Source organism: Eurosta solidaginis, chromosome X (assembly GCF_040869045.1).
Source record: "Eurosta solidaginis isolate ZX-2024a chromosome X, ASM4086904v1, whole genome shotgun sequence".
NCBI lineage: Eukaryota > Metazoa > Arthropoda > Insecta > Diptera > Tephritidae > Eurosta > Eurosta solidaginis.
The window spans coordinates 134,161,433-134,233,521 of NC_090324.1; positions in this window are offsets into that span (position 1 = coordinate 134,161,433).

A 72,089-nucleotide genomic window follows, 5' to 3' on the forward strand; every position below is an offset into this window, starting at 1 on the left:
TCTTGACGTTTCACAACAGTAGTGCGCGCTGGCTTGAAACCACCCTTGCATTTTTTCTGGAAAAGCCTTTCAGTCGTTTTAGTGCGTCCATTAGGGTTTGTCAATGCCGGTCTTTTTCTCGCAGGTACTTTTAATTTCGCTTTATTTGGCCCATTCGATCCATCAACCTTTTCTTTTGAATTTCGTGGCCTTTGTCGAGTCTTTTCCACCATAACTCGATTATTACTGAACCCCCTCTCCAACTTGAAGTTAAGTTGTATATCCTGGTTCTTATACTGCATAATCCTTCTCTGCATATCCATCCTGATGTCATAGTCAACTAAGAAATCCACTCCCAATATGACTTCATCAACGATCTCTGCCACAACGAATTTGTGTAGAACCATGACTTCCCCAATTAAGACTTCACATACCACTTCTCCCTGGACTTGGTTATACTCGCCAGTAATCGTACGCAATCTTGCTCCAGGTAATGGCTTTACTTTCCTGTTGACCAAATCACATCGGATCAAGGAATGAGATGCGCCCTTATCTACAGTCAGTACACGCTCATTGCCATCCACATTTCCTTTGATGGTAAGACTGCTCGATTTCCTTCCAGTTTGCGAGATAGGGATCACACGACATTCAATAGCTGGGGCAAGTTCTCGATCTTCACATTTGACTCGCTCTTGTTTATCTCCTCCAGTTTTGCGTTTACGACCAGCCAATTTGGAACTACCATGACCGGTGCTGCAATGACGTGTAATGTGACTTGGTTTACCGCAATTGAAACACTTCATAACTCCGGCATTGTTTTGTTGTAATCCCTTCAGTGCTTCCAAAATTGTGTCTACCCAATCTGGCCTTTCCACTTCCACGCGATGAGCTTTGTATGTGGGCTTACTCAAAAGTGACGCTGTTTCCTGAGTCAGTGCATGGGATACCGTTTCAGCAAATGTTGGCTTTGGGTCGGCGTATGTGGCTCGCTTCGTCTCGACGTCCCGTATGCCGTTAATAAAGCTCTGAATCTTTACCCTGTCAGTGTATTCCACGGGTGCGTTCACATTTGCAAGATGAGTCAATCCTTCAACATCCGAAGCAAACTCCTGTAATGTCTCAATTGTTTTTTGGTAACGGTTTTGCAACTCAATTTTGTATATCTGTTTTCTATGCTCGCTTCCATAACGTCTCTCGAAAGCGGCCATCAATGCTTCATAGTTGTTCCGCTCTCCCTCGGGGATCGTCTGTAGGCTTTCGGCTGCTGGCCCCTTCAATGCTACGAATAGAACAGCAAATTTATCTTCAGCATTCGAGTTGTTCACTGCTGACGTCTTCTCAAATTGAAGCTTGAATACCTCGAAAGGAACAGAGCCGTCAAAAGATGGAGTTTTTACCTTCGGATTGCTCGCTGGAACAGCTGGGCGATTTAGTTGTAACTGTTGCATAAGACCTTTCAACGCTTCTATATCGGCATCAATTTTGTCCTCGAGTTGTAAAATTTTTGCATCCTGCTCTTGCAGTTTCGCAAAGAGCTGCTATGATACCTGTTCCGAAATTTTTGTCGACATTCCAGATATACGTGCCTCTTGCGCTTCCAGTTGAGATGACATATATGTCTTCTGTTCTTCCAATTGAGATGACTTTTGCGACGCCATTTCTGAAATGCGTGCCTCCTGTGACTCTAGCTGAGATGCCATTGTCGATGTTTGTACAGATATTGGGCTCGTCACTGTCTGCGGTGTTTCGTTTTTTCTTCCATTTTTGTTGTTGGTTTGTCGCTATCATAATGAAAGACATACTCTTCAGCATTGTAGATTCCTTCAAATACCATGTCGTTGTTGTTGTAGCAATGCTCGCCCCACCTAATAGCCGCGACCGATCACAAATTGTCATCAATATCCTCTAACGGGAGTCCAAGGAAACTTGCCGTTTCAACAGGGGTGGACCATAAGGAAAGGGGTGTTAGAGGCGTTGGTTCCACATTACAATTAAAGAGATGGTTGGTGTCATGTGGGGACACATTGCAAACGGGGCATACATTTTGTATGTCGGGGTTGATTCTGGATATGTAAGAGTTTAACCTGTTACAGTATCCAGAACGAAGTTGAGCAAGAGTGACACGCGTCTCCCTGGGGAGTATGCGTTCCTCTTCCGCGAGTTCTGGATATCTTTCTTCCAGTACTGGGTTCACCGGGCAATTCCCGACATAAAGATCCGACGGCTGTCTATGGAGTTCACCAAGGACCTGCTTGTGTTTTTTCGCTTCATACGGCTGGGTTCTCAGGTGCCGTATTTCCTCAAAATGCTTACGGAGATGACTCCTTAGGCCCCTAGGCGGTGCTGGTTCGTCAATCAGATGTCTGTTGGGATGCGTAGGTTTCTGGGTATTCAACAGAAACTGTTTGGTCAGCATCTCATTTCTCTCCCTTTTATTACGGCTCTGAATTCTCGGAACAATTGCGGTTGCGTGCGCACCAAAATGTAGATCCTGATCAAACGTCACACCCAAGATTTTGGGGTGTAGGACAGTCGGTAGCGTAGTGCCATCGACGTGGATCTTCAATAAGGTCGACATTTGGGGCGTCCATGTTGTAAATAAGGTCGCGGAAGATTTAGTCGGTGACAATGCCAGGTTTCGCGAGGCGAAAAAACTGGAGAGATCAGGGAGATAGCCCTTTATTTTATTACATAGCTCATCGATCTCTGGGCCTGGGCCTGTGGCTATTATTGTGCAGTCATCGGCGTAGGAAACAATTGTGACTCCTTCCGGTGGTGAAGGTAGCTTAGATATGTAGAAATTAAACAAAAGTGGGGATAGGACACCACCCTGTGGCACCCCCTGTTTAATTCTCCTTGGTTTTGATGTTTCGTTTCTGAATTGCACCGATGCATGCCGACCACCCAGATGATTTGCGGTCCACCTTTTAAGACATGGGGGAAGGGTAGACCCTTCCAGTTCTTGCAGTAACGAGCCATGGTTGACCGTATCAAAGGCTTTTGATAGGTCTAGCGCTACGAGTACTGTTCTATGGTGGGGGTATTGATTCAAACCGCAATTTGTCTGGGTGCTAATGACATTTAGCGCGGAGGTAGTGCTATGGAGTTTTCTGAAGCATTGCTGATGAGGGGCTAGCTGCAAATGTGCTTGGAAATAAGGGAGCAAAATGGCTTCAAGCGTCTTTGCCACTGGCGATAGGAGAGATATCGGACGATATGACTCACCTATGTTAGCTGGTTTCCCAGGCTTTAGTAGCGGGACCACCTTGGCCATTTTCCATTTCTCGGGTATGACAAAGGTGGAAAGAGACAGGTTGAAGACATGCGCTAAATATTTGAAACCCTCTTTCCCTAGGTTTTTAAGCATCGGCATGGCTATGCCGTCTGGGCCCACTGCTTTGGATGGTTTAGCGCGACCAATGGCGTCCTCAACCTCTCTAGCGGTGATGGTGACTGGTGACGCGCTGAATTTGTGTTTATGTGCGTGTCTATTGGCTCTCCGTCTATCTTTGTCAACCGTAGGATGCATTATATATTGTCGGCAGAAAGCGCTCGCGCATTTTTTCGCATCCGACAGCACATTATCGCCAAAGGCGATGGAAACTTTGTCTTTGTGCTTAGTCGGATTCGATAGGGACTTTACGGTGGACCAAAGTTTACCTATACCGGTAGAGAGGTTACAACCTCTTAGGTGCTCTTCCCATTTCGCCCGCTTGTGTTCGTCCACCAGCAATCTGATGCGTTGGTTTATATCCCTTATTTGGGGGTCGCCTGGATCAAGCTGTCTTATAAGGTCGCGTTCCCTCGCTAAGCTCGCGGCCTCCGCCGGGAAGTGGGGCCGGATTTCGGGAATTCTCCCGGCGGGAATGGAATGTGCCGAGGCGGATTCAATGACCTTACGGAAGGCACGCTCCCCTTGGCGGGCATCAGTCGGGATAGGGAGGGCAGCAAAGCTGCTGTCTGTTGCAGATTTATATTCTTCCCACTTTCCTTTTTTGAAGTTTATGAAAGTGCGTTTTTCGGTGACGATGAAGTCGGCGGTACGCTCGAAGGAAATAAGTATGGGCAGGTGGTCGGATGCCAATGTTACCATCGGCTGCCAGTTGACGCAGTTTACGAGTTCTGCGCTCACGATTGAGATATCTGGCGAGCTATGACAGCTTCCTACCATACGTGTGGGGGCGTCTCCGTTTATTGTGCAGAACGTCGTTTCTTCTATTTGATCCGCCAACATCTCACCGCTACTGTCCGCCCGCAAGTTTGAATGCCATAGGTCGTGATGGGCATTGAAATCGCCTAAGATAATGCGATTGTTGCCAGTGAGTAAGGCCTCGATATTAGGGCGGTATCCACTGGGGCAACAGGTGACAGGAGGGATGTAGATGTTGATGATTTCTAGATTTGCATCGCCTGACCGAACAGATAGGCCTTGGCGTTCTAAGACATTGTCCCTGCGGTCGATGCCAGGATAAAATATATAATATTGCACAGAGTGGTGTATAATAAACGCGAGGCCGCCTCCATTTCCGCTCTCGCGGTCTTTCCTGTGGACATTATACCCAGAGCAGGTCTGCAATGCAGATCTTGCTGTGAGTTTAGTCTCTTGAATCGCAGCAATGCGGATCTTGTGCCGCTTCATGAAATCGACTATCTCCGTAATCTTCCCAGTTAGTCCATTACAGTTTAACTGCAGAATTCTGAAGTGCATGAGGGGTGACGCCGCCGCCACTCTAGGGGTAATTGACGGGTGACTACGCCTAGGTTGTGGAAAGCCAGGACGCAATTGCTGTTGTGGCCTTGGGACTGGGCGCCCTTGGGCAAGCATTGGGGTACCCGGATGATTTGGGTTTGCGACCTGGCAACATGGCGCGATGAAACCCGTCGAGGGGTTGCCGTCGCGGAGACCAGAACATCTAGGAAAGTGGCACCACCCAAGGCAGGAGCTGCATTGAGCGGATGTCGCAAACCTATATATTCTGTGCTGGCAGACGGTGCAAACGGAGGTAGGGATTAAGAGTCTGTTTCCCTGACCTGCATGATTGCTGCCAGAAAAGAGGGGGGGGGGGGGGGGGGGGGAGAAGAAGACGGGGGCAGGGGCTGATGCTCAGCATTGCTACCAGCTCTACTACGAAGGTAGTAGTTATGAGTGGTTACAGCTGTTTGAGTTGTTGGCGCCGTGGGGCGCGAGCAGCAGCGGGTACTTGTTGTGCCTTGCTGAGCAGCAAGGCTGCTGGAAGGTAGTGGGGAGGGGGCGCTTAGGCGTAGACTACGGGACGCCCTTGGGCGTGAGCAGCAAGGAGCCACAAAAGTTTTATGAAAGTTACGTGGACGTCGGGTTTTGGGATCAAGCCCAGAACAACCTGTCCGATGCAACAATCCCTTGCACGAGACACACTGAACTGAGTATGACCGTCCTAAAAAGATTCTTTTCTGGCAAATGCAGCAAAATCATTTCTCAGGACCGGGGTCAGGAGACGGACCCGGATTGGGTTCGATACCTTCCCGGAGTAAGAGAGTATGTAGCAGTCCTGCTGCAAGGAGCTGCTGGGAGGATGACAATTTGTGGGAGGGAAGAAACAAATTAAATGGGGTCACACTGAAATGACAGTCCTTGGTCGGGAAAAATCCCGAGTCGCTCCGGTACATAGAACCGACTGCCTTGGGAAGCGAAATACCATAGCTACACTTAGTCGTTTTTTGTAGCTGGGAATTATCGCCAGAAGTAGCTGGATCATCAATTCACTCAACTTTGCCATGTCCAAGTTGTATTCTCAATCTTCGGAATTTATTCAACAATTCCTCTTCTGACACCAATTGTAACGATTTTGCTGCAATTCCCCTTATTTGCAATCTTCTGTCAACGTTCGTATCGCTAAACTGTTGAATAAATAACTCCAATATTGAAAAATAGCCTTTAATAAAGTACTTCACAATAACACTTATACTTTGCAACGAATAGCTTGCTTAATAACCAAACTAATTGATAGCTCAAATAATACTGCTATTGCTCGCTAGATAGCGTCTTAATCGAGACTGACTATAGCGCCTCTACCGCTGATGCTTTTATACTCTGTGATTTTCTCCCGGCATCTTCTAAGCGTTTCCAGAATTAGAATTTTACTTAGTTAGTTATAAATTTCTCAGCTACAACTACAGATGTATAGTTTTTATAGCTTCTCTCATACCCCATGCGCTTGTGTGTGTGAGCGACACTTCCGCAATCACGAATGCATACCTTTAGGGGCATTTCAGATAAGTTATCTGCATGTGCTTGTGCGTTGCTTATCAGCCGCGTATACGTACATATGTGTAGGCATAATGATTGATTCGTTTATGTAGATACAAGTGACTGTCTGCTTTATTGTTGTTGTGACTTCATTTACTTGGCATCAGACTAGGGATGTGAGTATCAGTTAGTGTCACTCATGAACGTCACACTGCACTCCACCTAAGTCTTATCGTACCGATCAGACAAATCTCCCGATCTAAACGCCGCTAGCATCTCCAAATGTACCACTCTTCTACTCCGTGGTTTCCCAATGCTTTGTATGCGGTAGATGGTATCACTGATCTTCTTCGCAACCTTGTACGGGCCTTTCCAACTACACCGAAATTTGGCTGTAACACCTTTCCGCCGGTGAGGGTTGTATAACAGTACCAAATCTGCCTCCCGGAAACCTTCCGAATTATTTTCCTTGCCGTACCTGTGTCTCATCTTACTACTCATTATCCTGGATCGTTCCCTCGCACTCTGTTGCTTGGCCAATGAAGAACTACTTCGCAGAGCTTGATCTTGATGGATTGACTTTGCATCATCAGTATCGTCTTGACGTTTCACAACAGTAGTGCGCGCTGGCTTGAAACCACCCTTGCATTTTTTCTGGAAAAGTCTTTCAGTCGTTTTAGTGCGTCCATTAGGGTTTGTCAATGCCGGTCTTTTTCTCGCAGGTACTTTTAATTTCGCTTTATTTGGCCCATTCGATCCATCAACCTTTTCTTTTGACTTTCGTGGCCTTTGTCGAGTCTTTTCCACCATAACTCGATTACTACTGAACCCTTTCTCCAACTTGAAGTTAAGTTGTATATCCTGTTTCTTATACTGCATAATCCTTCTCTGCATATCCATCCTGATGTCATAGTCAACTAAGAAATCCACTCCCAATATGACTTCATCAACGATCTCTGCCACAACGAATTTGTGTAGAACCATGACTTCCCCAATTAAGACTTCACATACCACTTCTCCCTGGACTTGGTTATACTCGCCAGTAATCGTACGCAATCTTGCTCCAGGTAATGGCTTTACTTTCCTGTTGACCAAATCAGATCGGATCAAGGAATGAGATGCGCCCTTATCTACAGTCAGTACACGCTCATTGCCATCCACATTTCCTTTGATGGTAAGACTGCTCGATTTCCTTCCAGTTTGCGAGATAGGTATCACACGACATTCAATAGCTGGGGCAAGTTCTCGATCTTTACATTTGACTCGCTCTTGTTTATCTCCTCCAGTTTTGCGTTTACGACCAGCCAAGTTGGAACTACCATGACCGGTGCTGCAATGACGTGTAATGTGACTTGGTTTACCGCAATTGAAACACTTCATAACTCCGGCATTGTTTTGTTGTAATCCCTTCAGTGCTTCCAAAATTGTGTCTACCCAATCTGGCCTTTCCACTTCCACGCGATGAGCTTTGTATGCGGGCTTACTCAAAAGTGACGCTGTTTCCTGAGTCAGTGCATGGGATACCGTTTCAGCAAATGTTGGCTTTGGGTCGGCGTATGTGGCTGCCATCGTCTCGTCGTCCCGTATGCCGTTACTAAAGCTCTGAATCTTTACCCTGTCAGTGTATTCCACGGGTGCGTTCACATTTGCAAGATGAGCCAATCCTTCAACATCCGAAGCAAACTCCTGTAATGTCTCATTTGTTTTTTGGTAACGGTTTTGCAACTCAATTTTGTATATCTGTTTTCTATGCTCGCTTCCATAACGTCTCTCGATAGCGGCCATCAATGCTTCATAGTTGTTCTGCTCTCCCTCGGGAATCGTCTGTAGGATTTCGGCTGCTGGCCCCTTCAATGCTACGAATAGAACAGCAAATTTATCTTCAGCATTCGAGTTGTTCACTGCTGAAGTCTTCTCAAATTGAAGCTTGAATACCTCGAAAGGAACAGAGCCGTCAAAAGATGGAGTTTTTACCTTCGGATTGCTCGCTGGAACAGCTGGGCGATTTAGTTGTAACTGTTGCATAAGACCTTTCAACGCTTCTATATCGGCATCAATTTTGTCCTCGAATTGTAAAATTTTTCCATCCTGCTCTTGCAGTTTCGCAAAGAGCTGCGATGATACCTGTTCCGAAATTTTTGTCGACATTCCAGATATACGTGCCTCTTGCGCTTCCAGTTGAGATGACATATATGTCTTCTGTTCTTCCAATTGAGATGACTTTTGCGCGCCATTTCTGAAATGCGTGCCTCCTGTGACTCTAGCTGAGATGCCATTGTCGATGTTTGTACAGATATTGGGCTCGTCACTGTCTGCCGTGTTTCGTTTTTTTCTTCCATTTTTGTTGCTGTTTTGTCGCTATCATAATGAAGGACATATTCCTCAGCATTGTAGATTCCTTCAAATACCATAGCTAAACTTAGTCGTTTTTGTAGCTGGGATTTATCACCAGAAGTAGCCAATCCACGGACTTCCAACTCCTCCTTCAGTTGCTGGATCCTCAATTCACTCAACTTTGCCATGTCCAAGTTGTATTCCCAATCTTCGAAATTTATTCAACAATTCCTCTTCTGACACCAATTGTAACGATTTTGCTGCAATTCCCCTTATTTGCAATTTTCTGCCAACGTTCGTATCGCTAAACTGTTGAATAAATAACTCCAATATTGAATAATGGAAAAATGGCCTTTACTAAAGTACTTCACAATAACACTTATACTTTGCAACGAATAGCTTGCTTAATAACCAAAATGATTGATAGCTCAAATAATACTGCTATTGCTCGCTAGATAGCGTCTTAATCGAAACTGACTATAGCGCCTCTACCGCTGATGCTTTTATACTCTGTGATTTCCTCCCGGCATCTTCTAGGCGTTTCCAGAATTCTACTTACTTAGTTATAAATTTCTCAGCTACAACTACAGATGTATAGCTTTTATAGCTTCTCTCATACCCCATGCGCTTGTATGTGTGAGCGACACTTCCCCAATCACAATTGCATACCTTTAGGGGCATTTCAGATAAGTTATATGCATGTGCTTGTGCGTTGCTTCTCAGCTGCGTCTACGTACATATGTGTAGGCATAATGATTGATTCGTTTATGAAGATACAAGTGACTGTCTGCTTTATTGTTGTTGTGACTTCATTTACTTAGCATCAGACTAGGGATGTGAGTATCACTTAGTGTCACTCATGATCGTCACAATAGATTTATTAAACATTCAAATTCACGTTTATTAACTTTTAGTGGTGAGCAACTACCTTTACTGGGTATTATTACTATAAATTTAATGTATCAAAATAAGGTTTTTAAGTGCGCTTTTCATATCGTTAAGATGAATTGTAAAAATGTAATTGGTCTAACAACAGCAATAGATATGAAACTAGTTAAAACGATTAACAATATTGCATGTAAAAACTTAACTGATTACGCAGATGTTTTTGAAGGGTTAGGGCTATTAAATGAAAAGTGTAGTTTAAAATTAAAACCAGATTTTACGCCAGTTGTTCACCCACCAAGAAAAATTCCATATTTGTTGTATAAAGAGCTAAAATCTGAATTGAAAAGAATGGTCGAGTTAAAAGTCATTGTGCGTGAAAATGAACCTACAGAGTGGGTGAATTCGATAGTTTTGGTGAAAAAGCCGAATGGCAAATTAAGATTGTGTCTTGATCCAAGAGATTTAAATAAGGCTATACTGAGACCACACTTTCCATTTCCGAGTATCGACGAATGTAAAGCAAAACTAGCAGGCTCTTTTTTCAGTTCCGTGGTTTCTGGATGATACCACTTGATGAAAACTCATCGAAATTATGTAGTACGTTTAATACACCTTTTGGTCGATTTCGTTTTTTGAGACTTTCTTTTGGCATTAAATCAGCACCTGAAATATTTCATTCACAAATGGTGAAGCTCTTTGGAGATGTAAACGGTCTTATAATTTATATTGACGATTTTCTAATATCTATATGCTTCCACTCTTGAGGAACATAACGCAATTTTAACTAATGTTCTATAAAGAGCAAGATGCGTGGGTGTAAAATTTAATAAACAAAAGTCAAAAATTTGTCAAGACAAAATAAAATTTATTGGTCATATTTTCGATAAAAATGGAGTTACTGCTGATGAAGAGAAAGTAAAGTCAATTCACAAAATTCCAACACCAGCCCTGGCAAGTGAATTACAGCGATTCTTAGGTATAGTCAATTATTTAGGGTCTTTCATTGAAAACCTATCAACAAAAAATAAAAATTTAAGAGATTTATTGAAAAACGACGTTCCATGGCATTGGGGTCCAATTCAAGAAAAGGAGTTCAGTAATTTAAAAAAAGAGTTGACAGAAGCTCCAGCCCTTGCTTTCTTCGCCCCGAATAAGCAACGGACGGACGGATGGACGGACATGGCTCAATCAAATTTTTTTTCGATATTGATGATTTTGATATATGGAAGCCTATATCTGTCTCGATTCCTTTATACCTGTACAACCAACCGTTATCCAATCAAAGTTAATATACTCTGTGAGCTCTGCTCAACTGAGTATAAAAATAAATGTAAGGCGCGATAACCTCCGAAGAGATATAAGGCCGAGCTTCTCTTCCAATTTTCGTCGTGCTCCTCTTTATTTTCCCTACAAATCGGCCGGACGGGACCTACTTGTTTTATGCCGACTCTGAACGGCATCTGCAAGGCAGATGAATTTTCACTGAGAGCTTTTCATGGCAGAAATACACCCGGACCGCTTGCCAAACACTGCCGAGGGGCGACCCCGCTTAGAAAAATTTTCTTCTAATTGAAAAACCGTATTTCTAAAATTTTGATGTTGCTTTGCCCGGGGTGTGAACCCAGGGCATAAGGTGTGGTAGGCGGAGCACGCTACCATCACACCACGGTGGCGGTTACTTACCATATTGAATATGCTGTCGGAATTCCAAGTGATTCCGATCACCATATTTACTAGCGTGCCATTTTTTTTAAGGGAGTTTGGAAAGGACGCGTTTCCAATCCTCCAGTCCTCCCAGCATAAGATAAAAAAATTTGGAATATATATTTTTTAAAAATGTGTTTTGATGCTGAAAATAACGTGTTTCCAATCCCCTCTGTTCCAACTTTTGTTTGGCCTTATTTTCGTTACGCACCATATAATTTTATTACTATATTAATGCGGTCGGAATGCAAGTGATTCCGATAGGCACAGTACATTAGGGCGGGTCAAATTGTAGGGGGAAAAACTGCAGGTGCCCATCCAGTTTCTGAATCTATGGGTCATACTGAGTAATATTGTCCATGGGACAATGTTCTGAAATGAATTTCGAGCCTCCATTATTTTGTTAGAAAATTTTATATCCGAAACCTAATTTGACATTTATTCTCATCTATTTTTCGCATTTTATCGCTTCTTTTTGGCGAAAATCGAGGAATTTGTTGCAAAAATCGACGAATATTTTACTTCTCTTCATTGTGTTCGTTACAACTCTTCAATCTGATGATGAAGAAACGATAAATGTGCAGAGGCTATTATATGTATGCTTGACAAATCAAAAATTATGAAAACCGTAATTTATGTAAATGTGATGTCACTTCATTCAGTTATCTTAATTATAAAATCGGGCTATTTCGTGGAAAAAAAAGTTTTAAAATAAATAAGTTACAATTAATTTGATTCAACATCTGCATTTGATAAAATTGAATCAACTATGGATACAGAACAGTCTAGATCGCAAGCCGCAACAACATCAACAAGTGCCGAAAGTGAAAGCAGTTTGCGGCATGTGCCCACTCATGATATTGCTGTCTTGTGAGCTGAGTGATCTGAGTCTGCCAACTAAACAGGATATCTTACGATATTATTTTTTCTTGGCCGAACGTGCTCAAATCGATAGTTAAATGTTTTCGTATAAAAAATTTACTCCCCACGTGACAGCCGAATTGATTAAAATTTGGGGTAAACTTAATGTTCCATTTGTACCCAAACGGAGTATTGTTCGAAAATTGGATGCTTTGCTCCATAAATATCAACCCGAGGATAAACACAAAGGAAACATTAACTCAGCATTCATAGAGTTCGTACAATTTACAAAAGAAATATTTTATATGAGTTAACCGGGGATTGCACGTATCGCTTTAAATGTATGAAAACATTTATTTCAAGCAATTTTTAAATTTATAATTTATTTAATAATTTGGGAAAAATTTAAACAACGCTACATCAAGACGGACAAGGCGACAGCTGTTTCGATTATACCTTGAAAATCTCATCAAAGCCTTTTCTCCCGGGAGTGGGAGTCGAACCCGTACTCCTACGATAGTTGAAATGGTTACAAACGCATTCAGCTACGTCATGCCTTAATTGTTTTAAGGTTTTCCCCAATTGCCTTCTTTCGCATATATTACCTTCTACACATCACATAATTCGTATGCAGTTATGTGTTGAAGTTATGTATGTTTGTAAGGCGGTTTTCATAGAAACTTGGTATTTGTTGTTGTTTTGTTCTATTTATAGAACTACAACGAATTCACCAAATGTTGTCTACTTATACCGAGGATTGCCCGTATCGCTTTACATGTATGAAAACATTTATTTCAAGCAATTTTTAATTTTATAATTTATTTAATAATTTGGGAAAAAATTTAAACAACGCTACATCAGGACGGACAAGAAGACAGCTGTTTCGATTATACCTTGTAAATCTCTTCAAAGCCTTTTCTCCCGGGAGTGGGAGTCGAACCCGCACTCCTACGATAGTTGAAATGGTTACAAACGCATTCAGCTACGTCATGCCTTAGTTGTTGTAAGGTTTTTCCCCAATTGCCTTCTATCGCATATATTATCTTGTACACATCACATAATTCGTATGTAGTTATGTGTTGAAGTTATACATGTTTGTAAGGCGGTTTTTCAGAGAAACTTGGTATTTGTTGTTGTGTTTGTTCTATTTATAGAACTACAACGAATTAACTAAATGTTGTCTACTTATATGAGTTAACCGGGGATTGCCCGTATTGCTTTAAATGTATGAAAACATTTATTTCAAGCAATTTTTAATTTAATAATTTATTTAATAATTTGGGAAAAATTTAAACAACGTGACATCAGGACGGACAAGGCGACAGCTGTTTCGATTGTACCTTGTAAATCTCTTCAAAGCCTTTTCTCCCGTGAGTGGGAGTCAAACCCGCACTCGTACGATAGTTGAAATGGTTACAAACGCATTCAGCTACGTCATGCCTTAGTTTCTGTAATGGTTTTCTCCAATTGCCTTTTTTCGCATATATTATCTTCTACACATCACATAATTCGTATGTAGTTGTGTGTTGAAGTTATGCATGTTTGTAAGGCGGTTTTCAGAGAAACTTGGTATTTGTTGTTGTTTTTGTTCTATTTATAGAACTACAACGGATTAACCAAATGTTGTCTACTTATATGAGTTAACCGAGGATTACCCGTATCGCTTTAAATGTATGAAAACATTTATTTCAAGCAATTTTTAATTTTATAATTTATTTAATAATTTGGGAAAAATTTAAACAACGCTACATCAGGACGGACAAGGCGACAGCTGTTTCGATTATACCTTGTAAATCTCTTCAAAGCCTTTTCTCCCGGGAGTGGGAGTCGAACCCGCACTCCTACTATAGTTGAAATGGTTACAAACGCATTCAGCTACGTCATGCCTTAGTTGTTGTAAGGTTTTCCCCAATTGCCTTCTTTCGCATATATTATCTTGTACACATCACATAATTCGTTTGTAGTTATGTGTTGAAGTTATGCATGTTTTAAGGCGGTAATAAGATAGTGGATGATCTTTATAAACAAAAATATATCAACGCAAGCGGAAAGTTTAAGTTTTCATGCTCGGCAGCCATTGCACCCAGGCTTTATGGACTACCAAAAATCCATAAACCCGATATGCCCCTACGTCCCATATCGTCGCCCGTAAATGTACCATGCTACCAATTATCTAAATATATAGGAGAAAAAATTCAAAATGTAACGTCAGAAGAATACAATATCAGGAATGTTTTCAGATAAAAAGAAAGACTAAAATTAATGAATATGAAGTGTTAGTGTCCTTTGATGTAGTGTCCCTGTTCACAAACATTCCCACCAATCTAGCCATAAACATAATCATCAGCAAGTGGGACCAAATTAAGCCCACAACTAATATACCAAAGAACAAGTTTCATGACATACTGAAATTTTGTCTATTAGAAAATAAATATTTTATACTCAATAATACAAACTACACACAAACTTTTGGTATGCCAATGGGTAACCCACTTTCCCCGACAATAGCTGACATAATTATGAATGATTTACTTGACAACACACTTAAGCCACTTAAGCAAAATCTTAACATCAGTATTAAATTTCTAGTCAAATATGTGGACGATATCTTCGCGATAATTAAACAAAATGATTTGGAAAATGCCCTCAACAGCTACCATAAAAACATTCAATTCACGCACGAAATGGAAAAGATCGTAACATTCCCTTTCTGGACATAACAATACATAACAACAAAGGAACCCTAATTTTTGATTGGTATAAAAAACCATTATCATCCGGCCGTCTCATCAATTTTCATTCTTCACAGCCCATAAAATATAAAATCAATACGGCAAAAAATTTAATTAACAAGGTGCTAACAATAAGCGACAAACAATTTTGGAACAAAAATATTAGTAAAATGAACGAAATTTTAAGAAATAACAACGACCCGAGCACCCTAATAAAAAGTCTAACTGAACAAAAAGTAATTGAAATAAACAGCCAACAAAGTAAAACAACACGAGAAGAGTCAGAAACAAAACAATATTTCAGTGTAACATACATACTGAAACTCACATAAAACTTTAGCAAATCACTCCCCAACAACAAACTGAAAATATCACTAGCCTACAAATCACACCAAACATTATCGACGATATTCACAAGAACAAAAAGCGCTATTGAAAAACTACAGCAAAGCAATGTAGTCTACGAAATAACATGCAAAGGCAATGAAAACGAAGACTGCAACAAAATATATATCGGTCAGACGAAACGGACGTTACAAGTTCGGCTAACCGAACATACAGCTGATATAAAGAAAAAGAAGCAAAGCACAGCATTATCACAGCACACAACAGAAAACGACCATACAGCTGATTTAACGAATATACGAATACTTGATAAAAACAAACAAGGAAAAAGCAGACTAACATTGGAAAGATTAAGAATTTTACAAAATAAGACAAAGAGACAAAACAATAAATAAAAAGGAAGACACCGATGACATCGCCGCTGCCTGTACTTTATGCCTATAGTCAAATTTATTAGTTTAGTATGACAATGATACCACTAAAGAATGGTACAAATAGTATTTTTTAGAATAATTTAATATTTAAACCAATATAAATATGTAAGTGTGATAAATGTTTTATTAGGGTGTTACGTGTTTATTTGTGATATTTATCATGTAAGAATTTTACAAAATAGAGGCAAAGAGACAAAACAATATATAAAAAGGAAGATACCGATGACATCGCCGCGGCCTATACTTTATGCCTATAGTCAAATTTATTAGTTTAGTATGACAATGATACCACTAAAGAATGGTACAAATAGTATTTTTTAGAATAATTTAATATATAAAACAATATAAATATGTAAGTGTGATAAATGTTTTATTAGGGTGTTATGTGTTTATTTGTGATATTTATCATGTATTCATGTGTATATAAAAATGTGATGTAATATTCGTTTTCATTTCGGTTTTTACCACATGTTTTAATGTTTTTTGCTATTTTTCTTAAATAAACAGATGTCCCCCTGAAGAAGCCCGAGAGACTAGCGTCGGGTAGAAAAATGAAATAAAGTTTTTATTTTGCATTTAATATACATTGGCCAAAAAGCCTAACCAAAATTTACTTAAGTTATTATTATTTTAATTAATATTACTAAATATAGCAATAAAATCATTATAAATAAAATGTACTTATGTGTAATTTATACAAATAAAGAAAAAACTATGTAAGTTAAAAATATATTTATCCTGCTTTTATTTTTTTCACAGATATTAGTGTCATATGAACAGAAAACTCTGTTGATGTAAAAGTTTATGCTATTAATCTAGAAAAATGGAAGTATATGTTACTTCAATAGATTTCACTGGTAGTGTAATTTCGACAATAAAATCTGTTAATTTAACAGTTTACGCTGGTTATTTCGAATGAACAAAAATCCCTTTCATATTAACAGTTTTGATTGGTATTCTAAGACCGACAGTAATAATTGTTAATTTAAAAAAAACTATGGGTAAAGCATAATGAAACAACTTTTTTTGTTCATTTGACTACTAAGCCGGTCAATTACGAATCAACGATTTGTGCGCAGTTGATTCAACATCTTGTTGTGATGGATAAAAATGACAGAAATTTCGGTTGAATTGACCCGTATTTCGGTTGATTTTACCAGTCTTTTTCTCTCAGTGTAGAAAAGTAATTTATCTGAAATGAAATGTCCAATTATGGAACACGTTCAAGGATGACTTCTGTGAAGAATTCCTTTTCAGTGAACGCAGAAGGCGTAACGATTCCGATCTACAAATTTCTGAAGATTTAATAAATCAAGGTTTAAAAAATGTTACTACTATTATGATAATGGTTGAATAAGTAGTTAACATTTCTTTTAAGATTTGATTGACATCGAGGAGAAAGTAATAGGCTTTTGTGCAAAAGATTTATCCAGTTTTGGGTTGCCTTCCCCAAGTCGTGATATTCAATGACCGGAATGCTCTTTTGAGCATTGTGGCTTAAATTATTTAAATTACTACCTTCAAGCTAATATATCGAAAATCTTTTCGGATCAGCAGCGGACATGTGATAAAGTCATTGACTGCATTGAAAACGAAAGAGGTAAAACATTTTTCTTAAATGCTCCTGGTGTTTTTGGAAAAACCTTTTCATTTAATCTTCTTCTCGCATATTCCAGATGTAAAGGTCACGTGGCGCTGGCTGTAGCATCATCGGGAATTGCAGCGAACTTTTTTCTGGTGGTCGAACAGCCCACTCCACTTTTAAATTAACCTTATACGTGTCCCTCCAAGAAGAAAAGGTTTATTCCATTCGAAAGAACGAGTAACTGGCTAAAATAATTCTTATAGTGTGGGATAGTGTACCATGACTAACCGAGCACATATTGAAGCAGTAGATCGTACATATAAACACCTAAGAACAAACGACAAACCCTTTGGTGAGATAACAATCCTTTTTGCAGGGGATTTTCGTCAGACTTTGCTAGTGGGGTCGAAAGGAACTCGAGCTGATATTGTTAAATCGTGCTTCAAATCAGCGTTATTATGGATTCACCTCGAAAAATTGTGTCTGAGAACAAATATGAGAGCGTATCTTAACTGAATTATAAGTGCATTTCCCCAGGATTTATTAGATATTGGAGATGGTGAAATTTTCAATGAGAACGGCTACTTTATAGTAGATTCAAAGCTTAGGAATGTGATATATAACGTAAGCGAGTTAATATGAAAAGTTTACCCAAATTTTGAAGAGCTATCCAGCAAGCCATATACTTGGCTATGCGAAAGGGCTATCATTTCACAGGAATAAGACTGTAGACGAAATAAATAACATAATTCTAGATAGAGTTCCTGGCGTAGTTAAGGAGTATATATCAAATAACGCTGTTCTTAATAATGAAGATGCCGTACACTATCCAATTGAATTTTTAAATTCGCTTAATCCCTCTGGCATACCGCCCCATAGTTTGAAGTTACACAAGTAAAGGTGTCTAAGTTCGGGTGTAACCGAACATCGTATACTCAGGTTTTCCAGAACATTATCTTCCGAGAAGTACACTCGGTCCCTATTCTCTAAATGCACTGCTAAGTGTACAACAGTTGGATATCGCTCATGGATTGGAAAATCAAAAAAACGCCAGAAAGACTCTGAAGTTCTTATATAACGACCGTTGAGATATTTTTGAATCTCATCCGAAGTATTTTGAAAAAAAACGTAGCTTGATCTGTGCCTTTATTAACATATTTGCAAATGTATTTAATAATTTTAACGGAATGACAGTATCCAACGTTAATATATGCCGAAAAACATCGTTGGAGTACAGGGCAATAAGGAACAACCCATATATTGTCTATCCTGGTCATAGTTACACGTACATCAAGGTCGGCAGTATTACCTCCGTTTTCAGGACACCGTCTACGGTGTGTTGGGTAGCCATTTTCGCCAGACTGCATCTCAGCGCTATAAGTGCGGGGAAATCTCTTCACACACTTACCATCTGCCATGCATGGGGAAAATTTATTATGTTGTCCACATGGTCCATGTATCATATTTTTGCACACAATTTCGAACAGGAGTGGGTCATCGCGTTGGCTGGGTATTTCAGCACACATAATTTTAATTAATTTATTTATTTATTTGTATAAACAATTTGTACAAGTAAGACTCAAGTCTTTTAGGTAGTACATCAATCAGTCTTAAAGATTACAAAGTAGATATGACACATATAAATATAATTAGATAAAGAAATAATACAAAAAACCATAATAATACTAATAACATTAATATCTTAAAAATATTATTATACATTTTAAAATAGAAACATTTTCGGGACATACATTGAGAATCAAAAATCGAACTATCGTTTAAGATAGGAAAGAGTTGAGGAAAGTTATTACTGCTTGTTTGAAACATCCTGCTTTTCGTATAGCTTTTGTGTTAGATGGAAGTGAGTTCCACAGACGGTTTGAACTCACAAAGAACATTCTGGATGATGCTGAGTACCTAAAATGGAGATATATGATCAAATTTCCTTTTATAAAAAATGAACCGGGCCGCATTGTTTAAGGCCAATTGTAATTTGTTTAGCGATATCGAGTCAAGGTTACCGTTTATAAGATCACTGCAGGGCTGTAAAACTGTGCAATCATTTGAAATTTTAAATCATTGATTTAAGAATGCTTCCTCTTCATTCATTCATTCCTTGTTAAGGAATGTGGCTTAACAGTCAACCCATTCTTCATTCAGTAGTGGAAAAAAAGAATGCACTCCTGAACTCATTCGAAGAAAAAATGAAGCAATTGAGTGAAACACAAACATTTTTCAACACAGAATAAGCATTCAAATGAATGCAGCCTTTGCTGAGTGTGCGCACTTTCCTAGTACCAATCAGTTATGAAAAATGTCGTACATGCACAAAACCCGCTCAAATATCACATGGTTGCATTTAATTAAAGCCACTTCAAAATATCTACACAAAAATTTAATTATTGTCCGTAATGACCAGTTTTTTTCGATATTTAAATGGTAATAAAGCACAAAGAAATTAACTGGAAAATAATTCTTATTAAAATTTTCCTAAAAATTTAATTGTAAAAAAAGAGAAAATGACAAAGATTTCAACATCCCTTTTCCGAAACTTGTCATCGTTCTAAATAAGTGTTGCCAATGTGCATATAAAAGGCTTGCATAAAAAAGTACTAATCTACATTTGAACGTCCTCAATTGTTGATTAAACAATTGAAAGTTACATATTATAAAAAATCTTAAGTTCCTTCATGTATTCTTCCTAGCGGTTTATGGTCGACTTTTGTATCTATACTGGTTGGTGACTTTGCAAATTGCAATAGCAGTATACCATTTTTCTCTATTTTCTAAGAAAATTAAAAATCTAAACGCAATAGTTTGTAATTACAGTCATTTAAAGTAGGCTCTATAGGTAGTTGTAGCTTTTTTGATAGCAAAGAAAATTAACTTTGGATACAAATCTGCTAAAGTAAGATAGAATTCAACCTAAAAATGCTATGCATATAGGCAGAGAGACTAATGGTCCTTCTCAATCACTCGGGTCCTATATTTATATTCCGTCAAACATTGTCAAAACATCGGCTGCAAAAAAATGCAGTACGATGGAGCCAGTCAATCTCTTTGTGGGAAGGGAAATAATAACCTCTGATGAGTTTCTCGGAATGAAAATTTTTTTTTTGTGGCACATATGAAGGAAAATTGGGAAGGTGACTGAGGTGAATAGAAAAAGGCTGAATCGCTGTAGGACTCTGCCATGGAAATAGACATAATTTCATCGAAGTTCTCAGAATTAGGAAGCTCCAACGAAATCGCCGATAGACCTATGTACTCTGATGAATTTAAATGACTTAAACTCAAGTATCTGTTTATACTCAGTTGATCAGAGCTCACAGAGTATAATAACTTTGATTGGATAACGGTTGGTTGTACAGGTATAAAGGAATCGAGATAGATATAGACTTCCATATATCAAAATCATCAGTATCGAAAAAAAATTTGATTGAGCCATGTCCGTCCGTCCGTCCGTTAACACGATAACTTGAGTAAATTTTGAGGTAGTTTGATGAAATTTGGTACGTAGGTTCCTGGGCACTCATCTCAGATCGCTATTTAAAATGAATGAAATCGGACTATAACCACGCCCACTTTTTCGAAATCGAAAATTTCGAAAAACACATAAAGTGAGATAATTCATTACCAAAGACGGACAAAGCGATGAAACTTGGTAGGTGAGTTGAAATTATGACGCAGAATAGAAAATTAGTAAAATTCTGAACAATGGGCGTGGCACCGCCCACTTTTAAAATAAGGTAATTTAAAAGTTTTGCAATTTGGCATTTGTTCAAGATATGATGAAATGTGGCAGGAACATTAGTCCTATAATTATATGTATGCTTAATACAAATTAGCAAAATCGGAGAACGACCACGCCCACTTAAAAAAAATTTTTTTTTTTTAAGTCAAATTTTAACAAAAAATTTAATATCTTTACAGTATATAAGTGAGTTATGTCAACATTCAACTCCAGTAATGATATGGTGCAACAAAATACAAAAATAAAAGAAAATTTAAAAATGGGCGTGGCTCCGCCCTTTTTCATTTAATTTGTCTAGGATACTTTTAATGCCATACGTCGAACAAAAATTTACCAATCCTTGTGAAATTTGGTAGAGGCTTAGACTCTAGGGCGATAACTGTTTTCTGTGAAAAGGGGCAAAATCGGTTGAAGCCACACCCAGTTTTTATACACAGTCGACCGTCTGTCCTTCCGCTCGGCCGTTAACACAATAACTTGAGCAAAAGTCAATATATCTTTACGAAACTCAGTTTCCGTACTTATCTGAACTCACTTTGTATTGGTATAAAAAACGCCCACTTTTTCGATATCTAAAATTACGAAAAATTAAAAAAAAATGCCATAAATCTATTCAAAATACGAAAAAGGGATGAATTACATGGTAATTAGATTGGTTTATTGACGTAAAATATAACTTTAGAAAAAAACTTTGTAAAATGGTTGTGACGCCTACCATATTAAATAGAAGAAACTGAAAAATTCCTGCAGGGCGAAATCAAAAGCCCTTGGAATCTTGGCAGGAATACTATTCGTTGTATTATATATATAAATAAATTAGCGGTACCCGACCGATGATTTTCTGGGTCACCCTGGTCCACATTTTGTTCGATATCTCGAAAACGCCTTCACATATACAACTACCACCACTACCTTTTAAAACCCTTTATTCCTTTAATTCGATACCCATATCGTACAAACACATTCTAGAGTCACCCCTGGTCCACCTATAGAACTAAGGCCCAATCCCTTTTAAAATACTCATTTACACCTTTTGTTTGATACCCATTTTGTACAAATGCATTCTAGAGTCACCTCTGGTCCACCTTTATGGCGATATCTCGAAAAGGCCTCCACCTATAAAACTAAGGCCCACTTCGTTTTAAAGTACTCATTAACACCTTTCATTCGATACGCATATCGTACAAACAAATTCTAGAATCACCCCTGGTCCACCTTTATGGCGATATATCGAAAAGGCGTCCACCCATAGAACAAAGGCCCATTCCCTTTTAAAATACTCATTAACACCTTTCGTTTGATACCCATATTATACAAAGGCATTCTAGAGTCACCATTGGTCCACGTTTATGGCGATATTTCGAAAAGACGTCCACCTATAGAACTAAGGCCCACTCCCTCTTAAAATACTCATTAACGCGTTTCATTTGATATCCATATCGTACAAACAAATTCTAGAGTCACCCCTGGTCCACCTTTATGGCGATATCTCGAAACGGCGTCCACCTATAGAACTAAGCCCACGCCTTTTAAAATTCTCATTAACATCTTTCATTTGATACCCATATCGTACAAACAAATTGTAGAGTCAGCCCTGGTGCACTTTTATGGCGATATCCCTAAATGGTGTCCACCTATAGAACTATGGCCCACTCCCTCTTAAAATACTCTTTATTACCTTCCATTTGATACACATGTCATACAAACCTTATTTTGCCTCTCAGCTGAGTATGTAATGTTCGGATACACCCGAACTTAGCCTTCCTTACTTGTTTTGTTATATGATCGACAAAATATAACAACAATGTACTCTATTTGGTCAATGTACAACGTGTTCATTTACATAATCTATTTTACAACAATAGCAAAATCAGAAGGACATATAGCAACATTTTGACACATAGCAAGAAATCAGTAGATTGTCTTTGCGAAGTTTCAGCAAAATTCGATTATATCTTCATGTTTTTGGAATACTTTGCATAATCAAGAGCCCTATGCTTTTATATAAGCAAGTTATCCGCGAGATATACCTAAAAAGGAAACCAGTGAACCCACAAGAGCCTCACATTTTTTGATCTTACACGATTAATGAAAGAAAAATCAACCCAATTATGATGTATACAAGATCTGCTATGAAGTACTATTTCTTGTATGTCTTATGTTTGGACACCATCAAGATGATTTAAGACTTTCTAGTTTAATAATAAACTACTTGAATAATTAGAAGGGGCTATTGTTTCTATTGACCAGTTTTACGCCTTTTTTGCAACCAAATCCTAAATTGATTGAACATATCTGAGGGCAATGAAATTATACAAAAAATCACCTTGGGGAAAAAGTATTTAGTACTGAATGGAAAAAAGTGTGCATTCATTTCAAGTTTACTTTCAATAAAGATTGGGAGTTACATTCACACTCTATATTGAATAATAATTTACCATTCAATAACACACACACTTTGGCTTTGAGTTGAGAGTATTTTAAGCCATTCAGGAATGGAGATTTATAATATGCATCCAAAATATCACAATTTTTAAAAGAATGCTGAGAGAATGCACACTCAATTGATTCAATCTTTTTACAGCTCTGACTCACTGTAGGATATATGACGTAAAATAAGAGATTTTATCAGCTCCATCTTGGTGTCTCGCGGCAACAAATAGGCAGTTCTGTATAAACTTCATACAGTAGTACAAGGTTTACCTATGACAATGTTCATATGGTCAACAAAAGTCAGAGTGGAGTCGATTCTAAATCCTAAATTGGTAACCACATCGTGAAAGGATATTTTGTCTCCATGAAGCATAATTTCTGGAAGGCTGTTTAAGTCATATGAGGCGTTCGATATTGCTATTTCCTTTGATTTAGTTGCATTAAGAGATAGTTTATTTAATTGAGCCCACTCTCTTATGCTTGATAAGCCTTCATTCAGCCTGAAAAATAGGTCTTCGGAAAGACCAATCGGACGAGACATGTATATTTGGGTATCATCGGCATAAAGTTGAATGGAGGCATTGCGACAACAGGCGACTATGTCATTAATAACAAGTAAGGAAAGCTAAGTTCGCGTGTAACCAAACATTACATACTCAGCTTAGAGCTTTGGAGACAAAATAAGGAAAAATCACCATTTAGCAAAATGAACCTAGGGTAACCCTGGAATGTGTTTGTATGACATGTGTATCAAATGAAAGGTGTTAATTTAATAATTTGGGAAAAATTTAAACAACGTGACATCAGGACGGACAAGGCGACAGCTGTTTCGATTATACCTTGTAAATCTCTTCAAAGCCTTTTCTCCCGGGAGTGGGAGTCGAACTCGCACTCCTACGATAGTTGAAATGGTTGTAAACGCATTCAGCTACGTCATGCCTGTTGTGTAGTTCTTCCCAATTGCCTTCTTTTTGCATATTTTAATCTTTTACACATTGCATACTTCGTATGCAATTATGTGTTAAAGCTATGCTTGGTACGGCGGTTTTCAAAGAAACTTTGGTTTTTGTTGCTGTTTTCGTTCTATTTATAGAACTACAACGAATTAACCAATTTTGTCTGTTTGTATGATTTTAATAATCGGGGATTGCCCATATTGCTTTTTCAAATGTATGAAAACATTTATTTGAAGCAATTTTTTAATTTTATAATTTAATAATTTGGGAAAAATTTAAACAACGTGACATCAGGACGGACAAGGCGACAGCTGTTTCGATTATACCTTGTAAATCTCTTCAAAGCCTTTTCTCCCGGGAGTGGGAGTCGAACTCGCACTCCTACGATAGTTGAAATGGTTGTAAACGCATTCAGCTACGTCATGCCTGTTGTGTAGTTCTTCCCGAAAGGTGTTAATGATTAATAAAAACGGAGTGGGCCTTAGTTCTATAGGTGGACGCCTTTTCGAGATATCGCAATAAGGGTGGACCAGGGGTGACTCTAGAATGTGTTTGTACGATACGGGTATCAAATTAAAAGTATTAATGAGGGTTCTAAAAGGGAGTAGCCCTTAGTTGTATATGTGTAGGCGTTTTCGAGATATCGACAAAAATGTGGACCAGGGTGACCCAGAACATCTTCTGTCGGGTAGCGCTAATTTATTTATATATATATCATACCACGAACAGTATTCCTGCCAAGATTCCAAGTACTTTTCATTTCGCCCTGCAGAACTTTTTCATTTTCTTCTACTTAATATGGTAGGTGTCACACCCATTTTACAAAGTTTTTTCTAAAGTTATATTTTGCGTCAAAAAACCAATCCAATTACCATGTTTCATCTCTTTTTTCATATTTGGTACAGAATTATGGCGTTTTTTTCATTTTTAGTAATTTTCGATATCGGAAAAGTGGGCGTGGTCATAGTCGGATTTCGGCCATATTTTATACCAAGATAAAGTGACTTCAGATAAGTATGTGAACTAAGTTTAGTTAAGATATATCGTTTTTTGCGCAAGTTATCGTGTTAACGGTCGAGCGGAAGGACAGACGGTCGACTGTGTATAAAAACTGGGCGTGGCTTCAACCGATTTTGCCCATTTTCACAGAAAACAGTCATAGAATCTATGTCCCTACCAAATTTCAGAAGGATTGGTAACTTTTTGTTCGACTTACGGCATTAGAAGTATTCTAGACGAATTAAATGAAAAAGGGCGGAGTTAAGCCCATTTTGAAATTTTCTTTTATCTTTGTATTTTGTTGCAGCATATCATTACTGGAGTCGAATTTTGACATAATTTACTTTTATACTGTAAAGATATTAAATTTTTTGTTAAAATTTGACTTAAAAAAAAATTTTAAAAGTGGGCGTGTTCGTCATCCTATTTCGCTAATTTATATTTAGCAGACATATAGTAATAGGAGTAACGTGCCTACCAAATTTCATCATGATATCTTCAACGACTGCCAAACTACAGCTTGTAAAACTTTTAAATTACCTTCTTTTAAAAGTGGGCGGTGCCACGCCAATTGTCCAAAATTTTTCTAATTTTCTATTTTGCGTCATAAGGTCAACGCACCTACCAAGTTTCATCGCTTTATCCGTCCTTCGTAATGAATTATCGAACTTTTTCTGTTTTTCGGAATTTTCGATATCGAAAAAGTGGGCGTGGTTGTAGTCCGATTTCGTTCATTTTAAATAGAGAACTGAGACGAGCGCCCAGGAATCTACATACCAAATTTCATCAAGATACCTCAAAATTTACTCAAGTTATCGTGTTTAAAGACGGACGGACGGACGGACGGACATGGCTAAATGAATTTCTTTTTTCACCCAGATCATTTTGATATATAGAAGACTATATCTATCTCGATTAGTTTATGCCGTTACGGATTACCGTTATGCGAATATACTCTGTGAGCTCTGCTCAGCTGAGTATAAGAAGCGTAAAAAATATTGGACCTAAGATAGATCCTTGCGGAACACCAGATATTATGAAATTTAAATTTGAGACTTTATCAGCACATTTTACTTGTTGAAACCGGTTACAGAGGTAGCTTTGCATTAACTTTATGGTATATGGGCTGATGTTAAAACTAGTTTCAAGCTTATGAATTAGAATTTCAAAATCAACCATGTCAAAAGCGCTTGAGAAATCCAAAAACACGAGTACGGTGAGTTCATTATTGTCAAAGGCCGGACGTATATCTTCAAGAATCTTGAGCATGGATGTTGTACAACTATGCACCCTTCTAAATCCCGACTGGAACTCGGATAGCAAATTATTATTATATATATGGTCAGTTATTTGCATTGCTAATAGCTTCTCAAACACCTTAGACAAGGCAGGTAACAGACTTATTGGTCTAAATTATTTGCAAGAACACGGAGACCTTGTTTTAGGAACCGGAATAACATTTGCAATTTTCCATTGACTAGGAAACCTACTGGACATAATTGAGAAATTAAAGATATGAGTTAGCGAAGCGGTGGCGTAAGGTAGAGTAAGTTTTATAAATCGTATGCTAATACCGTCGATTCCCACGTCATTAGACTTTGTAGCAAAAATAGCATCCAGCACATCGCCTTCGGTGACCACTGAAAAATCAAAGGCACTTATATCCAGTCATCTGTCTACACAGGTTACAGCAACTCTGTCAACGATGCCATTCTTATTCACATCAACATTATTTTTTCCAATATTGTTTGTATTACCAGACAAGAAATAGGAGTTCATGACATTTGGGTCGTGGCTGCATTCAATGTTATCTTTTTACAGACTCCAAAAGAGCGCAGATTTTTCCAGAGCACTTTCCATGGCAAATTTGTATTAAATTTAATATTCAGGTATGCTACTTTAGCATTCCGTATGAAAAAGGTAGCTTGATTTCTCAGAAGGCGGTAATCTTCCCAGTGTTTATCATCGCGATATCCCTTCCATTCCCTGTAAGCCCTCTAACGTTTTTTAATGTGTTTCAAAAGCTCCGATGTGAACCAGGGTTTTTTATGGCCCTGGATTTTAAAAGATTTTAGCGGAGCAAATCTATCAAAAAGGTACCTTCTCGTCCAAATTTGAAATGCAAATTAAGCAACCCCTCCAATCAAAACGAGAGGCTTCTTCATTAAAAAGTTCCATATTTACACCTTCGTAGGTTATTACAGATTCGGGCTCTGCTGTATTAAATTTCAAATCATAGCATAAGAAGAGCATTTCTTGGTCAGAGATGCCATCCATCGGAAGCTAGTCAGTATAATTGATATAATTAATATTGCTAACACACATTAAATCTAGCAAATCTAGCAAACTAGGCTAGGAGCAAAACGGGTTGCAAATTTGTTTATAATTTTTAAGTCACACGCCTGAAAATTATTAATAATACTTTTACTGCGGGAATCACAGTTAAGCAGATCTACGTTAAATTCTCCAAAGATAATTATGTACTCATAATTTAAAGAAATCTCTGTTATTTTGTGAAAAAGATGTGTTAAATCTTTACACCCATTGGGGTTATATACACAAGCCACAAAACGCTTTGTACTAGCATCGCCTATTTCAATAAAAATACAATCAATTTCGCTTGCATGCTCTGAACGATAGACCACTTTTGGATTTAAAGCAGCTTTGCAGTAAATTGCAACACCACCACCACGTATGTTATTTTTTCTGTAATTTCTCAGCAATACATATTTATTCATAGAATAAGAATCATCATCAACGTTGGATCTAAATTAAATCAATAGATCGGCAGATAAATACTAAAGGTAATCAAGTTTCTGAGTAGTAAGACTCCGCACATTTAAGTGACGTATATTTAATCTGTTATGACTTTTACAAATTTGACCCAATATACATCGCACATGTCCACTGTCAGTGCAATTATTGGTCAAGTTAATCACACTCATAGCAACGAAGCAAAATGATATCAACAAAGCAGTAAGAGGGGGAAGTAGAAAAAAGAAAAGAACATTATAAAATGGAAATAAACTAAACTCTAATAACACATAAAGCATTGCATTGTAAATATTAGTATGCATTGTTGTTGTCATTGCTCGCTTACAGCAATTCGATCTGCGCTCTCGTTGTCACTGATTTTCACTGCTTCTCCTTGTTGACGTGTACGCACATATCTCCACGTATAGAGAAAACAGAAGTAAGTTTCCTCTGTTTTTTTAGTTGCAGCGCATGCTGCAGTGTATCGCGATTGTTCTTAGTCAGGAACTCATGCACAAAGATCTTTCCATTTTCGTTGCGCCTATTATCACTGAGAGTCATAGATCTTTTATTTAATTTGCAAAAATTTATAATGAAGGGAGAGCTACCGTTTTTGTTGTTGCTATTTCGAATGCGAAGTGCAGAGGTTCTACCACGTTATCCCCAAAATCAAAATCCCCAAACTCATAATCCCCAACACAAAATCCCCATTTTATGTGTGAAATAAATTCAAATTAGGTTTAAAATCGCCGCGACCAAAAAAGGCTTATAATCCATACCAACTTTCTGCATAGGCGGCCTTCGGCCGCGCTTATAAAAGATAACCCTGTGCTACGCCATGCCAAGTCCGGGTGTGTGGTATAACCGTGGCTACCGCCACGGTGGTGTCCTTCTGCGTAGTACACGCTTCTGTTAGCTTGTTCGAATTAGAGCGACCATAGCACTGGGATTTTGTGTTTGTGGATTTTGAATTTGGGTATTATGTGTTTGGGTATTTTTTTTTTCTTTGGGGATTTTGTCTTTGGGTATTTTTTTTTGGCGATTTCGTGGCACTCCCAAATGCAGACCGTATTGATGGCGCGGTCAACTGAACCGAGTTACATATTTTTGTGAAGATTTCGCCTATATCTTCGTTTGGTGTTTGGGGAACTCTACTTACCAGCACATCAGATAGTACGGCATTGTTTTGAAATTCATTCAACTGAGCCTTTAATGAGTTGACGTCAGATCAAAGCTGACTGCATTCACTTTCTGTTGCTTCTACTCTGGACTGCAGACTGCTGAAGCTGCTATTTAAATTCTATATCTCTGCAGCCAACTAACTCACTCTACTCTTTCCGCAATCTCCTCTAACGTGCTTCCTCTCCACAGTATAAGTTTTGCTTCAAGGCGCGAAATCTCAACTGAAACCGCCGGTGGGCTCTCAATTTTCGTAGCCTTAACAAATGTTGGTTTTTTGAAGCGGAGAAGAAGCCGTTTGCCGTGTTATGATTTTTTTCATCGGCGGAGCTATATTGTTGACAACCAATTAAAATTAAAAAGTTAATCAAACAAGCACAAAAGCAGCACAACTTTCAGTAGGCTTTCACACTTTTTTCACAGATCGCCCTACAAAGTACGTCCGCGCATTTCAAGAAATTATTATGGCGTCAATTTATAATTAAATATTAATTTATTGCAGCGAAACCGAATATGCGTCTATTTTCTTTGCATTTTTATACTCAGTTGAGCAGAGCTCACAGAGTATATTAAGTTTGATTGGATAACGGTTGGTTGTACATATATAAAGGAATCGAGATAGATATAGACTTCCATATATCAAAATAATCAGGATCGAAAAAAAATTTGATTGAGCCATGTCCGTCCGTCCGTCCGTCCGTCCGTCCGTTAACACGATAACTTGAGTAAATTTTGAGGTATCTTGATGAAATTTGGTATGTAGGTTCCTGAGCACTCATCTCAGATCGCTATTTAAAATGAACGATATCGGACTATAACCACGCCCACTTTTTCGATATCGAAAATTTCGAAAAACCGAAAAAGTGCGATAATTCATTACAAAAGACTGATAAAGCGACGAAACTTGGTAGATTAGTTGAACTTATGACGCAAAATATAAAATTAGTAAAATTTTGGACAATGGGCGTGGCACCGCCCACTTTTTAAAGAAGGTAATTTAAAAATTTTGCAAGCTGTAATTTGGCAGTCGTTGAAGATATCATGATGAAATTTGGCAGGAACGTTACTCTTATTACTGCATGTACGCTTAATAAAAATTAGCAAAACCGGAGAAGGACCACGCCCACTTTTAAAAAAAAAATTTTTTTAAAGTAAAATTTTAACAAAAAATTTAATATCTTTACAGTATATAAGTAAATTATGTCAAGATTCAACTCCAGTAATGATATGGTGCAACAAAATACAAAAATAAAAGAAAATTTAAAAATGGGCGTGGCTCCGCCCTTTTTCATTTAATTTGCCTAGGATACTTTTAATGCCATAAATCGAACAAAAATTAACCAATCCTTTTGAAATTTGGTAGGGGCATAGATTTTATGGTGCTAACTGTTTTCTGTGAAAATGAGCGAAATCGGTTGATGCCACGCCCAGTTTTTATACACAGTCGTCCGTCTTTCCTTCCGCATGGCCGTTAACACGATAACTTGAGCAAAAATCGATATATCTTTACTAAACTCAGTTCACGTACTTATCTGAACCCACTTTACCTTGGTATGAAAAATGAACGAAATCCGACTATGACCACGCCCACTTTTTCGATATCGAAAATTGCGAAAAATGAAAAAAATGCCATAATTCTATACCAAATACGAAAAAAGGGATGAAACATGGTAAGGTAATTGGATTGTTTTATTGACGCGAAATATAACTTTAGAAAAAACTTTATAAAATGGTTGTGACACCTACCATATTAAGTAGAAGAAAATGAAAAAGTTCTGCAGGGCGAAATAAAACACCCTTAAAATCTTGCCAGGTATTACATATATAAATAAATTAGCGGTATCCAACCGATAATGTTCTGGGTCACCCTAGTCCACATTTTGGTCGATATCTGGAAAACGCCTTCACATATACAACTACCACCACTCCCTTTTAAAACTCTCATTAATACCTTTAATTTGATACCCAAATCGTACAAACTCATTCTAGAGTCACCCGTGGTCCACCTTTATGGCGATATCTCGAAAAGGCGTCCACCTATAGAACTGAGCCCCACACCCTTTTAAAATACTCATTAACACCTTTCTTTTGATACCCATATTGTACAAACAAATTCTAGGGTCACCCCTGCTCCACCTTTATGGCGACATCTCGAAACGGCGTCCACCTATGGAACTAAGGAATACTCCCTTTTAAAATACTCATTATCACCTTTCTTTTGATGCCCATATTGTACAAACAAATTCTAGGGTCACCCCTGGTCCACCTTTATGGCGATATCTCGAAAATGCGACCACCTATACAACAACCACCACTCCCTTTTAAAACCCTCATAAATCATTCTAGAGTCACCCCTGGTCCACCTTTGTGGCGATATTCCGAAAAGGTGTCCACCTATAGAACTAAGCCCCACACCCTTTTAAAATACTCATTAACACCTTTCTTTTGATACCCATATTGTACAAACAAATTCTAGGGTCACCCCTGCTCCACCTTTATGGCGACATCTCGAAACGGCGTCCACCTATGGAACTAAGGAATACTCCCTTTTAAAATACTCATTATCACCTTTCTTTTGATGCCCATATTGTACAAACAAATTCTAGGGTCACCCCTGGTCCACCTTTATGGCGATATCTCGAAAATGCGACCACCTATACAACAACCACCACTCCCTTTTAAAACCCTCATTAATACCTTTAATTTGATACCGATATCGTACAAACACATTCTAGAGTCACCCCTGGTCCACCTTTGTGGCGATATTCCGAAAAGGTGTCCACCTATAGAACTAAGCCCCACACCCTTTTAAAATACTCATTAACACCTTTCTTTTGATACCCATATTGTACAAACAAATTCTAGGGTCATCCCTGGTCTACCTTTATGGCGATATCTCGAAACGGCGTCCACCTATGGAACTAAGGATTACTCCCTTTTAAAATACTCATTAACACCTTTCTTTTGATACCCATATCGTACAAACAAATTCTAGGGTCACCCCTGGTCCACCTTTATGGCGATATCTCGAAACGGCGTCCACCTATGGAACTAAGGATTACTCCCTTTTAAAATACTCATTAATACCTTTAATTTGATATCCATATCGTACAAACGCATTCTAGAGTCACCCCTGGTCCACATTTATGGCGATATTTCGAAAAGGCGACCACCTATAGAACTAAGGCCCACTCCCTTTTAAAATACTCATTAACACCATTCGTTTGATGCCCATATTGTACAAACAAATTCTAGGGTCACCCCTGGTCCACCTTTATGGCGATATCTCGAAACGGCGTCCACCTATGGAACTAAGGATTACTCCCTTTTAAAATACTCATTAACACCTTTCATTTGATACCCATATCGTACAAACGCATTCTAGAGTCACCCCTGGTCCACCTTTATGACGATATCTCGAAACGGCGTCCACATATAGAACTAAGGCCCACTCCCTTTTAAAATACTCATTAACACCTTTCGTTTGATGCCCATATTGTGCAAACGCATTCTAGAGTCACCCCTGGTCCATCTTTACGGCGATATCTCGAAAAGGCGTCCATCTATAGAACTTAGGTCCACGCCCTTTTAAAATACTCATTAATACCTTTCATTTGATACCCATATTGTACAAACAAATTCTATAGTCAACCCTGATCCACCTTTATGGCTATATCCCTAAATGGCGTCCACCTATAGAACTATGGCCCACTCCCTCATAAAATACTCTTTAATGCCTTTCATTTGATACACATGTCATACAAACACATTCCAGGGTTTCCCTCGGTTCATTTTCCTACATGGTTATTTTCCCTTATGTTGTCACCATAGCTCTCAACTGAGTATGTAATGTTCGGTTACACCCGAACTTAACCTTCCTTACTTGTTATCTCTTTCTTTGCTATCTATTTCGTTTGGTTGAATTTTCGCCTGCAGCCGAAGCAATATATGACAATGCGGTAACCAATGTTTTTGCCATTCTACTGAGACCATGTGGGACCTAACTTTTCCAAATATGCATTTTTTGGTTAAAATAAATATTAGCTTTTTCATTTTTAAATGAAAAACTATAGCTGCAATATCATGTCGATCATACAGCTTTTGTGATTCAAAAAGCTCTTGGGTTATTTCTGGCCATTCAGGATACATGTGAATGTTATAAATAAATCAGGGCATCCATAATGACGTACACATGTCATCGCGTCTTGTGTTTTTCCTGCATATAACGCGTTGAGCCCGTAAATGACGATGGAAGTATAACTTTTTGGCCTATAATAGAAACATTATTATTAGAATCTTCATTGATAGCATCACGTAAGTTTATATATTCTTCAGCACATAGTTTTTGCTGATTTCTGCCTATGAAATACAATATTTCGGAAATCATCTTTGCCATCATGTCCACGGAGTATTGATTCAATAAATTTTTAAAATAATGAAGGTGATTTAAACAGTTATCTCTGATCATGGACCGGTGAGCATAGAACTGCATGCAAGATATATATTTTGTTTGATCACAATTTGGCATGTTCAAACAGTGTCCGTCATCTCCTCTTACAACCATGGTCAGATATTGAAGAGGATCATACGCTCGATGTAGCTCAGAGACTCGTTGGAGTTGCCCTGTGCGACAGTGCAATACAACATCTCTAGGCCCCTTGTCTTCGTCTATCAAAAAGGCGGCTACTTCATTTACAAAAGGTGCATTATATCGTCCTCTGTTATCATTAGCCGGTATTTTGTCTGCGTGTAGGTATAACTAACCGAAAATCATTCGCAGACTCGGGCGTGGACATACGTTCTATATTGCACTTAAAGCTTGAAATTAATGAATTATACATACGCAATAGATTTTGAATCATTTCAATAACTTCCACATTTATCGAAGGATTCATGTTTGAGCGAATAGATGTTTGGTCAGCTTCGGAAATAAAATAAATTTGTAAGTATTTAGCAAGTACATCAGGTTCTGGCAATAAAGATCCAATGAAGTGGTATACCTGCCCTTGAATTTTGTATGTCGGCATGCAATTTCCTTCTCTTATCTCATGTGTACCAAAAGACGTCATTTGAAATAAGCTATTGTACTTTCTTGCGTTATTTAGAAAGTGCTTTGATAATGGATGATTACCAGGAATTAGGGACTTTAGCGGATCCGGTGGCTCCTGAAGATTAGAAATAATAACCTTACCTCCCGCAGAACAAAGACCTAGCGCCTCGCTACTCCATTTTTTCGCAAGGCAATGTACACAAACTACATTCATTCTTCCTATTTGAAGGTGTTTTGAATTAAGATAATATATATTTGTATGGTAATCAAACGCGAATCTATTGTAAAACAAATAAGCCCGCACCCGTCCTTCTACACGATATGAAGCAGCCGTTAACGTATTGTGCGGTGTTTTCCGGGATAGTCTCGTTCGCACTTTCGGCATTTTTCAATTCGTAAAAACTAACTCTCACTGATTTTAATTATTTTAAGTTAATTTTCAAATGCACAACATTCGCTACATAAACTTTCACAAAAGTAAGAAAATACTTATACGCAAATATTAACTTTCAAACAAACCGAAAATCGTAACGAATTGTCTAAAATTAATTCATATTTTTTGAATAACAGCTATAAAGTGACATTATAGTCAATGACATAACGATAAGACAGCCAAAAAAAATTGCAATCCCATCGCAAGTAAATAAATGCAGGTGTGCGATATATCATTTCCTTTCCCGGCGCTTTTGATTCCTCTGCCCCCTGCTGCTTCACCTAACTCTCATTCTCATTCTACTCCACCCTCCCCCCCCCCCCCCTCTTCACCCTCACATTGGGATTAATATCCCGAAAAATAAAAAATATTCAAATAAAAACGGGTTTGTATAGATATAACCGTCAATACATTTTCTTTGATACCCATAATATATGTACATAAATTTTCTGAGGTTATCCTGGTCCACATTTTCGATATCTCCCAAACCAACTGAGGTAACAAAATTAAAACCACCTGGCATTAATATCCTCGTCAATGCCTATCGCTTATAACCATGTCGAGCCACCGCCAAATCTATGCTCAAAATTTCATCTCAATCGGTTCAGCCGTTCTCGAGCTTTACGTTCCAGAAAAAAAAACGGCTTTCAAAATATATATTAGTAATATAGATAATGTTACTCGCTAGTTTGCCCAACTCATATGAAAATCTTGTTGTTGCGTTGGAAATTAGAGAGGATTTACCTAAACTCGCTGCATTAAAAATAAAATTGACTGAAGAAGGCGAGCGTAGAAAAGCAAGGTTGGTGTACATATGGCGCGAGCGGAAAACGGGAAAAGAACTTTAAAAAAGAACAATAACAAACAAGTAAGGAAGGCTAAGTTCGGGTGTAACCGAACATTACATACTCAGTTGAGAGCTATGGAGACAAAAAGGGAAAATCACCATGTAGGAAAGTGAACCTAGGGTAACACTGGAATATGTTTGTATGAGATGCGTATCAAATGGAAAGTATTAAAGAGTATTTTAAAAGTTAGGGGGCCATAATTCTATAGGTGGACGCCATTTCGGGATATCGCCACAAAGGTGGACCAGGCGTGACTCTAGATTGTGTTTGTACGATATGGGTAGCAAATGAAAGTTGTTAATGGATATTTTAAAAGGAAGTGGGCCTTAGTTCTATAGGTGGACGCCTTTTCGAGATATCGCCATAAAGGTGAACCAGGGACGACTGTAGAATGCGTTTGTACGATATGGGTATCAAATGAATTGTGTTAATGATTATTTAAAAGGGAGTGGGCCTTAGTTCTATAGGTGGACGCCTTTTCGAGATATCGCCATAAAGGTAGACCAGGGATGACTGTAGAATGCGTTTGTACAATATGGCTATCAAATTAAAGGTGTTAATGAGTTTTTTAAAAGGGAGTGGGCCTTAGTTCTATAGGTATTCGCCTTTTCGACATATCGCCATTAAGGTGGACCAGAGGGGACTCTAGAATTTGTTTGTACGTTATGGGTATCAAATGAAAGGTGTTAATGAGTGTTTTAAAAAGGCGTTGGCCTTAGTTCTATAGGTAGACGCCTTTTAGAGATATCGCCATAAAGGTGGACCAGGGGTGACTCTAGAATGCGTTTGTACGATATGGGTATCAAATGAAAGGTGTTAATGAGTATTTTAACAGGGAGTGGTCTTTAGTTCTATAGGTGGACGCCTTTTCTAGATATCGCCACAAAGGTGGACCAGGGGTGACTCTAGAATGCGTTTGTACGATATGGGTATCAAATGAAAGGTGTTAATGAGTATTTTAAAAGGGAGTGGGTCTAAGTTCTATAGGTGGACGCCTTTTCGAGATATCGCCATAAAGGTGGACCAGGGGTGACTCTAGAATGTGTTTGTACGATATGGGTAGAAAATGAAAGGTGTTAATGAGTATTTTAAAAGGGAGTGGGCCTTAGTTCTAAAGGTGGACGCCTTTTCGAGATATCGCCATAGAGGTGGACCAGGGGTGACTCCAGAATGTTTTTGTGCGATATGGGTATCAAATGAAAGGTGTTAATGAGTATTTTAAATGGGAGTGGGTCTTAGTTCTATAGGTGGACGCCCTTTCTAGATATTGCCATAAAGGTGGACCAGGGGTGATTCAGAATGTTTTTGTACGATATGGGTATCAAATGAAAGGTGTTAATGAGTCTTTTAAAAGGGAGTGGGCCTTAGTTCTATAGCTGAACGCCTTTTCGAGATATCGCCGTAGAGGTGGACCAGGGGTGACTCCAGAAAATGTTTGTACGATATGGGTATCAAATAAAAGGTGTTAATGAGTATTTTAACAGGGAGTGGTCCTTATTTCTATAGGTGGACGCCTTTTATAGATATTGCCATAAAGGTGGACCAGGGTGACTCTAGAATGTGTTTGTACGATATGGGTATCAAATGAAATGTGTTAATGAGTATTTTAAAAGGGAGTGGGTCTTAGTTCTATATGTGGACGCCTTTTCGAGATATCGACATAAAGGTGGACGAGGAGTGACTCTAGAATTTGCCTGTACGATATGGGTATCAAATGAAAGGTGCTAATGAGGGTTTTAAAAGGGAAAGGCCCTTAAGTTTATATGTGAAGGCGTTTTCGAGATATCGACGGAAATGTGGACCAGAGTGACCCAGAACAGCATCTGTCGGGTACCGTTAATTTATATATATATGTAATACCAAGAACAGTATTCCTACCAAAATTCTAAGGGCTTTTGATTTCGCCCTGCAGAACTTTTTCATTTTCTTCTACTTAATATGGTAGGTGTCACACCCATTTTACAAAGTTTTTTCTAAAGTTATATTTTGCGTCAATAAACCAATCCAATTACCATGTTTCATCCCTTTTTTCATATTTGGTAGAGAATTATGGCATTTTTTTCATTTTTCGTAATTTTCCATTTGAAAAATTGGGCGTGGTCATAGTCGGATTTCGGCCATTTTTTATACCAAGATAAAGCGAGTTCAGATAAGTACGTGAACTAAGCTTAGTAACGATATATCGATTTTTGGTCAAGTTATCGTGTCAATGGCTGAGCCTAAGGACAGACGGTCGACTCTGTATAAAAACTGGTGTCTTAAACCGATTTCGCCCATTTTCGCAGGAAACAGTTATCGTCATAGAATCTATGCCCCTATCAAATTTCAGAAGGACTGGTAAATTCTTGTTCGACTTATGGCATTAAAAGTATTCTAGACAAATTAAATAAAAAAGGGCGGAGCCACGTCCATTTTGAAATTTTCTTTTAGATTTTTATTTTGTTGAACCATATCATTACTGGAGTTGAATGTTGACATAATTTACTTATATACTGTAAAGATGTTAAATTTTTTGTTAAAATTTAACTTTTAAAAATTTATTTTTTAAAAGTGGGCGTGTTCGTACACCGATTTCGCTAATTTTTATTTAGTACACATACAGTAATAGGAGTAACGTTCCTGCCAAATTTCTTCATGATATCTTCAACGACCGCCAAATTACAGCTTGCAAAACTTTGAAACTACCTTCTTTTAAAAGTGGGCGGTGCCACGCCCATTGTCCAAAATTTTACTAATTTTCTATTCTGCGCCTTTGGTAATGAATTATCGCACCTTTTCTGTTTTTCGATATCGAAAAAGTGGGCGTGGTTATGGTCCGATTTCGTTCATTTTAAATAGCGATCTGAGATGAGTGCCCAGGAACCTACATACCAAATTTCATCAAGATACCTCAAAATTTACTCAAGTTATCGTGTTAACGGACAGACGGACGGACGGACATGGCTCAATCAAATTTTTTTTCGATACTGATGATTTTGATATATGGAAGTCTCTATATATCTGGATTCCTTTATACCTGTACAACCAACCGTTATCCAATCAAAATTAATATACTCTGTGAGCTCTGCTGAACTGAGTATAAAAACAAGTAAGGAAGGTTAAGTTCGGGTGTAACCGAACATTACATACTCAGTTGAGAGCTATGGTGACAACATAAGGGAAAATAACCATGTAGGAAAATGAACCGAGGGAAACCCTGGAATGTGTTTGTATGACATGTGTATCAAATGAAAGGCATTAAAGAGTATTTTATGAGGGAGTGGGCCATAGTTCTATAGGTGGACGCCATTTAGGGATATAGCCTTAAAGGTGGATCAGGGTTGACTACAGAATTTGTTTGTACAATATGGGTATCAAATGAAAGGTATTAATGAGTATTTTAAAAGGGCGTGGACCTAAGTTCTATAGATGGACGCCTTTTCGAGATATCGCCGTAAAGATGGACCAGGGGTGACTCTAGAATGCGTTTGCACAATATGGGCATCAAACGAAAGGTGTTAATGAGTATTTTAAAAGGGAGTGGGCCTTAGTTCTATAGGTGGACGCCGTTTCGAGATATCGTCATAAAGGTGGACCAGGGGTGACTCTAGAATGCGTTTGTACGATATGGGTATCAAATGAAAGATGTTAATGACTATTTTAAAAGGGAGTAATCCTTAGTTCCATAGGTGGACGCCGTTTCGAGATATCGCCATAAAGGTGGACCAGGGGTGACCCTAGAATTTGTTTGTACAATATGGGCATCAAACGAATGGTGTTAATGAGTATTTTAAAAGGGAGTGGGCCTTAGTTCTATAGGTGGTCGCCTTTTCGAAATATCGCCATAAATGTGGACCAGGGGTGACTCTAGAATGCGTTTGTACGATATGGATATCTAATTAAAGGTATTAATGAGTATTTTAAAAGGGAGTAATCCTTAGTTCCATAGGTGGACGCCGTTTCGAGATATCGCCATAAAGGTGGACCAGGGGTGACCCTAGAATTTGTTTGTACGATATGGGTATCAAAAGAAAGGTGTTAATGAGTATTTTAAAAGGGAGTAATCCTTAGTTCCATAGGTGGACGCCGTTTCGAGATATCGCCATAAAGGTGGACCAGGGGTGACCCTAGAATTTGTTTGTACAATATGGGTATCAAAAGAAAGGTGTTAATGAGTATTTTAAAAGGGTGTGGGGCTTAGTTCTATAGGTGGACACCTTTTCGGAATATCGCCACAAAGGTGGACCGGGGGTGACTCTAGAATGTGTTTGTACGATATCGGTATCAAATTAAAGGTATTAATGAGGGTTTTAAAAGGGAGTGGTGGTTGTTGTATAGGTGGTCGCATTTTCGAGATATCGCCATAAAGGTGGACCAGGGGTGACCCTAGAATTTGTTTGTACAATATGGGCATCAAAAGAAAGGTGATAATGAGTATTTTAAAAGGGAGTATTCCTTAGTTCCATAGGTGGACGCCGTTTCGAGATGTCGCCATAAAGGTGGAGCAGGGGTGACCCTAGAATTTGTTTGTACAATATGGGTATCAAAAGAAAGGTGTTAATGAGTATTTTAAAAGGGTGTGGGGCTCAGTTCTATAGGTGGACGCCTTTTCGAGATATCGCCATAAAGGTGGACCAGGGGTGACTCTAGAATGAGTTTGTACGATTTGGGTATCAAATTAAAGGTATTAATGAGAGTTTTAAAAGGGAGTGGTGGTAGTTGTATATGTGAAGGCGTTTTCCAGATATCGACCAAAATGTGGACTAGGGTGACCCAGAACATTATCGGTTGGATACCGCTAATTTATTTATATATGTAATACCTGGCAAGATTTTAAGGGTGTTTTATTTCGCCCTGCAGAACTTTTTCATTTTCTTCTACTTAATATGGTAGGTGTCACAACCATTTTATAAAGTTTTTTCTAAAGTTATATTTCGCGTCAATAAAACAATCCAATTACCTTACCATGTTTCATCCCTTTTTTCGTATTTGGTATAGAATTATGGCATTTTTTTCATTTTTCGCAATTTTCGATATCGAAAAAGTGGGCGTGGTCATAGTCGGATTTCGTTCATTTTTTATACCAAGGTAAAGTGGGTTCAGATAAGTACGTGAACTGAGTTTAGTAAAGATATATCGATTTTTGCTCAAGTTATCGTGTTAACGGCCATGCGGAAGGACAGACGGACGACTGTGTATAAAAACTGGGCGTGGCATCAACCGATTTCGCCCATTTTCACAGAAAACAGTTAGCGCCATAAAATCTATGCCCCTACCAAATTTCAAAAGGATTGGTTAATTTTTGTTCGATTTATGGCATTGAAAGTATCCTAGACAAATTAAATAAAAAAGGGCGGAGCCACGCCCATTTTTAAATTTTCTTTTATTTTTGTATTTTGTTGCACCATATCATTACTGGATTTGAATCTTGACATAATTTACTTATATACTGTAAAGATATTAAATTTTTTGTTAAAATTTTACTTTAAACAAATTTTTTTTTTGAAAGTGGGCGTGGTCTTTCTCCGATTTTGCTAATTTTTATTAAGCGTACATGCAGTAATAAGAGTAACGTTCCTGCCAAATTTCATCATGATATCTTCAACGACTGCCAAATTACAGCTTGCAAAATTTAAAATTACCTTCTTTAAAAAGTGGGCGGTGCCACGCCCATTGTCCAAAATTTTACTAATTTTATATTTTGCGTCATAAGTTCAACTCATCTACCAAGTTTCGTCGCTTTATCGGTCTTTTGTAATGAATTATCGCACTTTTTCGGTTTTTCGAAATTTTCGATATCGAAAAAGTGGGCGTGGTTATAGTCCGATATCGTTCATTTTACATAGCGATCTGAGATGAGTGCTCAGGAACCTACATACCAAATTTCATCAAGATACCTCAAAATTTACTCAAGTTATCGTGTTAACGGACGGACGGACGGACGGACGGACGGACATGGCTCAATCAAATTTTTTTTCGATCCTGATTATTTTGATATATGGAAGTCTATATCTATCTCGATTCCTTTATATATGTACAACCAACCGTTATCCAATCAAACTTAATATACTCTGTGAGCTCTGCTCAACTGAGTATAACAAGATGCTAGCACCAAAAAATCGTACAAGTGTTATAATCGCGGTCGTAGAGGTCATTACGCTGCTAAATGCAAAGACCATAGATTAGATTGATACGAATCTTTTGGTTACGCTCTCATATTTTCGCTCTCACGAGGGATTTATCTTCTAGTTGTTGCTGGCAACAATCACAGATAAATCCCTCGCGCCAGCTGAAGCGGGTGCCAGAACAAAAGATGTGCCAGTCAAAACGAAAAACGGGCCAAAAATTTCGGTAAACTTTAGTTTGACCTACAACTGTAGAATAGCGTTCAAAAATTATGGGAAAAAGGATAAAAATACTTATTTTAGTCTAGATATTATTAGTTCGAAGGCGGAGGGTAAATATTACTTCGCATTCAAAAGTTATCACAAAGTTACAGAACCTGGAACGCCAGGCATGTAGGATAAGCCCTATCCATTAAATAATGTTAACTGTTATATCATAGGTCCGATTTACTGAAATTTCGAAAGAATATATGGTTTTCACTGCGAGTTAAATGCGTTACAATATTTGACTAAATAATTTAATTGAAATGTAAATTTTACTTAGATTTGTTTATATTTCACTCTAACTAGTCGTATTATTGTAAAATAAGTTTAAAGAAATAAATATTTTACAACTATCATTTTATTAGATGATTGAAACTATAATCGCCGAAATTTATGTCAAAAATCCCCATTTTCAGATCTATTCATTTTGTTTGGAGTGGCATCATTTATAAATGTTATAAAAACTGTGCATTTTGACAGCGCTCTCTCGAAACAAAGAGTTGCAAATCCATTCATCTATGGCAAAGACAAAGAATAAAAAAAGATATTAAAAGCAAATGTCATTCTCCGTGCTCAAACCATCGACCTCAAACATGTGTCGAACCAACATTTGCTGCGTTGACAGCGGGGCATCATCTCATTTATGCTACAATAGAAACGCGTTTGCAGCTTTCCAAAAATGGAGTGAAGTTACCACACTTGCTGAGGTAATAAAATTAGAGCAGAAGACATAGGCGAAGTCAAGTTAAAAACTAATTATTTGAAGTAACTCTCAAACATGTTCTCTATGTGCCTGGAATTCAATGCAATTTTATTTCTGTTGGAAAAGCAGTGCCAAGTAATTTGACAGTCACTTTTACAAGCGAATTTGTCAATATAATAAACTCGGACGGACAAATTATACTAAAAGCGAAAAAAGTAAATGATTTATTTCTATATGAAGCAGAAGGTAATAGGTTATTTATTGCGAACAGTTCTAATGTCGAAGCCATGGAATGGTATAAGCGATATGGCCATTTAAATTTTGACAGCTTTAAACAGTTGGTGGAAAAAGAAATGGCACTGGAAATGAAAGCCAAAATGGTTGAACGTTTAGATCAGGGGTCACCATTTAGTTGAATAATTATAGGCGCCCCTTCACACGTATTATTATTCTCTTTCGTCTTTATTCGGCTTTAGCTGTCGTAGAACAAGCAGAGTATCAACATCGGGTGAAGCTATTGTTTATTTGCGCATTTGCGAAAAGATATTTTGCAAAAAAACGCTCATGCGCAAAATGTTTTCATTTATTTTGTTTAAATTTTTCCTTAGATTCAAGCAATAAAGTAGAATTTATATGGCATATTTACGAATTACTTTATGTGTGTTAACAAGCATGCGTGCATACGTCCTACCTCATTGTGTTTTCATTACCACCAATAAGGTGATTTTAGTTTTACTCACACAGCCGCAGTTTTGATTTTGGGGACCCCTGGTTTAGATTGCGATGTTTGTTTAAACACCAAATGCTGTGGAAAGCCGTTTTCGGGTGCGACAGCTATGGCAACAGAAGCATTGGAAATTATCCATACTGACCTGTGTGGTCCGGTGAGTAAAACATCAAATGGGGCGCTCGTTACTTTTTGGCATTTCTTGACGACTGGTCAAGATTTTATTTTGTATACTAAGTAAAGATTAAGTCTTAGAAAAATTTAAAATGTTTTTATATTTTTTTTGGAGATACAAATGGGGAAAAAATAAAGATTATTCACAGTGATAATGGTACTGAGTTTGTAAATAAAGCATTTGATGAACACTTACAGAACTCGGAATCAAAAGACCGCTTACAGTTCCGCATACGCCACAACAAAATGGCATGGCTGAAAGACTAAACCGCACACTTTCGGAAATGGCAAGATGTATGATGATCGGTGCTAATGTTAACGAAGCATTATGGGCAGAGGCAATAAATACTGCCGCTTACTTGCATAATAGTTCGCCAACAAAGGCATTAGATGAAAAAACGCCGTACGAATTATGGTTTAAAAGAAAACCAAATGTATCATACCTTAAAATATTTGGCTCTATAGCTATAGAACTAGACAAAACACAACATAGCAAATTCAAAGCAAGAGGTAAAGAATATAAGATCGCGACTTTGAATCGAGCTCAAGGCCCAACAATAATGATTTTATCAAATAGGCAAGAACCAGAATAGAAGTAGAAATAATGAAGACAAACAAACAACCGCTGTGATAGCTGAATGGTTATAGCAGCGGCGCCTAAACGTTGCCGTTGAAGGAATTTAGCAGTTCCCGAAATGGATCTATACAACGAGCTCCGGCAGTTGTCTAAATTTTTTCTTTCTTCTATTCTAATTTAAAATTTTTCCAATTAAGAAAAAATTTATCATAACAATAATAACACTATGCGACAAAATTAACTTTTTTTTCTCGGTATTAGACCAAACCCACTTTTTTGTAGAGTTTGAGGCTTCAGTAGACAAAGTACTATCTCCATTTTTCGAAGCCCCCAAAAATAGATATCGGAATTCGAAATTCTACATTTCGAAATTTATTTTTTTTGTTAACGCGTTCAGCAAATTAAAAAAGTAAAAATGTGGTCGTGGTCCGCTCTTTCCCCATATTTGAAGGGTTGTATTCTTTTTTTGGGAATTTAGTATAACAGCTGTTATACGAGGTGAAAAGTCAGATAGTTCCATGAGAGTGGCTAATACTTTCATGTCTGCACATACTCTGCACTGGAATTGCTCGTACTGTAATTTTTCAAAAAAAGAATTCAGTCATTCAAATAAAAGAAAAAGGCGGACCACGACCACATTTTTACTTTTTTAATTTGCTGAGCGCGTTAACAAAAAAAATTTAATTTCGAAATGTAGAATTTCGATTTTCGAAAGCCGATATTTATTTTTGGAGACTAACTTCGAAAAACGGAGATAGTACTTTGTATACATAAGCCTCGAACTCTACAAAAAAGTGGTCCAATACCCAGCCGGCTGTTGCACAGTGTAATGATAAAATAATTATTGTTAAGCCTTGAGCTCGATTCAAATCCGCGATCTTACATATCAGTAGGCCGATATAACAACAAAAATTAGTAAGAATATATATAGTGGTAAGTTATTCAGATAATTCCAGAGTCTATTGTTTGTTTGCAATATCTACAGGCAAAGTAATTGTTAGTCGAGACGTGTATTTTACAGAAAATGCTGATGTAAGAGAAAACGTTGATTCGGAAATTGAAACTCTTCCATCTGGTGCAAATAGCATGAATATCGATACACCGAAAATTTATGAAAATAGTTTGATTGTCGACACATCTCAAAGTAATGAAAATAATTTGAATATGGATGCATTTAAAAGTATTGAAAATTTAGATTGCGTAGAAAATGAGCAAATAAATGAAAGCGGCAATGAAATTGAGTTGATAGAAGAATGCGTCGATAGTGTAGTGATGTGAGTGACTCAGATTGTCAACTTAGGATAGCGCCCGGTCGTCCAAAAATCGTACGTAGTGGGGTTACGGCAAGGCTCAAGAAGCAATATAATGTTCTTGTTTGTATACGTGCGGATGATATTCAGATCCCTCAAACAGTGAATGAGGCTTTGTCAAATGAGTACTCCCATGAGTGGTGGGAAGCTATGCAACGTGAATATGGCGCACTTATAGATAAGGAAACGTGGCAGTTGGCAGAATTGCCAAAACAGCAAGAAGCGCAATAAAGCTGGCGAAGTTGAGAGATTTAAAGCGAGGCTTGTGGCAAAAGGTTTCGCGCAAAAATATGGCATAAACCACAAGGAAACTTTTTCTCCGGTAGTACGCTACGAAACAATTCGAAGGTGTTCGCATTATCCGCAGAGCACGAACTCCATTTACATCTAATGGATGTTCCACAGCCTATTTGAATAGCGAAATAAATGACAGCGTTTATATGGTACAGCCAGAAAAGTTCATTAATACAAATTTTTCCAATCATGTCCATATGTTGAAACAAGCAAGGAAGGCTAAGTTCGGGTGTAACCGAACATTACATACTCAGCTGAGAGCTTTGGAGACAAAATAAGGGAAAATCACCATGTAGAAAAATAAACCAAGGGTAACCCTGGAATGTGTTTGTATGGAATGGGTATCAAATGGAAGGTATTGAAGAGTATTTTAGAAGGGGGTGGGCCATAGTTCTATAGGGGGACATCTTTTCGAGATATCGCCATAAAGGTGGACGAGGGGTGACTCTAGATATGGGTATCAAATGAGAGGTGTTAATGAGTATGTTAAAAGGGAGTGGGCCTTAGTTCTATAGGTGGACGCCTTTTAGAAATATCGCCATAAAGGTGGACCAGAGGTGACTTTAGAATGTGTTTGTTCGATATGGGTATCAAATTAAGGGTATTAATGAGGGTTTTAAAAGAGAGCCCTTAGTTTTATACGTGAAGGCGTTTTCGAGAAATCGACCAAAATCTGGACCAGGGTGACCCAGAACATCATTTGTAGGGTACCGCTAATTTTTTTATATATGTAATACCACGAACAGTATTCCTGCCATAATTCCAAGGGCTTATGATTTCGCCCTGCAGAACTTTCTCATTTTCTTCTACTTAATATAGCACACCCATTTTACAAAGTTTTTTCCAAAGTTATATTTTGCGTCAAAAAAAACCAATCCAATCACCATGTTTCATCCCTTTTTTCGTATTTGGTATAGAATAATGGCATTTTTTAATTTTTCGAAATTTTCGATATCGAAAAAGCGGGCGTGGTCATAGTCGGATTACGTGCATTTTTAACACCGAGATAAAGTGAGTTCATATAAGTACGCGAACTAGGTTTAGTAAATATATATCAATTTTTGCTCAAGTTATCGTGTTAACGGCCAAGAGGAAGGACAGGCGGTCGACTGTGTATAAAAACTGGGCGTGGCTTCAAACCGATTTCGCCCATTTTCACAGAAAACAGTTACCGGCACCGGCGAGCTATGCCCTTACCAAAATTCACAAGGATTGTTAAATTTTTGTTCGACTTATGGCATTAAAAGTATTCTAGACAAATTAATGAAAAAAGGCAGAGCCACGCCCATTTTGAAATTTTCTTTTATTTTTGTATTTTGTTGCACCATATCATTATTGGAGTTGAATGTTGGCAGACTTACTTATACACTGTAAAGATATTAAATTTTTGGTTAAAATTTGACTTTAAAATTTTTTTTTTAAGTGCGCGTTTTCGTAATCCGATTTTGCCAATTTTTATAAGCGCTCATATAGTAATAGGAGTAACGCTCCTGCCTAATTTCATCATGATACCTTCAACGACTGCAAAATTACTGCTTGCAAAACTTTTTAATTACCTTCTTTTCAAAGTGGACGGTGCCACGCCACGCGGTGTCCAAAATTTTACTAATTTTCTATTCTGCGTCATAATGTCAACCCACCTACCAAGCTGGATCGCTTTATCCGTCTTTGGTAATGAATTATCGCACTTTTTCCGTTTTTCGAAATTTTCGATATCGAAAAAGTGGGCGTGGTTATAGTCCGTTTCCGTTCATTTTAAACAGCGATCATTCTAAACAGCCCAGGAACTTACGTACCAAATTGCATTAAGCTGCTTCAAAATTTACTCAAGTTATCGTGTTTACGGACGGACGGACATGGCTAAATGAATTTCTTTTTTCGCCCAGATCATTTTGATATATAGAAGTCTATATCTAACTCGATTAGTTTATGTCGTTACGGTTTACCGTTATGCAAACAAAATTAATATACTCTGTGAGCTCTGCTCAGCTGAGTATAAAAATCGCTTTACGGACTTAAGCAGAGTGGACGTCAGTGGAATACAAAATGAAATAGTATTTTAAATGGTATTGGTTTTCGACAATGTAAAAGTGAACCGTGCTTATACACAAATAATCATGATGTTAACATAAATTTAATATCTGTGTACGTCGATGATTTACTCATTCCAGGTTCTGACATCAATGAGGTGACAGATATTAAATCCAAGATCTCAAAGAGATTGATGTTAAAGACAAGGGGTCGGTCAACTACTTTTGAGTATAGAAGTAGAACGTAACGGAGACACAGGTGCAATTGCTGTTAGTCAGAAAGCACAATTAAAGCAACTTTTAACTTAGTTTGGATTGGAGACGTGCCATCCTGTATCTTCGCTATTGGAACCAAAATATCAACGGAAATGCGAGGGCGATAACTGCAAAAGGGTTGATGCCTCAAAATACCAATCATTAATTGGCTCCCTAATGTACATCCCTACATCAACACAGCCTGATATTTTCTACTCCGTGTGCAAGAAAGCGCAAAGGAATTCAGACCCACCTGTAGAGCATTTAACTTCAGCTAAGCGAGTTTTAAAATAATTGAGCAAAACATTGGACATGCAGTTAAGGTATCAAAAAACCGGGAAGTCGATAAACTGTTTTTTCGATGCAGCTTGGGGAGGCGATGCAGTCGATCCGTAAATCGTACACGGGCTACACATTTATGTTAGCAGGAGCAGCTTTTTCGTGGGAGTGCCGCAAGCAACCAACACTGGCACTCATTAGCACTGAAGCTGAATATATGACATTGTCTTCAGCCGCAAAGGTAGCCATATATTTACGTAAGCTACTAAAAGAGTTGAACTTGTGTAAGGACGATCCGACAACTATTAATGGAGATAATTTGAGCGCGATGCATTTAGTCAAGAACGCTGTATATCACAGCAGAAGCAAACACAGTGACATACGTTATCACCATGTAAGGGATTCTTATCAGAATGGTTAAATACGACTCGAGTATTGTATCAGCAACGAAATGATAGCAGATTTATTCACAAAAAATGTATCAAAGACAATTCATGTAAAGTTAACACAAATGCTAGGCTTATGCTAAATATCCTTTATTGTTAGTAAACATACTGAATTAATATTGCAACTCTGCAACCCACATATGTACTTAATGAGCAACTCTGATTTATTATAAATTAATGTCATTATAATTTATCCTTCATCAATTACTCGTTCACTTTGAATTAAACTGTATTACTCATTAAACGTGTGTCGTTTTACTCTGCTCCCACGTACTTTAAATAAGTAATTATACAACACTTTCCTTACAACCATTTAGACTATAGGTTCCACATTCTATGGGAAGAATTGTATTCGAAAAAATTCACATCCAAGTATAAGAACAACTAGACGATTAATTCAAACGAAATATGGTTGGCCTAGGATGCGTAAACAAATTAATGATTGGACGTCGTCTTGCTTTAGCTATAGAAAATAGTAAATTTCAAGACAGACTTAATCTCCTATTCAAAAAATTCAAATACAATTAGGTCGTTTTGAACATATTCATATGTATAGAGTTGGACCTTGTCCAGTCTCAAAAGCAAATCGTTAGATTTTAATAATTATTGACAGATACTCACGTTGGCCAGAAGTGTATCCACTTAAAGATATTTCAACAAATACCATAGTGAAAACTTTTATAAAAAATTATATACCACGTTTTGGTATACAATAAAATATTACTTGATATTAGAGAAAAATTGTAAGTTTACAAACGGCGATGGTTACTAGGACATGTTTCTGAATTTCACTTCTTCATCAGCTAGCTTTTCGGGAGCTGAGCGTTGAACTCGAATCTCCAACATTCATATTAGTGCAAAGGTAGATGCCTTTAGCTGCTAAGCCATATGAATGTCCCGTTGTTCGCTGTACAATTGGTCTCTAAGAGTTGCCTTTTTGTTTATATTCCTTTTGATCACCATGTAGGCACATACACTCTGTATGTAGTTTATTCCTAATGGTGTGGATATGATTTTTAAGCGCGCTTTTGAAAGCTTAGTAACATTTGTTCGAATTCTTTACAGTGTTTGTTTTTAATACTTCCGCTGTTACTTTTATATCAATATGATCATATGTATTTAATTAGCGAGCTTTGCTCATATTGCTTTATACAATGGTTTTTATACTCAGTTGAGCAGAGCTCACAGAGTATATTAAGTTTGATTGGATAACGGTTGGTTGTACAGGTATAAAGGAATGGAGATAGATATAGGCTTCCATATATCAAAATCATTAGGATCGAAAAAAAATTTGATTGAGCCATGTCCGTCCGTCCGTCCGTCCGTTAACACGATAACTTGAGCAAATTTTGAGGCATCTTGATGAAATTTGGTACGTAGGTTCCTGAGCACTCATCTCAGATCGCTATTTAAAATGAACGATATCGGACTATAACCACGCCCACTTTTTCGATATCGAAAATTTCGAAAAACCGAAAAAGTGCGATAATTCATTACCAAAGACATATAAAGCGATGAAGCTTGGTAGGTAGGTTGAACTTATGACGCAGAATAGAAAATTAGTAAAATTTTGGACAAAGGGCGTGGCACCGCCCACTTTTAAAAGAAGGTAATTTAAAATTTTGCAAGCTGTAATTTGGCAGTTGTTGAAGATATCATGATGAAATTTGGTAGGAACGTTACACCTATTACTATATGTACGCTTAATAAAAATTAGCAAAATCGGAGAAGAACCACGCCCACTTTTAAAAAAAATTTTTTTTTAGAGTAAAATTTTAACAAAAAATTTAATATCTTTACAGTACATAAGTAAATTATGTCAACATTAAACTCCAGTAAAGATATTGTGCAACAAAATATAAAAATAAAAGAAAATTTCAAAATGGGCGTAGCTCCTCCCTTTTTCATTTAATTTGTCTAGGATTCTTTTAATGCCATAAGTCGAACAAAAATTTACCAATCCTTTTGAAATTTGGTAGGGGCATAGATTTTATGACGTTAACTGTTTTCTGTGAAAATGGGCGAAATCGGTTGAAGCCACGCCCAGTTTTTATACACAGTCGTCCGTCTGTCCTTCCGCATGGCCCTTAACACGATAACTTGAGCAAAAATCGGCATATCTTTACTGAACTTAGTTCACGTACTTATCTGAACTCACTTTATCTTGGTATAAAAAATGAACGAAATCCGACTATGACCACGCCCACTTTTTCGATATCGAAAATTACGAAAAATGAAAAAAAAGCCACAGTTATATACCAAATATAAAAAAAGAGATGAAACATGGTAATTGGATTGGTTTATTGACGCAAAATATAACTTTAGAAAGAACTTTGTAAAATGGGTGTGACACCTACCATATTAAGTAGAAGAAAATGGCAAAAGTTCTGCAGGGCGAAATCAAATGCCCTTGGAATCTTGGCAGGTATTACATGTATAAATAAATTAGCGGTATCCAACAGATGATGTTCTGGGTCACCCTGGTCCATATTGTGGTCGATATCTGGAAAACGCTTTCACATATACAACTACCACCACTCCCTTTTAAAACTCTCATTAATACCTTTAATTTTATACCAATATCGTACAAACAAATTCTAGAGTCACCCCTGGTCCGCCTTTATGGCGATATCTCGAAAAGGCGTCCACCTATAGAACTAAGGCCCACTCCCTTTTAAAATACTCATTAGCACCTTTCTTTTGATATCCATATTGTACAAGCGCATTCTAGAGTCACCCCTGGTCTACCTTTATGGCGATATCTCGAAAAGGCGACCACCTATAGAACTACCAGCACTCCCTATTAAAACCCTCATTAATACCTTTAATATTATACCCAATCGTACAAACACATTCTAGAGTCACCCCTGGTCCACCTTTATGGCGATATTTCGAAACGGCTTCCACCTATAGAACTAAGGCCCACTGCCTTTTAAAATACTCATTAACACCTTTCGTTTGATACCCATATTGTACAAACGTATTATAGAGTCACCCCTGGTCTACCTTTATGGCGATATCTCTGAAAAGGCGACCACCTATACAACTACCACCACTCCATTTTAAAACCCTTATTAATACCTTTAATTTGATACCCATATCGTAAAAACAAATTCTAGGGTCATCCCTGGTCCACCTTTATGGCGATATCTCGAAACGGCGTCCACCTATGGAACTAAGGATCACTCCCTTTAAAATACTCATTAACACCTTTCTTTTGATACCCATATTGTACAAACAAATTCTAGGGTCACCCCTGGTCCACCTTTATGGCGATATCTCGAAACGGCGTCCACCTATGGAACTAAGGAATACTCCCTTGTAAAATACTCATTAACGCCTTTCATTTGATACCCATATCGTGCAAACAAATTCTAGAGTCAACCCTGATCCACCTTTATGGCGATATCCCTAAATGGCGTCCACCTATAGAACTATGGCCCACTCCCTCATAAAATACTCTTTAGTGCCTGTGAGGTTCGACGGATATCCGCCAGACATAAGCATTCTATTTCCGGTAGCCATAGGAAATGCTTCTCGTATATCAGTAAGAGGTATAGCAAACCTGTAGCATGTTAACAGGGCAAGCCCTGTTAGATGATTTAACAGCATAGGAGCAGTTTCGAAGTTCAAGTTAATGTTACATTAATGAGTTCCAACACAAATTCCAATAACAGAAGTGAGAACAGATGGTAACAGTTATCATAACAGCCGGGCTTACACGGTGGACGTATTGTAGGAAAATGTTGCTGAAATTGTGTGAGAGATTGCTTGTTAAAATAACCGCGGGAAGTATGGGAGAAATATAAATTCTATAGGTTTGAAGAGACTAAAAATATAAAAACTACACAAAGGAACATAGTTCGAAAACAGCCAATTAACGGGGAAAAATAGCTCTTAAACATTTTTTGAATAGAAAATAGTTCGCAAACAATTTTTTTGGAGAGCAAATGGCTTAATTGCGGCAGTGACAGAACTTAGAAACGGATAGCAAAAAGTTGGACAAGACAGTTACTGAAGGAGTTCAAAGACGTTCGGTTGTCCGGAAAAAAAAAATTAAATATAATAAAACCAAGGGATCCGTTGAAATCCCTTTTGTGCTAAACTAATAAACCAAATTTTTCTAAGTTAATAAATAAATTAAGAATTGACAGTGAGCCTTGAGAAAAAAAAAAATTTTTTGATTTATGTAAAAATTTATAAAAAGTGAAGAAAGAAACAAAAACTTCATGAATTCGTGAACAGAAAATTTTTATTTTTAAAGAAAATAAGTGAAACTTTGAAAACTTACAAAACAACCAAAAAAAAAATAAAAGGAAAATTTTAGGTGAAATGTGTTTAAAGTTTATCAGAATCGAAAAGAAAAAAAAAATTTTAAATAAATGATCAAGTGAACTGAAATGTATGCATACCAAAATTTGTTAGAAAAAAAGAAAAAAAAAAAAACCAAAATTTTAATTGGTGGAGGAGGAAAAAAGGAATTAAAATTGAAAGGAAATTGTATTATGTGGAAGTTTGACTGCGTACAAAAAAAAAAGGACAAAGTGAAGAAGAAATGAAAAATCTTAAATTGCGGAAAACGTCCACACGGAAACATAGAATCGAAAAGTTATAAAAAGGTAGATGTGAAGTTCGGACGCAGAACAAAATAAGGAAGAAAACTATTGAAAGATCGAAAAAAGAGGTTTTTTTTGAACGGAAAAGCAAAAAAAAAAAAAAAAAAAAAAACTTTAAATTGAGAGAAAAAAAAAGTAAAACTTAATCAAAAGATGAAAAAGAAAATATTTTTGAACTTTGAAAAATCGTTGGAAAAAAATAACACGGAACATAAATGAACAAAATTTTTAGTAAAGTAGAAATTTGCCGAAGTTTTGTGTAGCGCAAGGAACAGTTTACCTATCTAGAAATAATTTGCGTGCTTACTATAAAAACAAACAAAAAAAAAATTTAATCAGATCAAGAGGAAGGAATTTTTTTTCAAGGAAATGAGGCAGAATTACACGTCGGCAGGAGTTTCCAGGATAAGGAGGCACAGCGGCTAAATATTTTTTTTAGTTTGTAGGACTTACTAAACAAAAAAAAAAAAAAAACGAGAGTAAAAGAAAAATTTAAATTTATGTAGGTTCTTAGGCTTTTTAACATACACAAAAAAAAAAAATATTTTAATGTAAAAAGTTGAATGTGGGCGAGCGAGCGAGTCCAAAAAGCCCCAGAAAGTATACCACTGGAGAAAATGAGTATGGTTAGGAAAAGGTGCTAAATAAATAAATAAAAAAAAAAAAATAAAGTTTTTGTGTTTTATAGCAACCAACGTCAACACTCCATCAACTGGCCAGCGGAAGGAGGATGATTCGGTAAGTGCCTCTTCTTTTAACACATGTACGTTTCACAGACTTGTTAATTATTGATAAACTAGGAAAAAGTTTTATAAATTTATTCGTATAAACCGCTCTACTTATTAATTGGGTAAAAGCAGAGAAATTAACTAATCCATTCAGTTGGTTTAATTGCTTTCTCTGTTAAACCGTCCGTACAATATATATACTTTGGCATTTTATTTTTGCGATGAAAGTTCGACACATTGTTTTTCTTTCCATTAAAGTGATCACCTTAATGAAAAGAAAAAGTGAGTTATCTTCGTAAAAATTAACCGGTCTGTATATCTATATTCATTCACCAATTCATGTTTTTATTTGCACCACTTGAGGGGTTAACATCGTCACAAAATTCCAAAAGAAATTTGACGATAAAAATATAGTACAAAAAAAAATGTATTAGTAACAAAGATTTTATTATTAAATTTCGCAGTAGGTTGTAAATTTATTTTGTTTATTTCTTTTGTGTTGCTCTGTTAATTGGGCCATGTAACATCGCTTAAGCAGATTATGTTGCAAGAAGGCTATGTTATAGCGTTCGCATAAGATCGATTTTCTGCTAAAGATTTTTTTTGCTTCCCTTCTCTTAATTTGAAAGAGAATTTCATTTGCATAAATACGTTTGCTAACTTCCCATACTCAGCTGCTCATTAATTTCAAATTTCTTTCGTTGTTGGTTCTCCATGTACCAACTCAATTAATTCTAAGTGTTGTGAGCATATGAGAGCGCAACTCTAAGAGTTAACATACTGCGTATTAAGTGCAAGCGGTGCTTCTCGCTCACTCGCAATCTGTGAGCGATGTATAAATATGTTTGAAACTATGTTACATATGTAAATACAGAGATCTCAGGTTATACGAATTATGTTGTATGTGAGAGAGATAGTATTGAGAAATAACTTTGTTTTTTTTTTGAATTAATAGAAGAGTACTAAGTGAAATTATATACTGAGCGACTCTTGTTTAAATTGTATTTAGTGAGGAAATCTCAAATTAACATGTTTGATTAGTGATAAGAGATGAGAAGAATGTTGGAGAATGTAAACAAATCATAGAAACCAGAGAATTGTTTTCTTCTTCTCAAGAGAATTAAGTTAAATATATGCTTTTGTAATCTGTGAATTTATTTTTTTTGTTGCCATTGAGAGACTTCGAAATGAAAAATGCAATATAGAGAATTTGATTTCGATCAACCTGTTGAAATGTAAGCTAACATAAATGATATAAGGAACAGTTTAGGTCGGTTAACATACATGTACATAAATACATATAGCACAAAGTAATAGATAAATATCAAAATAAAAAAATTCAAATTTAGCGTGCAGTAGATATAGAAAACAAAAGCGAAATGTATGATTGAAGAAATTTTAATTAAAATTTAAGGATTGGAAAAATGAGAAAAATGAAGGTGTAACTTCTATTTGATATTTGTGGTAGGGGCAATGGTGAGTATGTGTGGGCTAAAAGAAAAACTTTTACCAATCTTTTAGCAGGTTGGGTGGGTGTAGATGGAAGGGCAACGACAACTTAGCCTTCCACCTCTGCCGGAAGAACTCCAAACGATGCAACTTGTGGCAGGTAGCTGTATGTATTAGTTAACGTATTACTTATTTATTTCCGTAGTAAATTTGACACGTTCTTTTGGGAATTTGTTTGATTGAGATGAGCCTAACCCTTCGACGGCCTCTAAATTTAAATTTTTTTTTGTAAATCTCTGTTTGATTCTTTTTTATGAGAAACCGAGGTAAAAGTCAGTGTAGGAGCAAGATCCCCCCCCATATACGCCGTAGACTAGCCGGCTGTAGCAAACAGAGTAACCGCTCCTTAAACCTTATACCCACTCGGAGAGCTATCGCAAAGCAGAACTGATGTTCCCTAATACAGTGCAAAGTAAGCTAAACATTCGTATATGTGAAGAAGTTTGTGGCAGGAAAGACAAACGTTAATGAGGCCAGCTTCTTTGCATAGATGGTGCACTATGAGGGAGCCAACGGAGGCAGGATGCGATTAGTTCATTACATAAAATGGCGCCCAACGTGCAACCAGAGAAGGTCAAGAGTTCATCAAATTTTTTTTTGTAGTTTATTCAATTTTTGTTCACTTAAAAGATCTTGCCTCGGATTGTCATTATCTGGATTATTTCGGATGTGAACCGGGAAACTCTAGATCAGAGTAAGTTTTTGAATGCCTTGCTCGGCGAAATAGATGACATTGGCTAATGTCGAAGTCCTACCCGATCAAAGTTTTGATAAAACCTTATAATTGTTTCCGTAAAGTTATATCGGACATCGTTAGAGATTTTTTCTACTGGGTTATCTTGGTAGATTACTCGCGAATTGTACCGCTTGATAAGTTTTTTGGATTAAGTGGCTAGAGGTTGCTTTAGTGGATAACTAAACTCTCGTCACTTTCCGAGCTTGAAATCGCAGCCATTAAATAATTAAGTTTTTGCACTGTCATTTTGTTGCAGGGTTTGGTTCAACCGGTAGTATATACATACATGTACTGAAGCCCATGCAAGACCCCGATGCCACAAATATGTTATCACGATAATAATAATATTTTTTTTTGCAAAAAGAAAAGAAAGATACCTAATATATAAAGAGATAAAATCGAAATAAGTAAACGTGTAATAAATCTAACATACGTAAACCTAATACGATCAACACTAAACAAATAACTCTACGTTCGCCAATAATAATATACGGTGTGCATATCGACTACTTTGCACAGCGTTAAAAAGAAGCAAATCGACGCGTTTTTTTTTTTGGCAAGTTGATAAATGGATTAGATTTTTTTTTGAGAATTAACCTATTCTATATATTCTATATATAAATATAACCACCAACCAATACAAATACCAAACGTTTTTTTTTCATAATGGCGGTGAGACATAGCAATGAGGAATTGAATTTGACTAACTCAGCCGAAGAAATGATCTGCACCATTTGTAGCGAAGGTGTGACGCAGGATCGTGTTGAGACTCCTTGCAAGCACGTATTTCACAGATCATGTAGTTAGGTGGATAGATACGAATTCCTCATGTCCTTCTTGCAGGGAACCAGTCACTATGTCCGATCTACAAAGCCCTAATGGCGCAGCGGGGGTGACAGCCTCACCAGCAACTACTTCGTTCCGAGCCAGAGGAGGAGCTATATCCCGAAATAGAGTAGCGACTCGATCAATAACACAGGCACTTCGATCCACTGGCACTGATTTTAATCGACCGAACGCATATCGTTCACCTAGACACGACCACAGATTGACTGCTACTGCTCCAATGTCAAGCAGTAAGGTAGATTATTCTAGAGTTCGAACCATGATTCAGGAATCTTTAACTGGCCTTCGCGAGCAAATAACCGCCCAGATAGGAAGTGATTTGAGCACCCTCTTGGGACAATTAAATGTAGGAGAGAATCGCTATCGCCAATCCACTCAAGAAACCCCAAGTCGGCCACAGGAAATGCCACATAATCAGGAGGAGGAGCCCAGCCGACCGTACCGTGATAGTGAACCTCTGCCTCGGACGAGCAATTTTCAGGCTAACAAGATCTCTAGCATGATTTCCAATTGGCGAATACGTTTCACTCGTAAGCCAAATGATATGTCGGTTGAAGATTTTATATATCGAGTTAATGCGTTAACACGTCAAGCTTTGAACGGAGATTTTGATGTATTGTGTCGATATGTCCACATGCTTTTTGCAGATAACGCGGAAGCTTGGTTTTGGAGGCATCACCGGCAAAGAGATCGACTAAATTGGGAGGAGATCTGTGTAGGATTAAGACAAAAATATAAGGACCAGTTGAGCGACTACGACCGAAAAGAAAACATACGTAGACGCAAACAGAGATCCAACGAACCATTTGACCAATTTTAGACGAGTTGCTAACCATGAATGATAGGCTTCGAATTCCCATGACAGATCGGGAGCTTATAGAAACAATGATTAGGAATTTAAAACCCGATCTTCGATACGAGCTCTTGCATTTGGACATAACCGACTTGTCTATGCTTCGAAGAGAATGTCACAGGCATGAGCACTTCATGGCTAATTTTAGTAATAGCGCCCCTATCCGAAACTTTCCCGCTAGAAGAAACATATCTGAAATTGTTGAGGAAATTCAGGAGCGCGTTGATCCGCATACAACCGACTCATCGGATGTTGCCGAAATATCAGTGGAAAATTTGAAGTGTTGGAATTGCGAAATGTTAGGCCATAGGTATCAAGATTGCACCAACCCATTGCGCCGAATATTTTGTTACGGATGTGGGAAACCAGACACGTACAAACCTACATGCCCAAAATGTAATCGGGGTGCGGAAAACTCGAATCAGGATGTCCGCAGAAGGGGATATCCGAACCACCAGCCTCGGATGTAAATAATATCATAAGTCTCGCGAACCCCAACGACCTGAGTCCCAAGCCATCTTGCCAGCCAAAATTAAGTCCCATAAGACCTTTTCATGTCCGGTTAGCCGAGTACAACCAGCGTCGCGCCTTTAGTGGCTACGTGAAAACAGCTGATGGCCAGCGACAACAAATAAATGGTATAATAACTGTAGCCGTAAACTATAATGGTCAAATTAAGCACATAGAATTTTTGATAGTCCCATCAATAACTGAATCAGCCATTTGCGGCATGGATTTTTGGAATGATTTTGATATAAAAGTAAAGATTGAGACCCAATGCGGTCACATAAATACATTAGAAACTAATTCCGAAGGAGTGGCGTCTCTGAATACCCAGCAACAAAAGCAACTAGATATTATAATAGAATCATTTCCTAACTTCGAGAGAGAGGGACTGGGATTAACTAATTTAGTGGAGCATGTCATAGATACAGGAGATGCAAAACCCATAAAGCAGAGATTTTATCCGATATCTCCAGCCGTAGAGGAAATGTTATGCCAGGAAATAGACAGAATGTTGGAACTAGGAGTGATAGAAGAAGCTCCAAGTTCGGCGTGGTCTTCACCAGGAGTGCTAATTGTCAAACCCGGAAAGGTTCGGTTCTGCTTAGATTCGCGCAAATTAAACGAGGTAATGCTAAAGGATGCATATCCCATTACAATTATTGAGGGATTGCTAAGTAGGCTTCCTCCCGTGCATTATATTTCCAAGATCGACTTGAAAGATGCTTTCTGGCAAATTGGTCTTGAAAAGCAATCACGGGAAAAGACTGCCTTTACCGTTCCTAACAGGCCACTGTACCAATTCAAAAGGATGCCTTTTGGATTGTGCAACGCGCCACAAACTATGTGTAGACTTATGGATAAAGTGATACCATATAACTTGAAAAATCACGTTTTCGTATATTTGGATGATTTACTAGTAGTGTCGTCTTCATTTAATGAACATTTGGTCCACTTGTCCGAAGTCTCCGCATTATTGCGAAAGGCTGGCTGGACTATTAATATTCGAAAGAGTAAATTTTGTCTAAGCCAAGTCAACTATTTAGGTTTTGTAGTGGGGAACGGATCTCTTCAGGTAGACAAAGAAAAGATTTCTGCAATTCAGAATTACCCTATTCCGAAGACTGTACGTCAACTTCGGAGATTCCTTGGCATGACCGGATGGTATAGAAGATTTATTGATGATTATGCTTCGACGACTTTTCATCTAACCGAGTTACTCTCCAAGAAAAAACAGTTTGTGTGGAATTCAGAGGCCCAGCAAGCTTTCGAGGACCTCAAAGAAAAATTGACTTCAGCACCCATATTATTACACCCCAACTATAACAAACCTTTTATTTTACAATGTGATGCTAGTCAAGTAGGAGTAGGAGCATGTTTGATGCAGGAAGATGACAACGGTCAAGAACGACCTATAGCATACATGTCCCAGAAGCTGAACAAAGCGCAGCGGAATTATTCAGTGACAGAGCTTGAATGTCTAGCCGTTGTTCTTGCAATATCATGCTAGTTTGCGTTGGCTCATGCAACAAAAGGATCTGAGCGGGAGACTAGCGAGGTGGGCCATAAAACTGCAAGGCTTCAACTTTTCAATTGAGCACAAAAAAGGAAGTGAGAACGTAATCGCGGATGCCCTGTCCCGAATGTATGAGGACGTGCCAGAATCCGAAGTTAACGTTATAGAACTTCCAGTCTTACCGGAAATTGATTTAGGCTCCGATGCCTTTAACTCGCCTGAATATGAGGAATTAAAACTTCGGTTTCAGTCCTCAAATTTGCCGGACTTCCAAGTCATCGACGGGTACATTTATCATCGTACCGAATTCGCAACTGGTAACAGCGATACTGATGACAATGCTTGGAAATTGTATGTGCCTACAGAATTACGTCACAATGTGATTTCTGCTGCCCACGAGCAACCATCAGCAGCGCATGGCGGGATAGCAAAAACGGTAGAACGTATTAGACGTCGGTTCTATTGGCCCGGCATGGTCATACAGATACGCGAATATGTGCTGAACTGCGAGAGCTGTCAAACGTCGAAAACGCCATCAAAGCCACTACGACCACCAATGGGACAGCAAATTGTTTCAGATAGGCCTTTTCAAATTTTATATATGGACTTGATAGGACCATTTCCGCGTTCCAAAAAGGGTATTATTGGCTTGCTAATTGTACTGGATCATCTCACGAAGTTCGTATTTTTGAAGCCAGTCAAGAAGTTTACATCGAATTTAATAATGGAATATTTGAAAGAGAATATTTTTGATTGTTTTGGTATTCCCGAGAGTTTCGTTACCGACAATGGTAGCCAGTTTAAAAGTAAAGATTTTGAGCATTTTTTGCAAAAATATGGTGTCTCCCACATCACAACAGCTGTTTATTCCCCTCAGTCTAATGCCTCTGAGCGAGTTAACAGATCCATCAACGAAACCCTAAGAAGCTATATACGTAAAGATCAGCGAGATTGGGATGCATTTACCAGCAGTATTAATTGTGCGCTCCGAAACAGCTTGCACCAATCTTTAGGTTATACGCCGTATTTCGCAGTGTTTGGACAGCACATGATTACACACGCCGCTGATTATAAGCTTCTGCGGAATCTGAATCTACTCAGCGACAATACGGTAAAACTGGAGCGTAGCGACAATTTTCAGTTAATACGGGAAGTAATAAAGAAAAATCTGGAGAAAGCTCATCTCCGAAACGCCAACTCGTATAATCTACGCAGTCGGATTAGAAGTTTTCAAGTGGGTCAAATAGTCACACGTCGAAACTTTGCACAGAGCAATCTAATCAAAAACTTTAATGCTAAGCTAGCACCTACTGGAGTAAAAGCGAGGGTTAGAGCCGTGAAGGGAAATTGCTATTACCTTTTGGAAGACCTAGATGGCAAAGTCGTAGGAACATATCATGCAAAAGATTTGTGGTAAATTAGTCACTGTTATGATATCATTTTTTTTTTTACTCTCCCTGGTATGGTAATTTTATACTCAAAGATTATGATTTTAGTGCCTTCAGACCGTTTTCTCTCTTTGGATCCATATCAGCAGGAGCAAACGATCTGTGTTGTGAGGTTCGACGGATATCCGCCAGACATAAGCATTCTATTACCGGTAGCCATAGCTTCTCGTATATCAGTAAGAGGTATAGCAAACCTCGAGCATGTTAACTGGGCAAGCCCTGTTAGATGATTTAACAGCATAGGAGCAGTTTCGAAGTTCAAGTTAATGTTACATTAATGAGTTCCAACACAAATTCCAATAACAGAAGTGAAAACAGATGGTAACAGGTATCATAACAGCCGGGCTTACACGGTGGACGTATTGTAGGAAAATGTTGCTGAAATTGTGTGAGAGATTGATTGTTAAAATAACCGCGGGAAGTATGGGAGAAATATAAATTCTATAGGTTTGAAGAGACTAAAAATATAAAAACTACACAAAGGAAAATAGTTCGAAAACAGCCAATTAACGGGGAAAAATAGCTCGTAAACATTTTTTTGAATAGAAAATAGTTCGCAAACAATTTCTTTTGGAGAGCAAATGGCTTAATTGCGGCAGTGACAGAACTTAGAAACGGATAGCAAAAAGTTGGACAAGACAGTTACTGAAGGAGTTGAAAGACGTTCGGTTGTCCGGAAAAAAAAATTAAATATAATAAAACCAAGGGATCCGTTGAAATCCCTTCTGTGCTAAACTAATAAACCAAATTTTTCTAAGTTAATAAATAAATTAAGAATTGACAGTGAGCCTTGAGAAAAAAAAATTTTTTTGATTTATGTAAAAATTTATAAAAAGTGAAGAAAGAAACAAAAACTTCATGAATTCGTGAACAGAAAATTTTTATTTTTAAAGAAAATAAGTGAAACTTTGAAAACTTACAAAACAACCAAAAAAAAAAAAATAAAAGGAAAATTTTAGGTGAAATGTGTTTAAAGTTTATCAGAATCGAAAAGAAAAAAAATTTTAAATAAATGATCAAGTGAACCGAAATTTATGCATACCAAAATTTGTTAGAAAAAAAGAAAAAAAAAAAACCAAAATTTTAATTGGTGGAGGAGGAAAAAAGGAATTAAAATTGAAAGGAAATTGTATTATGTGGAAGTTTGACTGCGTACAAAAAAAAAAAAAGGACAAAGTGAAGAAGAAATGAAAAATCTTAAATTGCGGAAAACGTCCACACGGAAACAAAGAATCGAAAATTATAAAAAGGTAGATGTGAAGTTCGGACGCAGAAGAAAATAAGGACGAAAACTATTGAAAAATCGAAAAAAGAGGTTTTTTTTGAACGGAAAAAGCAAAAAAAAAAAAAAAACTTTAAATTGAAAGCAAAAAAAAAAGTTAAACTTTATCAGAAGATGAAAAAGAAAATATTTTTTAACTTTGAAAAATCGTAGGAAAAAAATAACACGGAACATAAATGAGCAAAATTTTTAGTAAAGTAGAAATTTGCCGAAGTTTTGAGTAGCGCAAGGAACAGTTTACCTATCTAGAAATAATTTGCGTGCTTACTATAAAAACAAACAAAAAAAAAATTTAATCAGATCAAGAGGAAGGAATTTTTTTTCAAGGAAATGAGGCAGAATTACACGTCGGAGTCCCCAACGTCGGCAGGAGTTTCCAGGATAAGGAGGCACAGCGGCTAAATATTTTTTTTAGTTTGTAGGACATACTAAACAAAAAAAAAAAAAAAAAAAAAGAGAGTAAAAGAAAAATTAAAATTTATGTAGGTTCTTAGGCTTTTTAACATACACAAAAAAAAAAAAAAAATATTTTAATGTAAAAAGTTGAATGTGGGCGAGCGAGCGAGTCCAAAAAGCCCCAGAAATTATACCACTGGAGAAAATCAGTATGGTTAGGAAAAGGTGCTAAAAAAAAAAAAATAAAAAAAAATTAAAAATAAAGTGTTTGCAACCAACGTCAACACTCCATCAACTGGCCAGCGGAAGTAGGATGATTCGGTAAGTTCCTCTTCTTTTAACACATGTACGTTTCACAGACTTGTTAATTATTGATAAACTAGGAAAAAGTTTTATAAATTTATTCGTATAAACCGCCCTACTTATTAATTGGGTAAAAGCAGAGAAATTAAATAATCCATTCAGTTGGTTTAATTGCTTTCTCTGTTAAACCGTCCGTATAATATATATACTTTGGCATTTTATTTTTGCGATGAAAGTTCGACACATTGTTTTTCTTTCCATTAAAGTGATCACCTTAATGAAAAGAAAAAGTGACTTATCTTCGTAAAAATTAACCGGTCTGTATATCTATATTCATTCACCAATTCATGTTTTTATTTGCACCACTTGAGGGGTTAACATCGTCACAAAATTCCAAAAGAAATTTGACGATAAAAATATGGTACAAAAAAAAAAATGTATTAGTAACAAAGATTTTATTATTAAATTTCGCAGTAGGTTGTGAATTTATTTTGTTTATTGCTTTTGTGTTGCTCTGTTAATTGGGCCATGTAACATTGCTTAAGCAGATTATGTTGCAAGAAGGCTATGTTATAGCGTTCACATAAGTTCGATTTTCTGCTAAAGATTTTTTTTTTGCTTCCCTTCTCTTAATTTGAAAGAGAATTTCATTTGCATAAATACGTTTGCTAACTTCCCATACTCAGCTGCTCATTAATTTCAAATTTCTTTCGTTGTTGGTTCTCCATGTACCAACTCAATTAATTCTAAGTGTTGTGAGCATATGAGAGCGCAACTCTAAGAGTTAACATACTGCGTATTAAGTGCAAGCGGTGCTTCTCGCTCACTCGCAATCTGTGAGCGATGTATAAATATGTTTGAAACTATGTTACATATGTAAATACAGAGATCTCAGGTTATACGAATTATGTTGTATGTGAGAGAGATAGTATTGAGAAATAACTTTGTTTTTTTTTTGAATTAATAGAAGAGTACTAAGTGAATTTATATACTGAGCGACTCTTGTTTAAATTGTATTTAGTGAGGAAATCTCAAATTAACATGTTTGATTAGTGATAAGAGATGAGAAGAATGTTGGAGAATGAAAACAAATCATAGAAACCAGAGAAATGTTTTCTTCTTCTTAAGAGAATTTAGTTAAATATATGCTTTTGTAATCTGTGAATTTATTTTTTTTGTTGCCATTGAGAGACTTCGAAATGAAAAATGCAACATAGAGAATTTGATTTCGATCAACCTGTTGAAATGTAAGCTAACATAAATGATATAAGGAACAGTCTAGGTCGGTTAACATACATGTACATAAATACATATAGCACAAAGTAATAGATAAATATCAAAATAAAAAATTCAAGCTTAGCTTGCAGTAGATATAGAAAACAAAAACGAAATGTATGATTGAAGAAATTTTAATTAAAATTTAAGGATTGGAAAAATGAGAAAAATGAAGGTGTAACTTCTATTTGATATTTGTGGTAGGGGCAATGGTGAGTATGTGTGGGCTAAAAGAAAAACTTTTACCAATCTTTTAGCAGGTTGGGTGGGTGTAGATGGAAGGGCAACGACAGCTTAGCCTTCCACCTCTGCCGAAAGAACCCCAAACGATGCAACTTGTGGCAGGTAGCTGTATGTATTAGTTAACGTATTACTTATTTATTTCCGTAGTAAATTTGACACGTTCTTTTGGGAATTTGTTTGATTGAGATGAGCCTAACCCTTCGACGGCCTCTAAATTTAATTTTTTTTTTGTAAATCTCTGTTAGATTTTTTTTTATGAGAAACCGAGGTAAAAGTCAGTGTAGGAGCAAGAAGTTTGTGGCAGGAAAGACAAACGTTAATGAGGCCAGCTTCTTTGCATAGATGGTGCACTATGAGGGAGCCAACGGAGGCATGAGGTGATTAGTTCATTACATGCCTTTCATTTGATAGACATGTCATACAAACACATTCCAGGGTTTCCCTCGGTTAATTTTCCTACATGGTTATTTTCCCTTCTGTTGTCACCATAGCTCTCAAATGAGTATATAAAGTTCGGTTACACCCGAACTTAACCTTCCTTACTTGTTAATAATTCGAACAAATGTTACTAAGCTTTCAAAAGCGCGCCTAAAAATCATATCCACACCATTAGGAATAAATTACATACAGAGTGTATGTGCCTACATGGTGATCAAAAGGAATATAAACAAAAAGGCAACTCTTAGAGACCAATTGTACAGCGAACAAAGGGACATTCATATGGCTTAGCAGCTAAAGGCATCTACCTTTGCACTAATATGAATGTTGGAGATTCGCGTTCAACGCTCAGCTCCCGAAAAGCTAGCTGATGAGAAGTGAAATTCAGAAACATATCCTAGTAACCATCGCCGTTTGTAAACTTACAATTTTTCTCTAATATCAATTACAAAAACCATTGTATAAAGCAATATGAGCAAAGCTCGCTAACTAAATACTAATGACTAAATATTACAGTAAACAGAGGTTCACAGTTCACTTAAATTTTTTTTAGTGAATTAACTAAATTTTTATTTACAATTCGATATGGAAATATTGCTAAAACTTTTTCTATTGATTTACTTAACCAGCAAATATTCTTTAACATACTAATTGTTTAGTGTCTGTTTAGTATCTATGAAATAGGAAGTATCCTGTTTGTCGGGAGCATTTGAGGCAACTGTTAAGACTTCCTGCTATTGAGGGCGATTATGATCTACAGTGCATGTCGAATGTTACCCGTTAAATACTACGCTAACTAGGTCATCCCATTCGAAGGTTGGGATATGATGGTGGTTCATCTTCTTCACGGGCGTTAAGATTCTGAAACCAGGAAGCAGTGGGAGCTCCAACGACAAACGGAGACACCCACTATTAAGCAGATGTCAGAATTCCTAGATCGTCAAGCGGCAGCGTTGGCGAATGTGGCTGATATGCATCGCAAACGTACAGCTGACAGGCGTGCAGACCGAACAATAAAAAAGAGATGGGCAACGGTGATAGGGTGAAGCGTGGTCAAGATTCAAGTGTAAATATGGAAAGGCAATTAGGTCAATGTGTGGCATGCAAACGCCATCATGCGCTTTGGTTTTGTGATGGTTTCAAGGCACAGATCCTGCGCGAGTTAACAACGTTGACACATACACTACACTAATCCATATATACATACATACATACCACACACAGACACATAATTATTGTTTACGAATTAAAATATCTGTAAACAATAACACACTCTTTGTTTTAAAATATCTGTAAGCAATAACATACCCTTTGTCCCTTCAACTGATAATAAAGAACAAACGAAGAACCATATTCTTTGTTTGCCTCATAAGTAACAAAGAATTATGATAACATTATACCTAACATGTAAACATTTTTCAAATAACAACTTTATCACCAAACAAACAATATTTAGAAATAGTATAAATAGATGTAAGCATAAAAATGTAAATTAGTTCGGAAAATTAACGAATTTATCTTCTCCACGCGGACATTTAACTCGCGCAAGAGAAGAGTTGATCAATAGGAATAGTCTTTGTCATAAATGCTTCAAGTGTGGTCATGGTGCTGATAATTGCTTTCAAGGGTCATGCGTACGCTGCTCGGGTCAAATGAAACATAACAGTTTTTTATGTCCAATGAAGGAGATTTCCAAACAGGCCCCCGTGGTCAAGGAATCAGGAAGGAGTAGCCGGCAAAATTACAGGGATGGTGCCGAACGGCGTCCAGTATGTTCATGTAGGAGGAAGCAATGCCATTGACGAAGAGATTATAAAGGTTGACAAAAAAGTAAATCTACTGGATAGCAACCGAGGGCAACTGATTAAAAATATATTTTCAGAGAAATTAAGCAATTGTAATGAGAACAAGGGAATGGAAATAAACTTTTATGAGAATTATGGCGAGGCCTTTGACTTTAGGAAAGATAAGAAACATGTGCTGTTGCCAACAGTAATGATTAGGTTGGATGTGAGTGGGCGATGCTTTGAGCCAGTTAGGGCTTTACTAGATTGTGGGGCGCAATGGTTTTTAATTGCATCTAGTGGCGAAGATTCTTATTGCGATACTGCCCAGCAGGCACGAGGGGTTCGCATTACTTCAAACTTGCTTAGGAGTGGTCGTATGTAGAACACAGGTGAATCCCACTAGTGAAGATGTGATACAAGAAGGGTCTTACATACATTGTACGGGAGTGCAAGACCTTGGTGAATTGGTGAAACGGTTTTTTAAGCTGGACGAAGTTGGAAGTTTTCCCAAGCGAAACGAGGAATAATAATACGTCGAAGAAAGAAATAGTTCATATAGCACATATTCTAGGGATATTAGTGGAAGAAGATTCACCGTTATCATACCGCTAAAACCAAACATAGACGATATTGGAAGCTCCATACAGGCAGCGTTGCATCAGTTCCAGGCTCTAGAGAAAAGATTATGTCAAGACCCCTCCCTAAAGCAGCAGTATATAAATTATAGGAGGGATTACGGGCAGTTAGGACACATGCAGTTGGTCTCTGATGACGCTGCACCAGGCGAAATGATTTACCACATTCCACATCACTGCGTTACTAAAAAATTCAGGGTTGTATTCGATGCTAGCTGCCGTACGGACAGAGGCATTTCCCTCAACGAGGTGCATGTGCTCGGAGAAAGGCTACAACGGGATTTGGCGGAAATAGTTATGAGATTTCGAAGGCAAAAGTTTGGAGTCATAGGCGACATAAAAATTACGTTCCGACAGGTCCTAGTTAGTAAAGATCAATGGGATTTACAATGCATTTTTTGGAGAGAATACGACGACGTACCTATGAAAGAATACTCGTTGAAGGTGATTACATAAGGAATGACCTCATCAGCCTCTAATACAGTACGGACGGTGGTGCAGTGTGCTAGAAATGCGTGCAAAGAGTTCCCAGAAGCATCGAGGGTCATCGAAGCTGACTTATACCTGGATGATTGTATAGTTGGGCGGAATGCGAGGGCCCAGCTATAGTATTGGCAAAAGAGGTGCAGCATGTATTAGCTGCAGGAGGATTCGAAATGAAGAAGTGGAGGTCAAACTCAAGCAGACTAATAAAGTAGATGCTGTCGGAGGAAGAAAAGGCAAACATATTCATGGACGACGAAAAAATTTCGATGCTAGAGTTAAAGTGGAAGATCAGTCGAGATGTGTTCTCGTTTGTGGTAAAGACAACAGAAATTCAGGGATTGGTGACCAAGAGAAAGATTTTAGGCTGCATCGCACAGCTCTATGTCCCAAATGGATTTATATCTCCTGTGGCAGTTCTGGGGAAGATCCTCATACAAGAGTTGTGGCGCCTCGGTGTCGAGGGACGAGGCCGCACACAAATATATAGAAGACGGCTTCCGTGTATACTAGGAAGGTATAAAATCCTAGGCGACATACAAATTACGTTCCGACAGGTCCTAGTTAGGAAAGATCAATGGGATTTACAACGCATTTTTTGGAGAGAATACGACGACGTACCTATGAAAGAACACTGGTTGAAGGTGATTACATAAGGAATGACCTCATCAGCCTCTAATACAGTACAGACAGTGGTGCAGTATGCTAGGAATGCGTGCAAAGAGTTCCCAGAGGCATCGAGGGTCATCGAAGCTGACTTATACATGGATGATTGTATAGTTGGGCGGAATGCGAGGGCCAAGCGAGGAAGAAAAGGCAAACATATTCATGGACGACGAAAAAATTTCGATGCTAGAGTTAAAGTGGAAGATCAGTAGAGATGTGTTTTCGTTTGTGGTAAAGAAAACAAAAATTCAGGGATTGGTGACCAAGAGAAAGATTTTAGGCTGCATCGCACAGCTCTATGTCCCAAATGGATGTATATCTCCTGTGACAGTTCTGGGGAAGATCCTCATACAAGAGTTGTGGCGTCTCGGCGTCGAATGGGACGAGCCCGCACCCAAATATATAGACGACGGCTTCAGTGTATACTGGGAAGGTATAAAATATTGGGAAGAGTTTGCTTAGAGAAGTGAATTGGCACAGGGGATGGGCGAAAAGTGGAGTTACGTGGGTTCTCAGATGCGTCAGCAGTAGCATATGGTGCAGCCATCTAAGTGCGGGTCGAAAAAGACGATACGGATATAAAGAGCACGCTTTTGGTGTCCAAATCGCGCGTTGGTCCTATGAAACCCGTTTCCGTTCCAAGGTTGGAGTTGGCAGCTGCAGAGTTGTTATCACGGTTACTGGTTGAGGTGAGGAGAGCGATGGAGTACGCGAGCGTAACCTATACACTGTGGACCGATTCCCAGGTAGTTCTTCACTGGATTGGCAAAATTCCCCGCAGTCTTAAGACGTTTGTGGCAAACCGAGTTGCATCGATACAGACCAACAGCGATGTGATAAGTTGGAAGTACATCAATACCAAAGATAATCCAGTTGACTTGTTGAGTGTCATGAAGCCTTCAGAAATCATTCAAACTAAGTTATGGATGCATGGTCCGACATGGCTTTGTCAGAGTTTCAATCAGTGGCCAGACAATGTGTTTGTGCCAAACACAGCGGGGAGGCAGAAATTGAATTTAAGGCCTGTGTGCCAGCTGAAGTGGAGGAAAAGTTGGCTATTACAACAAAAACAACAAAGGAGAGGGTAGACTTATTAGATTGCGTTGATAGATTGGAGAAAGCCCAAAAAAAAAAGAGGAGAGAAAGTATATATGTACCACTTGCAAACGAGCATAGAACAAAGGCCATGTGGGTCTTGCTTAGTCAGGAACAGAAGAAGTATTATAAAAGGGAGATCGTTTGCCTAAAATCCGGGAAAAGCACTCCAAATAAAAGTAGGACTGAGTCCCTCAAACCAGAGCTAAAGGACGAGTTGCTAAGGGTGCACGGACGGTTGAAAAATGGCAACTTGTATGAGGGTATGCGTCATCCAGTCATTATTCCCCATGGTTCAGGGTTGGCATCGCTTATTATGGATCATGCAAATCGTTAAACGAAGCATGGAGGGGTGCAAGTCATGATGCAGTTCATACGTCAAACGTACTGGATCTGCAGCTGCGTAGTTCACTGCGAAATTATGTGTACAAATGCGTGGCTTGTGTACGCCATAACCATTGAGTCGAAGCCCAAATCATTGCGGACTTACCATCTGATCGCGTTACTCCGGGCAAGGCGTTCCTGCATATTGGTGTGGATTATGCAGGACCTGTAGACATCAAGATGATAGACAGAGAGAGCAGTGCGTAGTTAGGGAGGGTGGACGGGGGGCAAGGGGCATCTTACCCCGGGCGCTACTCACAGGGGAACGTCAAATGGTCCGCAAAGCGGAACTTCCTGGATAATTTGAATGTTTATTATAACTGATTTGTTGAAAATATTGATTTCTGGAAAAAAATGTGTATTCATGCATATATCCCGAACACTTGCGGCAGGTTGTGGAATAATTTTTTTTTTCTCACGTAAAACGTTACGATGGGAATTATTAAAAAATGCTTTAACAAAAACTGTCAAACGTAAATCTGAAACCCGATGGAGCGACAGAATACAAGCAGTTAGCGGTGCGCCAGAAAATGTATTAGAACTCTTAGAAAAATTAGCAGAGGACACTAACACCACAAGTGACACCAGAAGCGAAGCTACAATTCTGTTGCAAAATATACTAAATTTTAGCTTCATAACATTTGTTCATTTGTGGTATGAAATCTTAAGGAGAATTGATCGTGTGCAGCTCAGATTACAAGAACAAGAACTATCCGAAATTCTAGGCACTCTCTGGGAAGAAGCAATAGAAAAAGCCAAGTCTCTTTGTGAAAAACGGGATATTGCTATAGTAAAACGTGTAAGGAGGCGCCGCAAAATGCCCGAGGAATCGGCTAGAGATGTTGCTCTTTCCGCAGAATGTGAAATCTCTCGCGTTATTAAAGTGTGCTCGATCGTCTCGAACAAGGATTACGTACAAGATTTACACGACTAAATGACCTTATTATTAATTAATTATTAAATGAAATTATTATTTAGTGAATACTGCATTGACTCCTTTTCAGCTGGTTCTCAGGTGGATTGCATTTGTACAAATTTTTCAAAAGCTTTCGATAGACATCTGGTGTTCTCCAGGGAAGTATTTTAGGTCCCCTACTATTCATTTTATTTATACTTTGAACACGTCTAAATGTTTTCAAATAACATTTTCTAAGTCCGTTAACATTTTGAATACAAAATATAGTATATCTAATTGTGATCTTCAATCAAGTGAGATTAAGTACCTTGGCGTAATCTTTGATACTAAGTTTTTTTTTTGACAACCATATAAATTACACAACTTCCAAGTCCTACTCCATGCTTGGTTTCGTTAGACGCAGTAGCTCGAAATTGACTGACCCCTAACCATCAAATTGCTCTATACCTCTTTTATCAGGTCTCATTTCGAATATGCTGCTTTTATTTGGAGACTATAGTGTTAACTACTTTGTACTCTTTACTTTAATTTTTAAAATAATTTTAATTGAGTTTTCGTGTTAACTTAAAATTTTGAATAACTTCAAAAAAAGAAAATTCTAATTAGTTGGAAAATATCTAAACTCAAAAATAAACAAAAATAAATTTTTATATTTAAAATCAAAATAAAAGATTTTTTAAATATCAACTTGAATGTTGATATATTGGCGATCCTGCCAATGATCCTACAACTTTAAAACGAACTTTAAACCGAACTTTAAAACTAAAATCAAC